At 44.8% G+C, this 72089-nt stretch overlaps 2 protein-coding genes across 2 annotated transcripts; both read right to left on the minus strand.

The window, feature by feature from the left end:
• Nucleotides 1–4300: 4300 nt before the first annotated feature.
• GDF2 (growth differentiation factor 2) lies at nt 4301–9313 on the minus strand. Its single transcript, XM_084845095.1, has 2 exons — nt 8901–9313; nt 4301–6635 (listed from the first exon to the last, which is right to left on the minus strand). Exons 1-2 carry the CDS (start codon nt 9238–9240, stop codon nt 5710–5712), a joined length of 1266 nt encoding a protein of 421 aa, XP_084701221.1. The 5' UTR covers nt 9241–9313; the 3' UTR covers nt 4301–5709.
• A 6481-nt stretch (nt 9314–15794) lies between these two features.
• GDF10 (growth differentiation factor 10) lies at nt 15795–53801 on the minus strand. The gene is made up of 3 exons (XM_084845097.1): nt 53399–53801; nt 32039–32952; nt 15795–19701 (listed from the first exon to the last, which is right to left on the minus strand). The coding sequence occupies exons 1-3, from the start codon at nt 53607–53609 to the stop codon at nt 19510–19512; spliced, it is 1317 nt and encodes a 438-aa protein (XP_084701223.1). The 5' UTR covers nt 53610–53801; the 3' UTR covers nt 15795–19509.
• Between the last annotated feature and the right edge of the window lie 18288 nt (nt 53802–72089).

The following is a 72089-nucleotide window of genomic DNA, read 5'->3' on the forward strand; positions in this document are numbered from 1 at the left end:
GTTTGCTTGAACATGAGTAGAAATCTCCATGTCATTGTGGCCCTTGCCTTATGAGGGTCCCTATGAGTTTCTGGGCTGTTACTGATCTTTAAAAGCCCTAAATGGCCTGGGTCCAGTTAGGATATCCAAAGGACCTCCTCTTTCCATACAAACTTGCTCACTCTCTTTGGTCTTTGTTTTCAGAGATTAGGAGCTTCACTGCACGAGGCTAAAATCCCACATCCTTACCGGAGCTTCTGCTTCTGGATTCTTTGCAGGACTAAGATCAGCTCCTTTACATGGGCGGACACGTGCATTGAATCGGGGAATTCCTTTCTTGGCAAGTTCTATATGTTTCATTTTACAGCCACTGGATGTTGCTGTGATTATAGTGGAACTGTGCAATTATACACAGTCAATATATTGGATTAATGTTCCTTATTGGGTTATCTCCAATCTTTTAAAAAGAGGGATAAAGGTCAGAAAGCACAGGAGATGCCCTGGAGATAGACGATGTCATGTAAAGGGCCTGCAGACTTCCATGAGTGACCAATCACAAGCATGCAATAAAAGCCTCATGTAGAAATGCTCTAAGTGGGTGGGTCTGCTGGACAGGGTCTTTTGGGGCATTGCACCCAGACTATGGAACTCTTTCCCCCAGGATATTCACCTCTCTCCTGGCCCCTGGTGTTCTATAAAATGTTTATGTTCTGGAGGGAATAGGAGTAATGTACAGCTGGTTCCATGTGTTGCTGGTTTATTATGCTGCTGGTTTATTGACTAGTTCTTTGCTGATACGATTATTTTATTGTAATTTTTATAATATTTAACTATTTTATGTGTATTTTAATTAAATTATTATTATTATTATTATTATTATTGCATTTATATCCTGCCTTTTTCCCTCTTGCAAGGAACCCAAGGCGGCTTACATTATCCTCCTCCTCTCCATTTTATCCTCACAACAACAACCCTGTGAGGTGGGTTGGTTTGAGAGTCTGTGACTGGCCCAAAGTCACCCAGTGAGCTTCCATGGCCGCGTGGGGACTAGAACCCAGATCTCCCAGCTCCCAGTCCAACAGTCTTGCCACTACACCACACTGGCTCTGCTTGAAATGTTATTCTGAACAGAAAAACAGAAGTGTTTTTAAAATACATTAAAAATAAATACCATACATTTTTGCAGTCTTACATAGACTCTGTAGTGTGCCCCTGGCACTGCTCCCTGTCCCTCACCCATTGGGGGGGCGGCACATGTGTTCATATAAGATGCTGGAAGCTTGGAAGAGAGGGAACTGCAGGTAAATGGGTCTCTTATGGTGGCGTCTCAACGTGATCTGATCTCTCAGCTCTAGATTTATGTATGGAAATGCTCAGAATGTGCAGAAGGTCAGTGCTTTGTCTGAGTGTAGAGATAAAGGATGCTGTTCCTCAGAGGAAGTCATCTCTTAGGAGTGGCTGGCTCTGCTTCTTATCACTCAAGTATGTCTCACAAAGGGGTAAAAATAGAGACACATAGGATAAGGGAACTGAAGATGAGGCAGTGGCTCCCATGCAAACCATTGAGAAGAGTTGAGGTTTGAGAATTCTGGCAGCATTTTAGCCCTGAACAGCTGGGCAACACCTGCTATTTTTGGCAATGAAAGCCTGCTCCCACATAAACCTCAGTCATTAAGACCTTTGCAGGGTGAGGGTGGTCCTGCTCATGAGTAATTCATTAACTGGATGGCTGGATGATGGTCTTTTCTTCTATGGCAGAGCAACTGTGAAACTTGATTGCCAGAGAGGTCCTCCCAGTTAGTTCACTGCAGGGCTTTAGATGATTAGTTAAAATATTTTTATTTTAATAATATTTTGGGGAGAGGATTAGAGTGACATTTTTATTTATGGAGGATTTCAGAGGCTGTTTGGGGAGTGGGGTGTGTGTGTCGCTGTATGCACGTGCATGCATGCACTCACACACACATGCACACACTGCTGGTTTTAATGGTTCTGTAATGTTTTTAATTTTCTTTAGTCAATCCTAAAGGAAATCAACCCTGACTGCTCATTGGAAGGACAGATACTGAAGCTCAAATATTTTGGCCACCTAATGCGAAGAGAAGACTCACTGGAAAAGACCCTGATTGATGCTGGGAAAGATTGAAGGCAAAAGGAGAAGGGGACGTAGAGGATGGGATGGCTGGATAGCATCACCGATGTGATGAACATGAACTTGAGCACACTCCGGGAGAGAGCGGAGGACAGGAAGGCCTGGCGTGCTGTGGTCCATGGGGTCACGAAAAGTCGGACACGACTTAAGGACTGAACAACAACAATGTTTTAGTGTTGTTTTACTATTGTTTACCTTCTGGGTGTTTTATGAACGTGAAGAGGCATAAATGTTTCATAAATGCATACATAAAGCTGTACCTGTGTTTGAGAAAATGGAATAGCCCCACTTGCTTGAATAATCATTTTGGTATTAACAAACCATTCATGTAGTTTTAGAGAATCTTGAGTCCCTGGTTTTCCGTCTTTGTCCAGCCCTTACCACAACTGAAGCTGTTTGCCCCTGGCTTTTGTATCCTTTTCACTCATCTATGATACATGGCTGAAAAATCTGAATCAGTAACAACAACAATTAAGAGTTGTCAAGTCACAATCCAGAGATGGTTTACTCTGTAAATCCACAAGTGACGGAGGGGGGGCTCCCCCCCCATCTCCCCTCTCCTTTTGTTTATCTACTGTCCCTGGCCTAGTGTGGCCCTGGCACACCTGGCAAGTGAAGGAGTGCATGACAAAGGGAGGGGAAAGGCAGAAGAAGCCACAGCTGCCTTGCCTCCCAATTCACTGGCAGATTTTCAAAATCCTGAGAAAATCTCTGTGTTGTATTCTAATAAGAATAAACATTTATATAGTGCATTCCACAAATCAAAGTGCTTCACATTCATACTTTTTATGACAGCCCCTGTAAGGTAGTTGGCATTATTTGCATAATTTATTAGCTATCCATATGTGGCTAAATAAACCCACTACTGTTTTCCCAATAAAGTCCCACCTTCAAGTTGCAATTAGCAAAATACAGGTAACCATATGGTACATGTATGCTCTCCCCTATAAAGCCAGTAGCAGGAAAGGAGAGGATAGTTTAGTGCAGGGAAATGGCATAGGAAGATAGGAAGCTGCCTCGTACTGAGTCAGACCCTGGGTCCTTCTAGCTCAGTATTGCTGACACTGACTGGCAGCAGCGGCTCTCCAGGGTTTCAGGCAGGATTCTCTCCTAGCCCCACCTGGAGATGCCGGGGATTGAACCTGGGACCTTCTGCATGCCAAGCAGGTGCTCTGCCACTGAGCTATGCCCCCTACCTTTCGAGGAAGAAAGGGCTAAGCACCCAGTTCTCCCACTATTACTTTTCTGATCTTCACTACAGCTGCATGGGGCTGTTAATGGTGTGTATACGTGTGTGTGTTTAATGAGTAAGAGATCCTGATCACGCAATTGCTGCTGGGTTTAAGAGATGGAAAGCATGCACTATCAGAGAGACAAGTGAGAGAACCAGGGTCACAGAAAGCCCAGGAGGTCCTTTCCACTTTCCAGACTGACAATTCTTCAAGGAGCAAGTATGGCAAAACCAAGGGTGCTAACCAATGAAGTTCACATCACAAATGGTTAGAGTTTGCTCAACAGCATGAACTCCTCCCGCTAAACACAATAATATGGAGTAGAATGCTGAGAGCACGCTCCAGAGATTTTGGGGAATAAAGCCTGCCCTTTTGGGGAATAAAGCCTGCCCAAAAGTCCATTGAACACTTACCAAGCGGTACCACAGTGCATATAACTTGCTAAGTTGGTCATTTGTATAGTTCTTCCAAGTGGCGAGGTAAATCTTAACATGCTTCTGCCCCTGATCAGAAATCCAGGGAAGTAGGGGAGTAGTAAGTTTTCCCCTCACCACTTGGCAGACAATACAAAGTGGTTACGTGCACACCACGGTAAGTTTTAATCTTGGTTCCTATTACTGTTAGCCACCTTGAGCGCCATTTTTTGAGTGGAAAGGTAGGATATAAGTCAAATAAATCAATAAAATAATTAAATAAGTTACCACTTTGTAAAACGAGTGTCTGCATTCACCGTCTGTCTCTGATTTTGAAAGTAACTGCCCTTCATTTCAGAATCTGATGCCTGGTATACACATTCTCCCTTAGCATAACAATATAATCTTTTCCAGAAATGTTGAAGCTACCAAAACAAACAAACAAACAAACAAAAATCCCCCTACCCAATTTTTGGGGAATTTTGAAATGTTGGGAAAATGTAAATATATGCAATTTCTGCCTTACTTGTAAAACCTACATTTTATTTATCACTTTAAAAATATGCAGTGCATTATGTATAATTTAGGAGTTGGCACATAAAACAGTACTGTTTGATACGAAGCAAGGACTGCTCACGCATACAGGAAATGACATAAAGTTCAATAGAGTCCTGTTATCTTGAATGTGCACCATACCATTCCTTGTCATGACCAAGCACAGGAGGCCTGTGAACCTTCCCTGTATTCTCAGTCCAGCCCTCCCTCTCACCTGATGCAGACAAGCAGACTAAATTCTATTGAACTCTGGCAGTCTGCACACCAATACAGTCTGCACACAAGCAGCTGCATCCGTGTGGAGATGAATAGTGTCCCAAAGAAGTATGCATTCATTACTTTATATTCGTACAATAATTGCAAAAACACCTTTGCCCCAGTCCAGCCATGGGGCATTACCACAGGCTTCCACACATGCAGCTGGGTGGGAACCAAATGTATAACTAGGCACCCCACATTCACATACTGTTCCCTTCTCAACCCAGCACGCAGGGCTTTATGTGCAGAGTCCTTCTTTAAAATCTAAAATTCTGGTGACTGGCTACCCAGGAGGGGAACAGGACTGTTACGAAGGGATTCTGTTCTCTCCCCCATTCCACTTCTCTGCCAAATAATTTATTGCCAGAATTTTAGCTTTTGCAGCTCCAGCTCCTCTGTCCACACGCCATTGGGTTGGAGTGCTACAGAGTTGCAAGTTGGTGAATGCTAAGCATATTTTTTGTTATCCAGCAAACAGTAAAAATTAAAATAAAATTTGAACACAGAAACTGTGTATATTATGGAAAACAAAAAGGAAGAGTTAATAATTTGGCTTAGAAATAGAATGTAGATCTCAAGATTATCATGCAGAAATCAAAGAAAAAGAGTGGAGTGGAAAATGTTTATAATGCAACCAACATAATTTCATTGCTCTTTCTGAAAGGGAAATCTTTCATAAGACCTCCCGCTGCCCCTATATTTTCCATAGCAGGCCTTTGAAAAAATGAAAATCACCCACACTTTATCTGTAAACATATTACCAGTTGGCCACAAGTGGAAGTCTATGTGACCATGGACAGCCAACAGCCTATGTCTTGAACATAGCTAATGAAGTCAATGAGACCCAACAATGTCAAGCTCTATAAGATATATTTGCCATCCCATGGGTGGGTTTAGAGGGGACTTGTTCAACAGAGTTCACCTAAGAAAAGCTACACACATACAGAGAGAGGGGGAAGAGAGAGAGAGAGAGAGAGAGAGGTAGGAATTGAGCTTAGAATCCAACAGTCCTCATACTCAACCATTTATTCATAAACAAGTGCCATTCTATGCAATGTCCATAGAGAAAGGGCTGCATGCATGATTTATGTTTAAATTATGAGTGAGAGGTCCCCTGATACTACCTGCAGCCACATTCTGCTACTGTCATCCCCTCATAGTGGTATTTGAGAGTGGGGATCCCAGCATCATCTTTATAAAGCAAGGAAATTGCATCCAGCTTAGTGGGGACACAACAGGCTTTGGCAGCTTTCTTGGGGTTCTTGTAGTGCACCAAGGTCTGGACAATAGCATGTTTGGTTGGGGTGACATTATCAGTCAAAGGAAAGAAGCAGCCACCTTTGCACTCAAATGCCTCATAATCTGAGGGTGCAATGATCCAATTCCAGCCAATTTCTTTGAAGTTCACATGGAGAGAAGTTCTCCGACAGTGGTTGATTTCAACACTCCGTTTGCTTCTGGATGAAGGATGACGGATCCCATGTACAGACAAAGCATTCTGTTTGCGGGCAGTGTTGTTCTTTACTAAGCTCCTAAGCACACTCTCCTGTTCATGCACCATCATTTCCTGAAGTTCCATGTGGTTTTCCTTAATTCTGTTCCCATGATCGTTGGAAAATACTATCAGCAAGGGCAAATGGTTGGAGTCTGGGGTTACACTGATGTGCAGATTCCCACAGGTGAGATCACTGTGAACGTAACTCTCCAAAGCAATCTCCAGCCGACTGGTAGCCCTTGTTTTTTCTGCTTTGACCCATCTTTTCACAGCACCAGAGACATCAAAGATCACCCAGCCACATTCTTGGATTTCTCTGGAGTCTAGGAAGGATTTGATATCTTTTGGCTTCTCGTAATGATTTCCTTCAAGGACATCATAAATGGCCATGTTTCCTTGAAGATGAGAGAAACACTCTGCCTCCTTCTGACATGCAGTGTGGATTCTCAGCTCAGCTCTGGTGACTTCTTCATGCCATGGCAGGGAGACATTGAAAAGCAAGGTATATTTTTGAAATGGATTCATTTCCAGTGAAGAGAGAGAAGCAATATCTGCAAGAGAAAATTGATAAATGCTATTATTATGGCACCTATTATAGAGGAAGAAACATGAAACTGTAGGTCTTAGTCTTGAATCTTCAGTAGTCTTAACAGATGGCTTATTGTTGTTAAAGTGTCTATATAAAAGGAAGTAAATGACACGGATACTGCTCAGAGGAAGGGAATGGAGGAAAAAATAGAGGTGTGGCCATCCCCTCCAATGTTTCATAGATGAAAACAGGGACTCTCTTTTATGTTTGTAGCAACCCTATTATTACAAAAGGTTCACCCCCTGAGCCTCCACCATTCTATTACTTTATGTTGTGGATTAATGGTAGTCAATATTTTTCAGTTAATAACCTGTACAGCACTGGGTTGAATGGACTATAACAGTTTAAAATACTAAATTCCACAATAGATTTGCCAGTACTATTATAGAATAGTTGCAACTCAAATATATTTAGCAACATTTACTATCTGGATAGAGTTGAGGATTACACTGATATTTTCTCTCTCTCTCTCTCTCTCTCTCTCTCTCTCATGCATCTGTCCCCCTGCCCCCTCAATTAGAGATGTAACATCTAGACATGCAATGGATAGGGTTACTGCACATTAAAATGTTAGAGGCATCTCCAACATGCACCCCCAAGACAAAATAGGGACAATGGTTTTATTTACCAGACACTGATACTAAAAAAAGAGAGGGATTGCCTGTATTAATTTAAGCACATGGGTAAGATCAGTTAGAGAAAGATAGAGTGATGAGGCAAGGCTGTGCATGTGTTTATGTTTTAGCAAGCACTTAAATGCACCAACAGAAGGAGCCAGGTAGATGCCAGGCGGCTTATTTTGGTATACTATATTCCAGGATGGACTTACAAAATCCAAGCGTGGACCCTGAGGGATTGTGTTCATTTGCATCATGTCAGTCACTGTAAAGGATTTAGAACTAAGGGGCTTATTATGTCAGTCACAGCTCTACTTGTTTATCTAGACTCTAGATAAGTCTAGATACTCTAGAACTAGATACTCTAGAGTTCTAGATACTCTAGAACTCTAGATTCTGGAGTTTAGGAACAGAAGCTGATGTGATTCAAAATGATCCATTTAAAAGAGAGCAATTAAGAGGATGTCTATGAGAAGTTCTGAATTGGCAAGACTTTGGGGACATATTGTGCTCACAGTAACATTGCTGGGAATGCAATAAGGCCTAGAAGCCTTGGTGCCTCTCTCAGCATAGACTTTGCCTTCCCCACAGCTCCAAGTGGTGAGGTCACTGGGAGAGCTCAATCCATGCCAGGGAGGGTAGGCAAGCTCTGAGACCTTTAGGCCCTAGCACATTCCCAATGATGTCATCAGTAATATGAATAGGCTTAAAGATCTCACACACGGATTTCACACGCTAAATGGCATCTTTAGAACATGGATCAGTTTCAGACACCACCTATGAGCCTTGGCCAGTACTGGCTATGATGTGGCAGGGGGTGATGGAGTAATCCAGGGAAGGTGTGCACTGACTCAGACAGGATCTGACTTAGCTCTCTGCCCCCCAGGAGCCTCCTTCCTTCATGCAGCTCATCAGCAAACAGAACTGCTGAGCAGATTTTGTGTTCTGTTTTTTGCCAACTGAATACTCTTAAGCATTTCTAGTTCATCCTTTCATTTCAGAAAAGAGAATGCCTGAAAGTTAAGAATACTTTCTTAATAACTTCTGCTAATTATAACTTTCCTGACATATCCAGATTTGGCCATTGTCAAAAACAGGATCTCTTGGATGAGGACATTGATATCTGGCATACTCAGAAGTTTTGCCCTTCTGTTCATTTTGGTGCCCACTGAGGCTCTACTCCCCTTACATTTCCTTTTGGGAGACTTCCATGAGTCCTGTGATGTAGTTAAAGCAGAAGAAACAACCATTTCATGTACATGTAGAGATCATTCAAACCCCAGAAAGGTGAGTGTTTTAATCAAAAATTTCCCACCTGCATTTGCTACTCTCTATATGAGGGAGTTGGAGCAGGGAATGTGCCAAAGATGTCTCAAAAAGCAAATCCCAGCTTATTGCTGGTACCATTAAAAAAAAAACACCTTAAAAACACAGTTTGTTCTTATATTGTCTGACATAAGTGGCAGAAAGATAAAAAGTTGTGACTAGAATATTAGACATGGCAACTAGGGTTTCCAGAGAAGCCCAGGGAATTCAAAGAAGCCCAGGGAACTCCTTGGAAAATTCTAGCCTACAAATTGGAAACAACAACAACAACAACCACCTCATACCTTCAGGACTGAAGCTGCGTACAATGTTGGATATGGGGCTGGAAGATTTGTCCTTGGTATACCTGTTATACAAATCAATCATGAATTGAGGTGGTTCCTCTTTCATCTTCTCTTGTGAAGGTATCTCTGATAAATTCAAGTTCCTCAAGAAATCAGCTTTCAAGTTCTCCAGGAAAGCTGTAAAGTCAAAATGGGCTTCTCTCTCCACATTTCCAAGGTCACCAGAATATTTGTGAGAGTTTTCAGTTGTAAGTAACCTGCCTCGGTCTTCCATGGGTTTGACACTTGTCAAGTGAATGACAATGATGTTCAGAAGAGCCAAGGCACCAAAATAGTACATTTTGCATGTGTTCAGTTTTCCAATGGGGAAAAAGCCAATAATGATCCAGACGAGTAGGCTTCTTGTCTGATTAGAGTCTGAACAGCAAGCCGGGAATACCAAAGGGCAGTCGCCACTTTCCGAAGCTGCGTTGCAGCTGTGTTTTTTCCAGCCCCTTGAGAATTGTCAAGCAGATTGGTTGCACACTTGCCCTTATCTCAACCATTGATGCTACATTTCAGTCTCTTATCTAATAAGGCTCTTCGCTAATGAAGATTCTGTAAACATCAGAAAAACACATATGGCCAGTGGAAGCACATGGCATCCAGGAAAGAATCTATGTTCCTCTTTGGGGGTCATCACTGCCTAATTATGCTCCATCTAATTTCCTTGCCAGCGACAATATGTATTTCAAGATGCCTGGGGGGAGACATGAGGATTCCCACAGCAAACAAAACTAAGATGAGAATGAAAAAGAATACCTTTTTTGGGGGGGGGGTTAAAAATTAAAAATAACACCCTAATGTCTGTTCTAAAGTTCCTCAACTTACTATCCAAAAGGCACCTATGTAGGGGACTTCTGTCCTTTTGCAAGACACAGTCTCATTACTATAACACCCTTTACATTTTCTCATTTATCAGCCAAGTGCTATTGCTTGTACACAGAAGATTATCTGTTTTCTGTCAACTTATTTGCAGGGTTTTCATTTTCTGGTAATGTAACAAACGTTTTAGCTTTTTGCTTTCTTTCTTTCTTTGATATAAAATATTCCAGTATGAAGAACTTCTGGGGCTCAGGCAAGTCTTCAAGGGAAGCAAGTTCTGCAGCTGTGGGGCAGTCACTGAGAATGCTTCTTGCTTGTCTGGACATGGCATATGGATCCTCATTAAAAGAGGCGGGGGAGGCAGTTTCTTAGGTGTGTTGGGCTTTAGGACATTTGCTTAAAGGTCAAAATTAGCCAACTGAAATGTGAGTAAAAGACACATCCATCATATGCATGCCTGCGTACATGATGGAATCTTGGTGCATATAAGCTCCCAGAATCTGCATGGACAAAAGCTAGATTGACTACAGAAGCAGTAGCAGGTAGGAATTAAGCATTCCTACTTGAATGATTGATTGGATCCGGACTACATTAGTCACGCTTCAGTCCCATTTAGTCACACTTTAGTCTTTACTAACTTAAGTCCCATTCATTTCAAAGGACTAAAGTTTAGTGTGGATCCAACCCATTGTTTTTGGTGACTTCCAAAAGCGGCATATAAAATCAGGCTTGATCGATCTAGAAAAGGCCACCCTCCAACTTTGTTTCAGTGAACATTTCTGAGAACTACTCCTGATGTGATATTGATACTGAGAGATTAGGAAACACAAGTGGTGACACTTCCTGCTTTTCCACAACTCTGTCTTATCTGAACTAGACATCTCTTATCTCATCCACTTGGCAGATCCACCAGTTTCCAATAAGTTGTGTGAAGCTTGTACATGGGAAGCATTCTATTTTTGGTGAAAAAAAACAGCATAGGAACAGGGTATGAGAGGTGCTTGCACTTCCTGCTTCCTTTGGGTCATTGTCATATTGCTTTTAGCCAAGACGAGAGCAGTCAAGCTTCCCTGAGTGTGTACCACTCTGCTCCTCCCTACCCCATTCACCGACAGTTTGCCTGGCAACCCAGGAACAAATAATGCTAGCTAATGAAAGCAGAGAATGCAAGCATCCATAGGATGCACAAAATATATTTAAGTACTTGGGAAGGGATTTTCCCCTTTAAAACAGAACAAAATGGAGGGATGAAGGGAACAGATAGATTGGAGCAGGGGGACACACTTTCCTCCTGTGTTGAGGACCCATGGGTGGTGGCAGTGGTAGCATCAAGACATGACCTTCCATCAGCTGGCCTCACACTAGATCCCTGTTGCTCAATCAGCAACTCCCAGACCAAAAAAGGCCCACCCAGCCTCTGGGAACCTTCCAAGCCTCTGCCTCTCTCTACCATGCCTACAATAATCATCCCTTCAAACATTTGGAAGTCAGATGACTTGAATTCTGTCAGCTTTGCTGGTTGTTGTTGTTGTTGTTGTTACTACTACTATTATTGTATTTCTATCCCACTTTTCAGATAATTATTGTCTCCCAAAGCAGCTCACATCAATAAAAAAAGAGACAGAGACAAGCCCTGCTATCAGGCTTCCAAACTAAAAAGACAAGACACCCAAGGGAAGAAGAGTAGAGGGGCTCTGAGGGGGAAAGTAAATTAGAGAGATCAGTTTTTCAAGGCCAGAACAAAGCGGTGAGCTATAAGCGGGCATTTATATGCAGTCAGGCTGAGCATTTTACTTGGATAGTAGCTGGTAGCTCTTGTTCCTTTGACCAGTGGACGGGACAGAGGGCATCTCTTCATCAGCCTAAAATTCTGCATTTAAAACAGGTATTTCTGCTTCTGTTTTACATGTAGGATCACAATGACTCCCTTTTTCATGTGCTTCCTTTCCCCCCTCCCCTTCCCCCCTCCTTCTCCCTGTATCTGAGTCTTCCATTCTCTTTCACTGATCTCGCTCCTCTTCTTGCCGCTTTAAGTCTTTTCACGGAGGGAACTCAAGCGGAACACAACGGAGTAATTTGATAGCTCAATATCTGCAATCTATTTAAAAACGGAACAAAGGGCATTTCGTGCAGGAGATGCCTTGGAAGGACATGGCGTCATGTAAAGAGCCCGCAAACTTCCATGAAGGAGCAATCTCAGTCACAGGATAAAAGCTCTGTGTGAAGCAGCCCAGATTGCTTTCTCTTGGCTTCTGCAATACCATGGCAATAGGCAGGTTGAATGGAGTGTTCTTTCTGGAAGGAAGGGGAAGCAAGCTCCCTGCAGCTGCTCCTTCTTTGGCTGATGGACCAGACCAGGTTTATCTCACCCCTGTGTTGATGTCATGCTTGGGAGGCACAGAGTGTGGCAGAAGGAGGTCAAAGAGGAGGTGCCTAACAGCGAGTGGCCACACTCCAATGCATAAGAGAGGATGAAGAGTTCTTGGACAGAACACAGGAGGCGCTGCAAGAACAAGTGCAGGGAGGCCACTCAGAAAAAGGAGGAGGAACTAAAGGAGGAACAATGTGCATGGACAACAGTGACAGTCAGGAGGAAGAGATTCAGAATTTGGGATGGCAGAGAATTCCGCCACGGATCTCGGGGAGGCCGAATGCCAGTGCATTCGGCCCCCCGAAATCTGTGGCGGAACAGCCTGCCACCCCCTGCCACCCCCGCGGATCCCCCCGGGACAAGACTTACCTGGGGCGGATCTTCCGGGCGGCGGCGGCTGCGGCGGCTAGACTTTCGACTGGCTGCCGCCGCTGCCATTTACAGTTGTTGTTGTTGTTGTTTTTTACACACACGTGATAGGCTACGTAAGTTTTTACGTAGCCTAAAACGTCTGGGTAAAAAAAAAAAAAGGTGTACGCAAATGGCGGCGGCTATGGCCGCCACCATTTGCGTTCCTTATTTTGGGCCGTCTTAGTCTACATAAATAATTACGTAGACTAAGATGGCGAAAATAAGGGGAACGCAAATAGCGTCCACTACGCTATTTGTGTTCCCCTTATTTTCGCCGTCTTAGTCTATGTAAATATTTACGTAGAATAAGACGGAAAAAATAAGGAATGCAAATGGTGGCGGCCGTAGCCGCTGCCATTTGCGTACGCGTCCCCCCCCCTCCCAGAGCCCTCCGCGGCCGGATATCCGGCTGCGGATGGCTCTGGCCTGGCTGGGCCTGGCCGGCTGCTCCGCGGAGCTGCCGCGGAGCACAGCTGGCCGCGGAGGATTCCGGGGGGGAGGAACGGAGCGCCTCCCCCCCCACCATAAACATAATCGATGAACAGGTGATTTTCGTACATCCCTATTCAGAAGGCACTCTGCACCTCTGGAATTAAGAAACCGCTTTGAGCCTCTTGCAGAAGAGAGTGGCTCTGAGCTTTCAGGGGAAGATCTCAGCAGACCTCCTCACAGTATAGGAAGCAAGATGCTGCAGCCCTATGGAACAGAGGGATGGAATTGCTCCCTGCAGCAAGAGGAATAGGAGGGGATGTGTGTGGCCAAACCTGTTGTCTCAAGAAGTATGTTGTCTCCCAGGCGCATGGATCGGACATGTGATGGAGCAGCTGCCAACACTCATCAAGTTCACCAATAGCTATCCCCTCCTGCTTATCCATGTGGGAATGAATGATACAGCTATGGCCACATTGTTGGAGCTGACTGTGGCTCAGGTCATGAGCTTCTTGTTGCAAAATTTCGGCTTAAATTGAAGATCGTAGGGAAAACCACTAAACCATTCAGGTATGACCTAAATCATATCCCTTATGAATATACAGTGGAGGTGAGGAATAGATTTCAGGGATTAGACCTGATAGACAGAGTGCCTGAGGAACTATGGACCAAGGTCCGTAACACTGTTCAGGAGGCAGCAACTCAATCCATCCCAAAGAAAAAGAAATGCAAGAAACTCTACAGAAGAACTCTACAGGAAAGATCTGAATGTCCCTGATAGCCATGATAGTGTGGTCACTGAACTTGAGCCGGACATCCTCGAGAGTGAAGTCAAGTGGGCCTTAGAAAGCATTAGTAACAACAAAGCTAGCGGAGATGACAGTATTCCAGCTGAGCTATTTAAGAACCTAAAAGATGATGCTGTTAAAGTGCTGCACTCAATATGCCAACCAATTTGGAACACTCAACAGTGGCCACAAGATTGGAAAAGGTCAGTTTACATTCCAATTCCAAAGAAGAGCAATGCCAAAGACTGTTCAAACTACCGTACAATTGTGCTCATTTCACATGCCAGCAAGGTGATGCTCAAAATCCTACAAGCTAGGCTTCAGCAGTATGTGAACTGAGAACTACCAGAAGTACAAGCTGGGTTTCGAAGAGGCAGAGGAACTAGAGATCAAATCGCCAACATTCGCTGGATCATGGAGAAAGCAAGAGAATTCCAGAAAAACGTCTATTTCTGCTTCATTGACTATGCTAAAGCCTTTGATTGTGTGGATCACAACAAACGCTGGCAAATTCTTGAAGAGATGGGAGTACCAGACCACCTTACCTGTCTCCTGACAAACCTGTACGAGGGCCAAGAAGCAACAGTAAGAACCGGACATGGAACAACCGATTGGTTCAAAATTGGGAAAGGAGTACAGCCAGGCTGTATATTGTCGCCCTGCTCATTTAATTTATATGCAGAGTACATCATGAGAAATGCCAGGTTGGATGAATCACAGGTCGGAATTAAGATTGTTGGGAGAATTATCAACAACCTCAGATACGCAGATAATACCACCCGAATGGCAGAAAGCCACTCGTGATTTACTGCGGGCTTCCCTAACAGACTCCACCGTGTCCTTTTTTTTGCCATTATACTTTAATGTGTAGCTGTGCAGTCCTGTGAGCATGGGGGTGCAATGCTTCAGTGGCTGTTTTGTATTTTAGGTAGGGATGGCAGAGAATTCTGCCACGGATCTCGGTGAGGCCAAATGTCAGTGCATTCGGCCCCCCGAAATCTGTGGCGGAACGGCCTGCCACCCCCCCGCCCCCCTGCGGATCCCCCCCAGGATGAGATTCACCTGGGGCAGATCTTCTGGGCGGCAGCGGCGGCTGGTCTTCCGACCGGCTGCTGCCGCTGCCATTTCCACTCTTGTTCTTGTAAAAAAAAAAAAAAAAGACGTGATAGGCTACGTAAAGATTTACGTAGCCTATCATGGCTAGGTGGGTTAAAAAACAAAACAAAACCGCGTACGCAAATGGCGGCAGTTACAGCCGCCGCCATTTGCGTTCCTTATTTTTGCCCTTCTTAGTCTACGTAAATATTTACGTAGGCTATGACGGCGAAAATAAAGGGGAATGCAGATAGCGTAGCGGGCGCTATTTGCGTCCCTTTTTGATTCCCCATTTTAGCCTACGTAAATATTTATGTAGGCTAAAATGGGGAATCAGTTCTGGGGAACTGGCGAATCCAGTTCCGGACACCACATTTTAAGAAGGATTCAGATAAACTGGAATGAGCCAAAAGACAAAACAGATCCAATACATTTACTGAATGGTCTCTAGCTGTATTTAGCATTGCCACTTCCTGACCTGGAAAAAAGGCAGAGAAGTGAGTGGAAGAATTCTGGCAGAGAGCTAAGCCACAGATTTCACATTTTTTGCAGCGTTTCTGTTGGCCATGCCTCTGAGCTCTCAAGTAGATGAAAGGAGGAATGGCTCCTTTGGGGTGTTCTTTAATGAACAAGAGGTTTTGGCAGATGATACATTTAGATACATGGGAAATAGTGGTCCTACTTAATGGGGGAATGTGCACGTGAGAAACAGGAGGAACATCCCACAACTGTGGATGTTACTGCATCTCTTGACGTACCATTTTTGTTAAAATGCAACATCCAATCAGCCCCAAAGTTATAATTAACAAAAACACAAATGTCTATTTTTAGTAAATAAAATCATATTGCTTGTAGTTTCTACTGGGATCCCAGGAACAATATCTGTGTAGAAACTGAAATTAAATAGAACAAAAAGACTCTCTAAGGGGTAGAGTTACACAGCTTTTATTTTGTAAAATAACATTTATATTATAAGAGATAAGCAAATCTTTGTTATACTAATGCTATCTATCTAAGCTTATGCGGTATACTCAGAATACATATTGTAATATATAATACTCTGTGTGTGTGTGTGCGCGCGCATATGTATGTATGTATGTATATGGAAGTACAGGAGTGCCCCTTTAGTTAAGGTGAGTCACACAAAAAAAGGTTCCACCAGTATAAGCCTCAAATGTCTCAAATGCTTATAAAAATGACACCTGTTGAGCTAATAACTTGAAACTTGTCATCCATGATCAAGGTCTACAATTGTTTCAAACCCAATACAAACTGACACAGGTACAGTAAGTTAAAAAGTGCTGAACATTGACACATTTGTACTTTTTACAATCATATATTGTAACCTGGCATATTTTAGGGATGGCATGAGCGTCCAGTTGGGGCTCAAAGCTCGGCGATTTCTCCTTGGCTTGGTCCTCCAGACACCCATCTGCAGATACCCGCACTTGCCCAACTTTGCACCCGCAGAGCCAGGCAAGCATGCGGCTGCCCACTCCTGGTCTCTTTACAGCCACCATTTGCATAAACGGTTACTTACAAAAAAAGGCAGAACTGCCATTTTTACGCAAAATGGCAGCTCGGGAGGAAGCGGGCGGCTGTGCACCGCTCACTGGGCACTCATGGACTGCCCAGCCATGAGCAGGGTCAGGCAGCTGGCGAGTGGCGCAGGTTGGGCTGAGTGTGCCCATCCCTAGCATATTTATTTATTTCTAATCCACCCAATAACTAATGTTCTCTGGGCAGATATCATAGATTTCTTTCAAATTTTGGTGAAAAGCATTGATGTACGTTATTCTGGCTTGTCAAGGAGGTGTGCTTTTCATTGTTTTGGTGAAATTCTGTGCAGTGGTTCCAAAGTTTGTTTATTTATTTATTACATTTATATCCCACCTTTTTTCTTCCTTAAGGAACCCAAGGCTGCATACATAATCCTCCTCCTCTCCATTTTATCCTCACAACAACAACAACCCTGTGAGGTAGGTTGGGCTGAGAGTCTGTGACTGGCCCAAAGTCACCCAGTAAGCTTCATGGCTGAGTGGAGACTAGAACCTGGATCTCCTGACTCCTAGTCCAACGCTCTAGCCACTACACCACACCGGCTCTCACCACAAGTTATTAAGATTATTAAGGTTTTTCTGTCCAATGGAAGCTGCTGGCATCAACAGCTGGCAAAATTATGTTGGGCATGCTCACTTTCACTCTGAGGCTAGAATGCCACTAGTACTCCAGTGTTTCCAGAGGAATTCTATTACAGAAGGTTTCTATGTGCCAGACCTATTCCTTTAGCTATGGAATGTAATCTCACAAGGTGAGGCTACACATTATGACATGGACTGGGACCCTAGCTCTGGGGTGGGGAGATGTTAACCTTTTGCCACCCACCCCCCCGGTCCCAATTGGGATCAGGCCTCCCATGCTTCCAGTTTACATTGCCCAAAAGGCATCCAGTTGTAAGGTCTAGGGCAAAGGGTTAAAGCCCCCTACCCACCCCTCTAGGGTCCTGACCCATATTAGGTCTCATGCACTTACTTTTGAATAAAAAAGAGAAAAAAAACTGGCTATGTCTTTAAAGTAACATGCAGTTAGATCCTCAAGGTGTATGGGGTGGGTGGGTGGGGGGTGGAATGCACAGGTAGGGAAAACAGAAGGATCAGGGCCTCACAGCACATTTTTGGGGGCAGAAATGCAGCACAAGGGCCCTGATCCTTGCTCTAATTTTCTGTGTGGTGGCAAAAGGACATTCAAGGATTGTGTCACCTTCTATGTATGCTCATTAAGATGGTTTTGAGAATCCAGCCCTATTCAGTCATTCTCATTGTGTCTAAGATCTACATGTGAGGAAGAGAAGCAGAGATGAGCTCACCAGCTCCACCCCCACCCCCCAACCGTTCTTATTGCTTTCTACATGTGGAGGGCAACTGTCTGCAGAGGAGAGCCTCCTCTCTCCGTGGAATTCTCCCCGAGATGTCAGAATCCTGATTCTTGAAATGAAGTCATGATCACCATTAGCTACATATTTATAATCCCATTTATCATATAGGTAAACTTGCAGGAAAGCAGGTTCAAATACAATGGAGAGAGGATTGCCAGCACTGTAATTATAAATTTCCTTTTTAAACCCAGGAAAATTCTATTATCAAAAAACCCTGCTGGTTTAAGACTAGAGTAAGGCTATCTCATGTTGGCTCAAGCTCCACAAAGCCAGGAAACTGGAAGCTAAGGCCAATGCCTTAACTGATGTGCCCTGTGATCAGTGATGATGTTGTAAGCAAGTACAATTTGTGACATTGCACAACTTACCCTCCATGCACTCACAGTTTTCCTCGGTCAGCAAAGATGCTCCAAGTTGCCCTGATCCTATATTACCTTATGAAGTATCTAGCCTTATTACTAGAAGAGGGCTCCCTTGCACCCATCCTGCCAGCTACTGATGTAAGTATCAAACTGGCATGGGTCAACTCACAGGAGGATTCCACTAGCAATACAGTAAGGCTCATATGCTTCATAAGGCAATACAGGATGGGGCATCTTTGCTGGTCTCAGGGAGACCTTCCTCCCCATATGGATTTGGGCCAGAAATTGTGGGTCCATGGAGAGTACGTTGTAGGCAATCACAATTTGTGACATTGGACAACATCATCATGGGCCACATCAGTTAAGGCATCAGCCTTAGCTTCCAGTTTCCTGACTTTGTGGCGCTTGAACCAACATGAGAGAGCCTTAACTCTGGTCTTAAACTGGCAGTTTTTTTTAAATAACTGAATTCTCTCTCTCTCCCTGTTGTATTGCCTTTTGAATCATCAGAGTTAAGACTATCTCATGGATATAGATAGATATATTCACTGGGAGACTGGTCCTACATGAGCCTCAGAGGCATTCTTAGAAAATAAAAATGGTGGGTGGCTGCAGCCCAGTGCTACATTTTGAAGCATGCCCAGCTGCTCATAAAAAAGAAAAAGTTAAGTTGCAGCATGGTAGGAAATGTCCTTGGGGTTGTTCTGCCTGTGCTGTGTGTGTGTGTGGCGCATTAGCAAGTTTGTTTGCCTGTTTTGGCATGGTGTGTGTTTTGCCTGGGTGTGGGTGTGTGTCTTTTGCCTGGTTTTCTTTTGTGGGTGGGTGTTACACCTGTGTGTGCGTTTATGTTTCTCTGAGCATCAACAGGTTGCCAAACTGTGGGTTCAAAAGAATGGTTTTGTGTTTTGGAGCTCAGAACCCCACCTACATTCTTGGGCAAGTTAGTTTTCTTTCACCAGGTTGCCTTCTGGAAAATGGTTGTTTTCTGACTGGCCATGCCCACCATGGCAGCCATTTTGTGAATGGGCATGGCCTTCCCATGGCAGCCATTTTGTGAAGGCACCCTCTCAAAAAGGCTGGTGAGGCCCTGGTTTCAATGTTTCTTTTAGATCGTCAGGCCATGGGGAACTTTGCTAAATATAGATGACTACACTAAACAACATTATCTTTTCTCCGATATGTGAGTTAAGAATTAGAAAGTGCCAAAAGGCAAAATATATCAGTGTTTCAGAGCCCCCTCTAAAGACAGCAATTTAAAGTCCACTCATTCATAAACAGAGTTGGAATAATCACCATTCACAGGCCACGGACTCTTACTTCATTGTGTGTGTGTGGGTGTGTGTATACACCAATCTTATTGGCAGGCACAACTGTTAACAGACATATTGGGGTACACCTTTAACACAACATTTTTGCTCTCATCTAGAAATAGAACACTCAGGGAGTTCATTTTGTTGGGGACACAGCAGGGCTCTGGAATGCCTGGAATGATCCCTACGGCTTTCACAATGCTCTGGATTGTGGCATGGTTCGATGGCCGTACGATCTGGAAGAGAGAAGGAAATCATTACTGCTTCTTGGCATGGAAGCTGTTTTCCCAGAATGGTCAGGAAGCCTGTTGGAGGAGAAAGAGAGGAGAGGTTTGTGAATGACTGGAGGCAAAGGACCAGGCCTTTTGCACGTGAAGCAAATGAGTAAACGTGAGCCTTCCTTTAGATGATGTATCTTTTTGTGATCATAGCAGCATTGCTGATGCTTCCTCCTCAGCATTTCTTCAGTCCTGGGACAGCTTTGGAGTGTCATGAGCCCCATCTACACGAGCCTTTTACTCCAGGGCAGCTGCGAGTCGAGGTCCTTCAGGACATATGACGTAGTCGCCACTTTGCAGCCATCCGTGGTTTTCTCCTGGATAATCCTGGATAATTTGTGAACTGCCCAGACAGCTTCGGCTATTGGGCGGTATAGAAATGAAATAAATAAATAAAATGAAATAATCCGGATTTCTGAAGAGGCGTTTTGCTGCAATATTTTTGGTTTGCTGTGGGGTTCTCCCACGGTTGCGTGCTGTCTGTCCCTTCCCCAAACTGACTTCACATTTTGCGGTGGGCATGTTGTAGGCGTGCATAGTGCTTGCGTCACTCTGTGATGCCCCTTTACTCCCCCTGTCCCTTCACAGCTGCGCAGTTACAGAGGCACAGAGAGGCATTTTCATTTATTTAATCACACTTCTGCACATTTTTGCAGCTTTGTATCTTCACAATGGTTGCTTTTGGACTCAGTGCCCAAGGGCCGGGGGGGTCCTGGGGGAGGACCACCTTCACTCCGGCCACCATTTCGGAGCAATGGGTAGGCACGTTAGGGATGTCAGAGAATTCCGCCATGGATCTCGGTGAGGCCGAATGCCAGTGCATTCAGCCCCCCAAACTCCGTGGCAGAACGGCCTGCCACCCCCCGCCCCCCCGCAGATCCCCCCCCGGGACGAGACTTACCTGGGGTGGATCTTCCAGGCGGCAGCGGCGGCTGGTCTTCCGACCGGCTGCCGCTTCTGCCATTTGCAGTCTTGTAAAAACACACACACAAAAACGACGTGATAGGCTACGTAAAGATTTACGTAGCCTATCATGGCTGGGTTTAAAAAAACAAAACAAAACCGCGTACGCAAATGGCAGCGGCTACAGCCGCCGCCATTTGCGTTCCTTATTTTTGGCCATCTTAGTCTACGTAAATATTTACGTAGACTATGACGGCAAAAATAAAGGGACGCAATACATAATTTTTTTATTTTTTAAAAATAAAATAAATAAAAAATAAATTTGCGTCCCTTTTTGATTCACCATTTTAGCCTATGTAAATATTTACGTAGGCTAAAACGGTGAATCAAAAAGGGACACAAATAGCGCCCGCTACGCTATTTGCGTTCCCCTTTATTTTCGCCGTCATAGTCTACGTAAATATTTACGTAGATTAAGACGGCCAAAAATAAGGAACGCAAATGGCGGAGCTGCCGCAGAGCACAGCCGGCTGTGGAGGATTCTGGGGGGGGAGGAACGGATCGTCTCCCCCCCCAACGAGGGTTCCGAGGGGAGGGACAGAACGCCTCCCCCACCACCATCAACATAATCCACGGAAAGGTAAGTGACTTTCGTACATCCCTAAGGCACGTATCGCTCATGCCTTGGGTGAGTGCGAACCATCGCGAAAGTCTCAGGCTGGGGAACTGACAAACAGATGGCGTGGAAATGAAGGCGCACAGAACACCCACATTTTACCTAACAAATGATGGAAAGACACAACAGAACCCCTGAAATACAAAACAGCCACAGAATTGTTGCACCCCAAGCTCATAGGCCTGCACAGCTGCACATTAAAATATAATGGCAAAAAAAGGGGCATGTTGGAGCCTGTTGGCGAAGCCAGCGGTAAACTGCGAGTGTATCACAGCAGAAGCTAATGCAAAGCTGCATTGCTGTGCAGTTGCGAAGGAGTGAAGGGTGAAAGCGGTGCCATGTAGATGAGGCCGTGGCATCAGCTTCCAGCAACAGCACAACAGAGAGCTTGCTCCTAGCTTCTTGTCTCAGACACCATTTTCCTATCCTTGTTCTATGTCCATATATATCTTTTGAAAAGACAAATATCAAAGCTGAGAAAGAGAGGGCCAGGTCTGAGATTGCTTCTCAAACTAGGAGTTCAAAGAATTTGAGTCATCTTGGTAACCAGCTAAGATCTGTGGCTGCCAGGACCCCGGCCCACATCCAATGCCCAGGGTTTTGTCTTTGATATGTGGATTTCCAGAGGTGCTCCAAATGCATCCAAAGCACAGCAAGAGGGTGAAGGGGTAGGAGTGCAGCTTGAGGTTAACAGACAGATGGTCAGGGAATATTTATTTATTTATTTGATTTGATTTGTACCCCAAGGCACAAAAAAGGCACTCACGGCGGCTTCCAGGCACAATTAAAACAGATAAAAACAATAAAACTATACATTAAAAGACAATAAAACATAACATTACAGAATTTTTAAAAACAGCACTCAACCCAACAGACCCACTTACAGGCGAAAGGCATTTTTGAATAAAGCAATCTTGGCCTGCCAACAGAAAGGCAGCAGAGAAGGAGCAAATGTAGCCTCCCTTGGGAGGAAATTCTAAAGCCTGGGAGTGGCCCCCTCTTGGGTCACCACCAAACATGTCTCTGAAGGTGGCGGTCTTGAAAGAAGGGGCTCTCTAGAAGGTCTTAAGAACTGGTCAGGCTCTTATGGAGGAAGGCGGCCTTTCAGGTAGACCGGTCCAAGCCGTATGGGGTTTTATATGTCATAAACAGCACTTTGAATTCTGCCCAGAAACAGACCAGTAGCCAGTGAAGCGTCTGAAACAATGGAGTCACATGCTCCCTGTAACTGGCCCCAGTCAACAAAATTCTGGACCAGCTGAAATTTCTAAACAGCTTTTGAAGATAGCCCCATGTAGAATGTGTTACATGGGAGTGTGTTACAGTAGTCCAAATGGAATGTAGCTACGGCACATGTGACTGTGGCCAGATCAGACATCTCTACTTGGCACACTAGCTCAGCTGTGCAAACACACTCCTGGCCACTGCCAGGTGGGCATCCAGGTTCATGGCCAAGCCCAAGAGTACACCAAAACTGTGGGCCTGAGTCTTCAGGGGGAGTGTAGCCCCATCCAGCACAGGTTGAATCCCAACTAAAGCTAAAATCTGACAAGACGGAAGCTCTGTGAATTGGTGGTTCCCGAGTCCAGGAATAGGGTGACCTGGCCTGGATGGGGTTGTACTCCCCCTGAAGGAGCAGGTGCATAGCTTGGGAGTACTCCTAGATCCATTCCTGTCACTGGAGTCCCAGGTGGACTCTGTGGCCTGGAGTACTTGGGGCCAGCTTCGGCTGATCCTCCAGCTATGGCCTTCCCTGGACAGGGATAACCTAGCCACAGTAGTACAGGCGCTGGTAACATCCCGATCAGACTACTGCAATGCACTTAAGGTGGGGCTGGCCTTGAACACAAGTCAGAAGTTGCAGCTAGTGCAAAATGCAGCAGCTAGACTGCTGACTGGAACATCTCATAAAGACCACATAACACCAGTTTTAAAAGAATTGCACTGGCTGCCAATATGCTTCCAGTCGGAATTCAAGGTTCTGATTATGACATTTAAAGCCCTAAGCAGCTTGGGACCTCAGTACTTGAGGGAGCATCTCTCCCTATATATGCCTGCCTGAGGACTGAGATCTGTTGGAGGGGCCTTCCTCTGCGTCCCACCAGTACAAGACATACATTATGGTAGGATGTGGGAGAGGGCCTTCTCTGCTATGGCACCGTGGTTGTGGAATGCCCTCCCCTTGGAGGCCTGATTGGCGCAGACACTGGTTTCATTTCAGTGCCAAGTTAAAACATGGCTTTTTACCAAAGCCTTTGAGGGCTACTTGGATTCCCTGAGCTTGCACACTGTTTTAACTGTTTTATTGATTTAGATTTTAATTGGTATTAGTTTGTTTAATGGTTTAATGTTTTTAGCTGTTTAAATTATTTATTGTTTTATACTGTTTAAGCCCCCTTCATGGATCACTGCTTTGTTGTGGCAAAGGGGCTTGCGTAACTCAGTGAAGCCATAAGCTATGCCATGCAGGGCCACCCAAGACGGACAGGTCATGGTGGAGAGTTCTGACAAAATGTGGTCCACTGGAGAAGGAAATGGCAACCCACTCCAGTATTCCTGCCAAGAAAACCCCATGGAACGTATCACAAGGCTAAAAGATATGACGCCGGAAGATGAGCCCCTCAGGTTGGAAGGTGTCCAATATACTACTGGGGAAGAGCAGAGGAAATTTCCAAGTAGTGCCAGAAAGAGTGAAGCGGCTGGGCCAAAGCCGAAAGGACACTCAGCTGTGGATGTGTCTGGTGGTGAAAAGAAAGTCCGATGCTGTAAAGAACAATATTGTTTAGGAACCTGGAATGTCAGATCAATGAATCAAGGTAAGCTGGAGGTGGTCAAACGTGAGATGGCAAGATTGAACATCGACATCTTGGGAATCAGTGAACTAAAATGGACAGGCATGGGCAAATTTAATTCAGGTGACCATCATATCTACTACTGTGGGCAAGAATCCCTTAGAAGAAATGGAGTAGCACTCATAGTCAACAAAAGGGTGGGAAAAGCAGTACTGGGGTACAATTTCAAAAACGATAGAATGATCTCAGTATGAATCCAAGGCAAACCATTCAACATCACAGTAATTCAAGTCTATGCCCCAACCACTGAGGCCGAAGAAGCTGAGGTTGATCGGTTCTATGAAGACCTACAACACCTTCTAGAACTAACACCAAAAAAAAGATGTCCTCTTCATCATAGGGGATTGGAATGCTAAAGTAGGAAGTCAAGAAATCACCGGGATAACAGGCAAGCATGGCCTTGGTGTACAAAATGAAGAAGGACAAAGGCTAATGGCGTTTTGCCAAGAGAACACGCTGATCATAGCAAACACTCTTTTCCAACAGCACAAGAGGCGACTCTACATGTGGACATCACCAGATGGTCAATATCGAAATCAGATTGATTATGTACTTTGCAGCCAAAGATGGAGAAGCTCTATACAGTCAGTAAAAACAAGACCAGGAGCTGACTGTGGCTCAGATCATGAGCTTCTTATTGCAAAATTTTGGCTTAAATTGGAGAACGTAGGGAAAACCACTAAACCATTCAGGTAGGACCTAAATCATATCCCTTATGAATTATACAGTGGAGGTGTTGAATAGATTTAAGGGAATAGACCTGATAGAAAGAGTGCCTGAGGAACTATGGAGGGAGATCCGTATCGTTGTTCAGGAGGCAGCAACTCAATCCATCCCAAACAAAAAGAAATGCAAGAAAGCAAAGTGGCTGCCTGATGAAGCTTTACAAGTAGCTGAGGAAAGAAGGGAAGCGAAAAGCAAGGGAGAAAGGGAAAGATATATCCAACTGAATGCAGATTTCCAGAGAACAGCAAGGAGAGACAAGAAGGCCTTCTTAAATGAACAATGCAAAGAAATCAAGGAAAACAATAGTATGGGAAAGACTAGAGATCTTTTCAAGAAAATCGGAGATATCAAGGGAACGTTTTGTGCAAAGATGGGCATGATAAAGGACAAAGAAGGCAGGGACCTAGCAGAAGCAGTTGAGATTAAGAAGAGGTGGAAAGAATACACAGAAGAACTCTACAGGAAAGATCTGAATGTCCCTGATTGCCATGATAGTGTGGTCACTGAACTTGAGCCAGACATCCTCAAGAGTGAAGTGAAGTGGGCCTTAGGAAGCATTACTAACAACAAAGCTAGCGGAGATGACAGTATTCCAGCTGAGCTATTTAAAATCCTAAAAGATGATGCTGTTAAAGTGCTGCACTCAATATGCCAACCAATTTGGAACACTCAACAGTGGCCACAAGACTGGAAAAGGTCAGTTTACATTCCAATTCCAAAGAAGGGCAATGCCAGAGAGTGTTCAAACTACCGTACAATTGCGCTCATTTCACATGCCAGCAAGGTGATGCTCAAAATCCTACAAGCTAGGCTTCAGCAGTATGTGAACCGAGAACTACTGCAATTACAAGCTGGGTTTCGAAGAGGCAGAGGAACTAGGGACCAAATCGCCAGCATTCAGCTGGTTTGAAACTCAACATTAAAAAAACTAAGATCATGGCATCTGGCCCCATCACTTCCTGGCATATAGAAAGGGAAGAAATGGCAGCAGTGACAGATTTTATTTTCTTGGGCTCCAAGATCACCGCAGACGGTGACTGTAGCCATGAAAATAAAAGACGCTTGCTCCTTGGGAGGAAAGCTATGGCAAACCTAGACAGCATAGTAAGAAGCAGAGACATCACCTTGCCAACAAAGGTTCATATAATCAAAGCTATGGTTTTCCCAGTAGCAACGTATAGCTGTGAGAGCTGGACTATAAGGAAGGCTGAGCGCCGAAGAATTGATGCTTTCGAACTGTGGTGCTGGAGAAGACTCCTATGAGTCCCCTGGACTGCAAGGAGGTCAAATCAGTCAACCTAACAGAAATCAACCCTGAGTGCTCATTGGAAGGACAGTCTACTGAGGCTGAAGCTCAAATATTTTGGCCACCTAATGCGAAGAGAAAACTCCCTGGAAAAGACCTTGATGCTGGGAAAGATTGAAGGCAAAAGGAGAAGGGGACGGCAGAGGATGAGATGGCTAGACAGCATCACCGATGCAATGAATATGAACTTGAGCACAATCTAGGAGAGAGCGGAGGACAAGAAGGCCTGGCGTGCTATGGTCCATGGGGTCATGAAGAGTCGGACACGACTTAACGACTGAACAACAACAACAACAAATGTTTAAATTGATTTTATCTGTATTCCGCCCTGAGATCTTAATGATATAGGGCAGGATACAAATGATTTAAATGAATAAATATTCCCTGATCTGCCTTTCGACTTCTTGTCGAACTTCTTCCACCTCTGACTTCTTCCACCTCTGTCTTGTTTGGAGTAAGCGTCAATTTATTTGCCCACAACCAGTCCATTACCAACATCAGGCACTGATTTAGAACCAGAACATCTTCCTTGGATTTGGATGGAGAGAGAGAGTTGGGTGTTATCAGCATACTGGTGGCACTGAACTCCCAAACCCTGGACAATCCCTCCCAGCGGTTTCATGTATATGTTAAATAGCATGGGGGATAAGATGGAACCCTGAGGGACACCACAGGCCAATGGCCATGACATCAAACAGGAATCCCCCAGCACCACTTTCTGAGATCACCCCTCCAAGAAGGACCGGAGCCACCATAGAACAGTGCCTTCTAGTCCCGCCTCAGACAGATGCCTCAGAAGGATACCATGGTCAATGGTATCAAAAGCTGCCAAAAGGTCCAGCAGGACTAACAGGACACACTCCCCCTGTCCAATTCCTGGTGTAGATCACCAGGTGACCAAAGCAGTCTCTGTCCCATAATCAGGCCTGATGCCAGATTGAAATTAATCTAGATAATGCATCTCATCCAGAAATCCCTGGAGCTGAGAAGCCAGCACATGCTCCAGCACCTTGCCCAAGAATGGAATATTGGAGACTGGCTGGAAATTATCCAATACTGCAGGTTTCAGGGAGGGTTTGTTTGTTTGTTTGTTTGTTTGTTTGTTTTATAACAAAGGTCTTACCACTGCCTCCTTTAGGCAAGTCAGAATCATACCTTGCCATAAAGAGGAGTTCACTGCTACCCTTACCCACTCAGCCAGTCCCCTCCTGGCTGCTATTATAAGCCAGGAAGGGCAAGTGTCCAGCACACAAGTGGTAGGCCTCACCTTACCTCATCTAAGCACCTTAAATGAGTTCAAGTCCCCAGATGAATTGCATCTTAGGGTTTTGAAGGAGCCAGCAGATGGATTCTCAGAACCTCTATTATCTTTGAGAAATTATTGACCCAGGAAGTATAAAGCACTCAATCTCTAGGCACCTTGACACTAATGCAGTGATCACTGGAAGCCAGCATAGATTTTTCAAGAACAAGTCCTGCCAGGTGTTAATTTGGTACCAATCTTATCTGCAGGTGTCCACCACAAGATGTAAAACATAAAAACAAGGAAAAAAGTGCCCTTGCGCTGTTTGGTGGAATCCTATTCCTCAACCCATCAATGAGTTGATATATCACACTTGATTCAGCACTTTAAGAAGGATTCAAATAAAGTGAAATGAGTTCTGAGAAGGGCAACAAAGATGATCAGGGGACTAGAAACTAAGTTATACAAGGAAAGATTGAAGAAACATTAAGTTATGTTTAGACTTAAGAGAGAGAAAAGATTGAGGGAGGATATGCTAGCACTCAAGTACCTAAATGGTTATCACTGGAAGAGGACCACAACCTGTTCTCTATCACCCAAAATTGCAGGACATGAAATAACGGGCTTATGTTAGAGGAAGGCAGCTTTCAGATGAACATCAGGAAAAATGTCCTAACTTCCAGAGCAGTCAAACAATGGAACCAACTGCCTAGGGATTTGGTGGGTGTGGGCTCTCCATTGCTGGAGGTTTTCAAGCAAAGACTGGACAGCCATCTGTCAGGGATGCTTTAAACTCGATTGCTGCACTGAGCAGGGGAGTGGATTCAATGGCCCCTTCCAACTCTACGATTCTATGATTCTATGATCCCAAATACCGAGCCTCAGCACATTTACTCAGAAGTAAGCATGAGCAGCATGTTTACTCACAAGTAAGCAGAGTAAGCCTCTGCAGGACAAACCTCAAAAGTAAGCAGGACTGAATCACTCAACAGCTTTTTCACTCAGGCAGGGATAAGCTCACATCTCCATCAGCAGCTGATTAGAGATAAGAGCTTTTCTCTGCTGACCAATTCGAAAGGGAGCCTTTTTCAATGGTCAGCAGGGAAAAGCTCTTCTCTCTGATCACTTGTTGACTGAAGATAGGAACATTTTCCTACCATTAAAGGAGAACATTACAGAATGTTTTGTTTCTCCTTTTATTCTGTTTTGATTTTATTGTATTATTGTCTTGTTTTAAATTGTACATTGTTTTGAAGGCCCTGGTGGACAGAAAAGGGATTTATACATACTTTTAAATCAAGAGCCTCCTTGAAGGCATTCAGGAATCCATTAGATTCGATAAGCCTCTGTGGATGGACCATTCTAATAAGTCTGCAAAGGGGAATAACTGCTGCATGTCTAAATGTCAACAGGAAGTGATCTGTTAATCAAGTCTTACTCAATGACAGAACAGCACAGGCCCAACAGGCAGAAAGGAAAATGGGCTATTGTGATAATATTGCTCTTCCTAGGTGCCTGGACCAACAATCTACTGGGTTTGAAAACCTGCATCTGAATTTGGAACTCTGGGGCTTTCTTCACACAGAGCTTTTATCCTGCGATTGAGATGTCTCTCTCACGGAAGTTTGCAGGCTACATGACGCAGCGATCATCCAAGGCATCTCCTGCACTAAATGCCCTTTGTTCCATTTTTAAATAGATCGCAGATAAGGAGCTATCAAATTACCCCATTGTGTTCTGCTTCAGTTCCCTCCGACAAAAGAGTTAAAGCGGCAAGAAAAGGAGCGAGATCTATGAAAAATAATGGAAGACTCAGATACGGGGGGAAGGGGAGGGGGAAAAGGAAGTGGGTGAAAAAGAGAGTCGTTGTGATCCTGCATTTAAAATGGAAGCAGAAAGCTCCATTATACATGCAGGATTTTAGGCTGGCGTAGAGATGCCCTATGCTCAAAATCCTACAAGCTAGGCTTCAGCAGCATGTGAACCGAGAACTACTGGAAGTACAGGCTGCGTTTTGAAGAGGCAGAGGAACTAGGGACCAAATTGCCAACATTCGCCGGATCATGGAGAAAGCAAGAGAATTCCAGAAAAACGTCTATTTCTGCTTCATTGACTACGCTAAAGCCTTTGATAGTGTGGCTCACAACAAACTCTGGCCAATTCTTAAAGAGATGGGAGTACCAGACCACCTTACATGTCTCCTGAGAAACCTGTACGAGGGTCAAGAAGCAACAGTAAGAACCAGACATGGAACAACCAATTGGTTCAAAATTGGGAAAGGAGTACGGCCAGGCTGTATATTGTTGCCCTGCTTATTTAACTTATATGCAGAGTACATCATGAGAGCCGGGTTGGATGAATCACAGGTCGGAATTAAGATTGCCGGGAGAATTATCAACAACCTCAGATACGCAGACGATACCACCCTAACGGCAGAAAGCGAAGAGGATCTAAAGAGCCTGTTGTTGAGGGTGGAAGTGAAGAGTGCAAAAGCTGGTTTGAAACTCAACATTAAAAAAACTAAGATCATGGCATCTGGCCCCATCACTTCCTGGCATATAGAAGGGGAAGAAATGGAAGCAGTGACAGATTTTATTTTCTTGGGCTCCAAGATCACCGCAGATGGTGACTGTAGCCATGAAATTAATTGATATGGTTATCCCAGTAGTAATGTATGGCTGTGAGAGCTGGACTATAAGGAAGGCTGAGCGCCGAAGAATTGATGCTTTTGAACTGTGGTGCTGGAGAAGACTTTTACGAGTCCCCTGGACTGCAAGGAGGTCAGATCAGTCCATCCTAAAGGAAATCAACCCTGACTGCTCATTGGAAGGACAGATACTGAAACTGAAGCTCAAATATTTTGGCCACCTAATGCGAAGAGAAAACTCTCTGGAAAAGACCCTGATGCTGGGAAAGATTGAAGGCAAAAGGAGAAGGGAACGGCAGAGGATGAGATGGCTAGATAGCATCACTTATGTGATGAATATGGACTTGAGCACACTCCGGGAGAGAGTGGAGGACAGGTAGGCCTGGCGTGCTATGGTCCATGGGGTCATGAAGAGTCGGACACAACTTAACGACTGAACAACAACAACAAGAGATGCCCTGGGACAGAATAGGGATTTGGTTGACATACTGCTACCCTGCTGCCTCACCGAGTCCCTAACTGAGCTGATGGAGGTGAAAAGTGTTCAGAAACTGCAGCTGGTGCAAAACATATTTTTGTGTGTTTGTATATATTACACCTATTCTATTTGATTTACACTGCCGGCTGATTTGTTTCTAGGCTCAATCTGAGGTGCTTGTTTTAGCCTTTAAAACTCTAAATGGTTTCAGACCTGGGTACCTTAAGGACTGCCTTCTTCCATATCTTCCTCCCTGCACACCCTCTCCCAACTGGGACAGCAAGTGGCATGCTAACAAGGGGAATCTCCCTGTTATCTCCAGTCAACGATTCCCTCCCCAAGCTCTCAATAACCTCCAGGGGTGGGGCTTAGGGAGGGCATGGCTGGGGCCTGCCAAGGAGCCAAAGCACATGTGGGTTAGAGGTTCCGCATCCATATCATAGATAATAATGTTTTTTTATGTACTGAACTGGCATTGAACATTCTCATCGCAAAACTAGAGGGCACGTTGACCATGTGTCATTGTAATTGGATGAACCAGAAGAGGGAATAACTTTTTGGTGTCTAATTTCCCTTCCCCTCATCAACTCCCCCCACTTCCCCCAATGTCCCTTGAGGATGCAGAAACCACTAACTTATAAGTGGGTGGCCCTGTTTTGCTGCCAAACTGGTAGGCACTGAACTCCCAAGTTTGGATGACAAAAGAGATAATATTTAAGTCTCCATTTACATCCCTCCCCTTAAACTTCTTTTGTCCAATTTCTAGTTATTCAACCTTTCTCATTTGTCATGCATTCCATACCTTCATAATCTTCATTGCTCTCCTGTATTTGTTTATAGTCTCCTTAAAAAGGAGAGGCGCTTCCCTCTCTTCTGTGTTGAATTTTGTATTGTAAAGTTATTGGAGCAGGGACCTGTCTTCTAATTTATTACTCTGTGAAGTATTATTGCTACACTTCCCTCACAATTTGGGAAAACTCTACTGGCCTACGTACTGAGTGGACAGAATGGTGATAGAAGTGCACTTTCTTCACCGCCATCACCACCAGCACTAGGCATTAAAATAGGTTCATGTTCACTCTGACTCATAAGTCTTCCTCCAGTGTTGCTCTGCAAATCGTCTGTGCCAGTTCATCACTCCTAGCTCCATGGAGAGCCAGATCAGATCCATGGCTCTAAGTGGGAGCTAAGAGCAATCAAGTCAATGGGTTATTTCTCCATTCCAGAGATCTCCATGGCTTTAATAGAATTCCCCCAAATCCTCCAGAGTTATCAGGAATCCATCCAGATCCATGAGCTTCTGAGAGGAGACCGCTGCAGAGGTTAGAAGTCGCAGAAAATCTAAACCATCTCAGGTCAATGGTCTGTCCATGACAAGGGAATTATATTAAACTCCCACACCCACAAACCACCATCCATTCTCAATCTTGACACACAGCAAATAAAAATAACATAACATTTTACCTTTGGCATTGGGAATTCACAAGCTCCTGCACAATAGTATGCATCAAATGACTCTGGAGAAATAATCCATTCATTCCAGCCAATGTCAGCAAAGTCCACTTTCATGTATCTTCTAGAGCAAATTGTAGGCTCATTCCATTGTTTTTGTTCGGCTTTATTTGATGTTTTCTCATCAAAATTTAATACCTGAGGCTCAGCAAGCATGCCAGCATTTTCTTGCCCTTTCCCACTGTGGTCTCTTTGTGAGGCTTTTGGTTTGCGGGACTTATAGGTGGGCTCCCAGAAGTCATGTTTATTATACTTGTTGCCATTATACATCACCTCTAGAAGCTCATTGGTCTGGACAGAACTGGATGGATATATGTCCCTCCTCACACGAGTGTCCATAGAAATGTTGGGCATAAGCATAAGATTTAGATCCCTCTCAGCTGAAGGAAATGGGTCATACCGTTGCAGGGAAAGTGTCACACTATTGGGTTCAGATATTGCCAAGTCATTGGCAAAGATGAGAATATATGGAAAATGAGAGGCAATTTCATCAACAGTGCGGTGGTATTTCTTTCCAGAGTCTAACTCCGCACATAGGATAAGCTCACCATCTTGCTTTAATTGTTTGATGATGTCCAAGATGTCCTTTGCCTGCCAGGCTTTCTGCTTACGAGAGTACACAGTGATGTTCTCTTTCAGTTGTCCACAAGCAGAGTTCTCACCAAAGCTGCGGAAGATCAGGTTGAACCATGGAACTTGTGGCATGTGAAGGAGTTGGCATGCAGAGTTCTTGGAGCATTTGCAGAATGCCTTATGGTGTAGGCTACATTTGTCAGAGAAGAAGTGGAATGTAGCAGCCAAGATCAACTCTGAATCCTGCACAGATGTCAAGTTGAAGCAGTACAGGGGCTTCTGGGCCACAATTTCTGTAACATATTTAAAACAGAAACTAAACTAAATCAAGAACACACAGAGAAAGATTAATATTTCAGCAAACTGTCTTCCATCAGATTTGATTCTCCCTTCTTATAAAATATTCCCAATCCACAACTTCCTCATACTAGATGAACCCACCAGATGATTGACTTGAGTGTGCCTTTTGATAGCCAACTGCTTGCCCTATGAGGAGCAGAAACACTCCTACCCAGCTGGAGGGTCTCACATCCAGACACGGAGTGCCAATACGGACATAGAATCTTGATACTTTAAAAAAAGAAGCAAATCTGGGGGTGGGGGGAGAACTGGAGCAGAGCAAAGGAGCTAAAAGAAAGGGTGTTCTCTCTCTCTCTCTCTCTCTCTCACACACACACACACACACACACACCCCTGCCACTTTCCAGATTGAAATTGCTGCCCTCCTCGAAGTTGCAACTATCTTCACTGAGGAAAAAAGATGTCAAAATGGCATGTGGGATGCAAGTTTAAACCCCCTCTCCCAATGCCAGTGACTGCCCTAATCCAATTCAGGGTTCCCTATATTTTAAGTGTTTTGTTTTTTTTAAGTCAGGAGATCCAGTTGCAGATCTCCCATGTCACATCAGTTTTGACCTTGAGATTTTCCATTTCATCCCCTTCATATCTATTGTCGTTTCAAATGGAAGTAAAAGCAGCCTTAGAGAGCAAGCTTATGACCTCTAGATAGAGACAGCACCCCGACCTTGGAAGGGGGAGTTGGAGATCTGACTCTGCTCCCCTGCCCCCTTGTGGCTCAGGGTGGGGGGAAAGGGGCCATTCCGGTGGGCAGGGAGGGGAGGAGACTGGAAAGGGCAGGATATGAGGTATCCTGAGCCCTCTCCAGCTTCTTTCTATCCTAGAGACTGTGAGGGCTGAATGTGCCTGAGCTTGTCTCATTTTGGAAGCTAAGCAGGGTCATCCCTGGTTAGTACTTGGATGGGACACTGCCTGGGAATCAGGCTTCCTGCAGTGAGCAGGGGGTTGGACTTGATGGTCTAGTAGGCCCCTTCCAACCCTATGATTCTACATGTCTATGTCTATGTCCACCTCTGCAGTGCCCCAGCAAAAGAGCCCATCTAGTGAAAAATGCAGAGCTGGAGGGTGGGGAGGCAAAGATCGCCTCTGCTGCCCCTCACGCCTGCATTGGATGACTGGAGGAAGTCTCTGAGTTCACGGGCTTTCAATAATCAAGGGTGCAGTCAATTGGATTGGGTCCTTAGAGAGTCAAACTTGCAGAGGGAAACAGGAGGTGAGGGTGCATGGAACTCCTCTTTAATGCTTCATTGAAATGGGCAGAATGGGGGCCTGGGCAACTTGAACTGTACCCACATTACGAGCATTCATAATTCCCTATAGGTCAGATGTGTAAGCCCCCATTTTGGACAGTACACGCAAGTGTGAATACGGTGAAAATAAGCGTGAAGAAAGCAAGCAAGCACATGTGGCCCTCAAAATAGGAACATTCTTGCATATTGGTAAGATCACTCACTGCTGAGCACACCATCCTCACACAAGGGCTGTCACTCAAGTCTTATTCGATTAAGCATATGAGTCTTTTACAGATTTACTCAGAAGTAAATTACTGAGAAACATGTGACACACTCCTATGATCAGCCTTTGCATTAGAGGACTGGAAAGTGGCCAAGATATTGCCAGTTTTTAAACGATGCATGATGGATGGAGGCCTTGCAGACCCAGTCTCATCCATTAAAGGGGTCAAGCAATGCGGCATTCTTGCTCCTCTCTTGTTGAATCTGTATATTAATGGCATTGTTTAATCTTTGATCCCCAAAATTTTATGCGCCAAATATAGCCACAAATAAAATATCTATTTTATTATATACAGACAATGCAGTAATTTTATCACAGACCAAAAGGACGCTGTTAGGAGAATTTTCTGAGTACTGCCAAAAAGATCATCTCATAGTTAACTATGATAAAATGAAGGTAATGGACTTTCCAGGCGTCACTCATAAACCACACAAACGGTATTTGGATAGGCACCTTATAGAGCAAGTGTAAGGGTGGACGCTGAGCCCATAGAACCTCAGAGCAGTTCTGATTCTGAGGAGGAGCAGCCGTCTGTGGGACAGGAGCGCGCTCTTCCCTCCCAGGCCCTGCAGCTGGCAGAGATTCCTCCTACCGGCATTCTAGACATAGATAGCAGTCCTGGGAGTGAAAGAGCGTGGGAGGAGGACTGGCTGGATGCTCGACGCAGATGCAGAGAGCGACGAGCTATGGAGGGCGCGGAAAGGAGGCGTAGCGCCCGCTTGGCGCGCAAGCAACGTCCAGAGGACCCAAGGGAAAAGGGGAGGGACTCTCCCTAGCCCATAAGTTCAGGGTCTGCAAGTGATTGTTCAAACGGGGACCAACTGTTTCCTACCTGTGGCATAGATTACTCTGCTGTTCATAGCTTAGTTGCTGGTGATAGAGTTATTAAGTTGTAAAAGGAATAAAGCCTTGAAAAGAATCCTTTGTCTGTGTCTGGAGTTGGCTACTGGAGTAGACTGAAAGAGGCCAGCTAGGGCCTCCTGACAGCAAGTTAAAGTATTTAAATACCTGGGAATAGTATTTCAGTGTTCGGGAACATGGTCAGCTCAGCATGATTATGTGATAGAAAAAGCTATGAGAAGTATTAGAATGCTATTACATTTCTATAGAATGAAGGGGCACAACTTTATTCCAGTGGCACTTGAAGTTTTCGAAGCTAAACCTATAGCTCAACTGCTCTTCGGGATTCAAATCTGGGCTGATGCCAATATAAAATCATTGGAAGTAGTGCAGTCCAAATTTCTTAGACAAAATTTTGCGGTTCCAAGTTTGTCACTGAATGACAAAATAGTTTGTCCATAATGAGGAAATTGAGGCCTTTCCTTAGACAGTCCTCACTTAGTCCCTTCGATAAGTCACTGCTTTATTTTCAGTAGCTTTCATACCCTAAACATAGAACAGCTTTTTCAGGCATACGTTTTAATGTTCTTACCTTTGCGGTACTTGAAGGCTGCTACAGGAGAATTCCATTTCAAAATCAGGTATGTATTTGTGGAGATGGAAATATCGAAATCGTAGCCCATGTGCTACTGTTTTGCTCTTTGTATATAAACTCCCACAAAGAGTTAATTACCCCTTTATTACTGCCCTATCTAGGGCACTCAGCTGATTATTATTTGAACTTTCTTCTTGAAGGCTGCCATAGGTTGGTCACAGCAAAAATGCCAAAATTTTTAGCTATTAAAGTGAGGGGCGCAAAGGTAAAATTAATAACCGTATAGAAGCATAAGTGTTACTGAAGAAGGATCAACATGGCTTTCACAAAGGTCAGTCCTGTCTCACTAACGTTTAGAGTTCTTTGGAACCGTCAACAAGCATGTGGTTTGGGGTGATCTGGTAGTCATTGGTTACTTGGACTTTCAAAATGCTTTTGACAAAATCCCTCACCAAAGACTCCTGAGCAAACTTTTAGTAGTCATGGACCCTAATGCATTGGTAACTAGTTAAAGAACAGAAAGCAGAGAGTAGGAATAAATGGCCAGTCCTCACAATGGAGGGATACGGGGTCCCCAAAAGGATCAGTACTGGGCCCACTGCTCTTTAACTTGTTCATAAATTATATGGAGTTAGTGAGGTGGCCAAGTACTGATGACACCAAATTGTTTAAGGTGCTAAAAACAAAAGGGACAGCAACTTGCTCCAAAAGGACCATGCAGAATAGGCTTCAAAATGGCAAATGTGGTTCAGCAAATGTAAATCCCCACATATAAGCTGATGGGGACTGAGCTGGTGATGACTGACTGGGAAAGGGATCTTGGGGTTGTGGTGGGCACCTTGATAAAAATGTCAACCCAGTGCGTTGCTGCTGTTAAAAGAAAGCAAATTCTGTGTTGGGGATCATTAGAAAAGGAATCAAAAATAAAACTGTCAGTATCATAACACTTTTATACAAATCTATGGTGCAACCACACTTGAAAAACGGTGTACAAATCTGGTCACCGCACCTCAAAACCAGTATTATAGAGCTGGAAAGGTACAGAAAAAAAGCAACCAAATGATTAAGACACTGGAGTAACATTCCTATGATGAAAGGTTTGGTCTTTAGCTTAGGAAAATGGCAACTAACCATGGGAGAGGGGTGGGTGGGGAGACATGATAAAGGTGTATAAAACTATGCATGGTGTGGAAAAAGTGGAGGGGAAGAAGTTTTTCTCCCTATGTGATAATACTAGAACCAGGGTCATTCAATGAAGCAGAATGATGGGAGATTCTAGACGAATGAAAGTATGTACTTGTTCACACGGCACATAGTTAAACTATGGAATTTGCTACCACAAGATGTAATGATGGCCACCAGTTTGCACAGCTTTAAAAGGGGATTAGGCAAATTTCTGGTGGATAAAGTTATCCATGGCTACTAGTCATGATGGCTATTTGCTACCCCCATGATCAAAGATAGTATGCTTCTCAATATCACTTGCTGAGGAACATAATGCATTTGACTGGCCACAGTGTGAACAGAACACTGGACTAGATAGGCTCTTCTGTTCTTAGGTAAGTCCACACTGAGATCAGCGAGATTGGCTCCCAAACAAATGTGTATTACAGCACCTGCATCACCAGTCAATAAAATGCATCAAATTGCATATCAATAAAATATGAAGAACCAAGCATGCAGTAATGTAGTGGCAAATTGAGAAGTGCAGGGTCCATTCGTGATAGTCACAGCCACACCCCCTCACAGCCACGCCTCCTTCTAAAATTATACAACCTTGTAAGGTTATACAATACAAATGAGCTTTCAGTCACTTTCTTTGGAGTATCTGGTCACCCTAATTCAGAATTATTAGAAAGTCCATTTGAAAAGAAAACACACACACACAAAGTCCACCAACTTGCTAGAAAATATTATTTGGCTAATCATAGAATAGTAGGGTTGGAAGGGGCCTATAAGACCATTGAGTCCAACCCCCTGCTCAATGCAGGAATCCAAGTCAAAGCATCCCTGACACATGGCTGTCCAGCTTCATCGTGAATACCTCCTGTGTGGACTAAAAAGGTTAGTCCTTTTTTAATTCAAGAAACATGTAATCATCATCTTCATCATCATCACAGTATATTATTAATTATAATTATGAAGAGCCACTGCAACCAGGTGTGATGCAATGCCCCATTAGAATAAATGGAACTTAGTCTGTGATGACCCACAATTCCTTTAAGGCTGCAATCTATACACACTTATTTGGGAGTAAATCCCATTGAACATAATGGTACTTACTTCTGAATGGACAAGTAGGATTGCCCTACAAGGCTGCACGCATAACTACACTCACTAGGAGAGTAAATTAAAGTCAGAATCAGCCTCCCCCCCCCCCCATCAGTAGCCACAGATGTAGACAAAACACACTCCAGTGGTGGGCTAGGAACAGACTTTTACTGGAGATATAACAAACCTACATCTCAAGGTAAGCTGGCTGAGGTCAGCATCACTTGCGGGAGGAAGAAGGAAGAAGATAGGAAAGTAGATGGAGGAGACAAAGAAAAGGCAGGATGACCTCTCAGAGATCCCCTCCCACCTTACTCATATTAACCCTTCACGGTCAGGTAAAGTGACTCGTGGCCCTAGTCCCTCCAACATAAACTCCACTGAACACATCGGGACTTACTTCTGAGTAAACAAACCTAGGATCCTACTGTCAACCAGAGGGGTTGGATCCAACCCCAGGACACCTCCTGTGCCTTGAAGGTCAAACTTGATGTGCAAACAAACAGCAGGTGAAAACCTTTCACTGCATGGTGCTAAAGCATGATCCCCTGCTAATGTCTGCACATCAAGCCCACTAGAATCCCTCTCCCACACACAGCAAACCCCACGCATAAGCACGAGCAATTGTGGTGGTGGCAGCGGCAGCCCCCCCCCCCCCCCGCCTGTTCCTCCCATGACCAGCAGCAGCACCCTGAACGGGTGGCTGGCACTGCCGGACGATGGGGGCAGCGCCGGGCGCACAGGCACGGAGCTAGACGGGCAGCAGGGTGGGAAAAGGGTCAGGAAGCCGAGGGGCTGGTCGAGTTGCGGGGCTTGGCGGCTGCTCAGGGGTGGGAGGCGGAGAAGCTGAGAGCTGAGGAGAATAGGGGGCGCCGAGAGGAGGCTGCGGGCCTCCCTCAGGCTCCCTCTCTCGCCCCCTTTGGCTGGCCGGCTCTGCGTGGTAGGCGAGAGGCAGCCGCCAGTTGCCCGCACTCCCCCGCTCTGCTCCCTCCTCCGCCCCCCACGTCTGCCCCTCAGCAGCGGACTGCGACCCGGCTCCAACGACAGTGCAGGAGCGAAACGCCGGCGCGACCCCAGAGCACTACACCGCTGCACGTGTGCCACAGCAGGGATCATCTCAGAACAGGCTTTCCCTCCCGTGTGCCCTCCACAGATTTTGCAAGCACTCGTGACAGATTTTATAAATACTTGTGTGGTAAAATTTATTTCACCTAATGGGCACTGGGGGCATTTTTTAGAGGTGCTCGTACAGTTTGGGTTTGCGCTGTTTACACTCCAGAGCACCAGACAAAGGAGAAAGCAAACGAGGGCCGCCACCAGCTCCGCTGAAAAGCCACCATCATCACGTTCTCCCTTCTTCCACCTGTCACGTGGCAGCAGTCATCATCAGCTGCCAGGGCGGGCATTTATATCAGCCACCGAGGGGCCACAGCAGCGACAGGAGGGGAAGGATTGTGTACTTTGTCATCACCCTCCTGAGTTTCCTAATCTCTGCCATGGCAGGGGAAAGCAGAACCAGCCGTTGAGAAAACATCCACAAAAAGTCTAGAGCGTCCAGCTTCAGGCCACTGAATGTGGACTTGGTGAAGGTGGTCAGAACTGCCGCCAGCCAGCAGGAACCACTGCAGTGGCTGCTCCATCAGGGAAGCCAGGAGGAGGGCTGTTATTACTGTCAGTATTACTGTCAGCTGGGCTTCCCAGTTCTGCTTTGATAAAAATAAGCACAACATCAGCAGTTTGCACAAGCCAACCACTGAGACCGCTGGGATGCTTGTACTTATATTTTCATCTGTTTTATAATTTTGTAAGCTGCCTTGTGAAGACAGTGTGTCCTGAAAGGCAGTTAACTATATTTTAAATAACGAATAATAAATAGAGCTACTTTATACAACACCACTTTCCAAGCTTAGTTTCAGGTGGCCTCACCTCATCCAGGAGAACAGACAGTAGCCATTGTCTTTCTAAAATGCTACCTGCAAGAAGTCATGTATGTAATGGTAGACAGCCACAGCTGAGTTGTAAAAGTGCAGCCAGGAACCAGAAAATGTGCTGTGTGTCTGAGCCGAGTGACAAAGCCAGGAGCCAGAGCTATGGATGTCATGAGGACGCCTGCATAAATGCTTCTATGCAGGATCAAGGTGAGCACAGCCCAGCACACAGCCTGCTTCGAGATGACATTATGCACATAATTTCTGCTGGGCATTCTGGGACTGGTAGTTCCAATCCCTGGTGGGAAAATATCTCTGCTGGGGCCTCTTCCTTTGCTCTAGGGATAAATTTTTAGATTTCAGAGCAGAGGAAGGTGGTGGTGGTGGTGGTCTGGGCCGGGTGACAAAGGGGGCACTGAAATTAATGTGTGTAAACAGTTTTCAGCACCTTCGTGGGGGTTTTTACATAAAAAAAAAAATAAGTTAAGTACATGCTATTGCCTTTAAATTTTTACAGGCATTCCAATAAACATTTCTACAGAATATAACATTTAAATCACATTAACGGTGCAATGCTATGCATGTTTAGACAGAAACAAGGTCCTACAACACCTAGCATTTCCCAGTCAGCATGGCTGGCTGGGGAATGCTAGGAGTTGGTCGACTTTTTTCTGTCTAAACATACATAGGATTGCATCCTAAGTGTGCTTTAATTTTCTCCCTCACATATTTCATGTCAAATACTTGTGGTGTACTGGGACAAAAAATGAACATGGGGTAGCATTGTTGTTTATTAAATATAAGTAAAATAAACATGCTAAATTAGATCACTCTCTAGGGCATCAGAAAGTTTTCCAACACAAATGACCCTATGCAAATTTAGCCTAATTTGCATAGGAAAAATTTCCATTTCAAAATTTTCCAAAGCACCCACATCACTGCTTTTAGATTCATCAGAATTACCTATATTATTGTACATTGTTCATCATTTTTGCAAACTTAAAATACAATCCTTCTTGTTAATTTTTCCATATTAAAAATGCAAAAAAGAAAATCAAATAAAGTCGAGTTCAAATTATCTTCTAATTTAAAGACATAAATGAAAAGTTCCGTGCCTCAGCTTGGATTCACTGAAGGGTTTCACGAAAGGGCAAGTGTCCATCAGGCAGAGGGGTGCACAACATTCTGACTTCAGGGAACACAGGTGACACTGGTTCGGGGGCCCCCCACACACACTAGTGTTCCTGATACAGATTGCTCTTTCCCCAGTACTAGGAGGAGCGGAGAAAGAATGATTTGCATGAGGATTGCTGGGGGAGGGAGTGGAGAGTTAACGAGGAAAGAGAGATCTGTATGAGGATCACTGAGGAAGCCTTCAAGGTAGCAGTTTCTCTTCTCCCTCCCCCATCTCTGAGCTGCAGGGGTTCAGGGAGGGGCAGTGATGCGCTGGAGGTTCCCTACCACTGGGCTACAACCTGAAATGTAATTGGTGGTAACTTGGTGACAGTCCAGCTGAAGACGCTAACACACTAACACCCTTGCACTGCTCTTTATCCTTGCAAGGCAAGCACCCTTTGGAATATGGCCCCAAATGTCTGAATCCAATAGGACCAGCAGCAGCAGGCACAGTTCACGGTGAGAGGGCAGTGGTTGATAGATTCCCTCCCGGATCTACCATAAACGTGCCCATAAACATCCAAAGTGAATTAAAAGGTCCTGAACAATACTTGCTGGTTATAAGAATATTCAGACTGCTGCTATAAGTGCCCCCCCACAAAGAGGTGGGTGGGGCGTTCCTTCAGCTCTTTATTGGGACCATTAGTCCAGTATTTGGATTCCTTCCTATTGTCAGTCGTGGCCAATGCATATCTTAGGGAGTCTGGGCATTTTATTCAACAAGTAGGGGACCTTAATATGGACATAGATCACATGGGTATGGATAACATGGATATGCATGTGTTTGACCGCTTTGAATGTTAATTCCCTCTATGCATCAATACTCCATGAGGGAGCAAGATCTACAGTGGAAAGTGCTTTGAATTCTCATTCAACGACCAATCCTCCTACTCAGTTTTATTGGATTTACTGGATATTTTAGAAAATAACTATTTTTGGTTCGATACTTAATTCTCTTTACAGATTAAGGGTGCGGCTATGGCCAGTCTGGCCGCTCCTAGCGTTGACAAGCTTTTCATGAAAGAACTAGAGCACTCCATCATTTTGAATGCCTCCATTAAGCTTTATAGGAAGTATTTCAAATTCTATGGTCGTTACGTTGATATTTTCATTGTGCTCACTCAGATCTCTGAGGTCCAGAATTTGTTTTGCTTGGATCAATTTTATCAATTTGAACATAGCGTTTGTGTGTCATATGAACTGTCAGCAAATTCCTTTTTTGGACATTATGGTCTATGTCAGTGAAGGTCACATTTGGGTTTTGTTAAGCTTACAGGAATTCCATTTTACATTTTTTCAGTAATCATCCAAGGCATCTTAAATTTAACCTTCCCTGTGGCCAATTATAATATTTAAAAAGGAACTGCACATTTGATCACATGTATAAATTACATTCCGATCAATTTTACAGAGAACTGGCACACAGGGGTTTTCCTAAGTGGGTGATCTCTTTGTCTAGATGCAGCACCGATATGAGCAGTAGGTCTTTAGAATTTAAACACTTTCCCCAGAGCATTAAACATATTATTTACAAACACTGGCACTTGGTTCAGGTTATACCAGGGTGTAGTAAGTTTCCACTCATGTGATTTCATATAACATCTAATTTAGCTGACAGATTGGTTCATACTGACCTGTACCATGCAGTATCCCACTTTCAGCATATTGCAGGATATTATAGTGGACAGTAGACTATATTCTTTGAGATCTTTCACCAATGGGCTATGTAGTGTATATTATGTGTCCACATCCTAAGCTATATGTGGGACAGACATCTAGACTTCTCAGGTTAAGGATTACCAGACATAAAAGATCAGTACTCATAATGTAGAAGTTCCTATGACTATGCATTTCTTACAATATCATCATCCCCCTGATGCTTTTAATTTTTTTGCATTGGAACATATACAACCTATTCCTTTCAAATGTATTTCTTTGACTGAATTATTGATTAGAAGGGAAGCATTTTGGATTCATAAACTGAAATCTATGTTCCCCTCAGGCTTAAATGACAGAATAGATTTAGCTGTTTTTCTGTAAATATTTATTTGGCCTTGATATCACCAAGTATCCTTCTTAATCAAATGAACCCTTTCTCAATATTTGGCTTAAAATCGCATATATAGCTGTAATCTATATAAAAGTACTCTGTCTCTCTAAACTGTTCATGTTTGTAATGGCAGCTGATCCTGGGGCCTGTCTACATGGGAGGTTTTCTCTGATGTTGCTGTGGCTTAAAGTTGTTAGGGACATATGACGTCGTGGCCACTCTGCAGCCACGCTGGAGTTTACCTGTGGGGAAGCCGCATTTTTGCAGAGTACTTTTACTCTGTTGTTTTTCTTTAATTCGGCTCCCCTGCGGGGTTGAGCTGCTGGGTGCCCATCCCTCCACCTTAAATTTGGTGTGATGGGGTGTTCCTAGGGGTGTGTCTTTCACCTGGCCATGCCCTCAATAACCTAGGGAACTAAAGTCACTCACCTGCCTTTCAACATATCAAAGCCCTAGAGCACTCTTTCGAGTCTTCAGAATCACCCTGCACTTTCTTTTCACCAGTGGGAGTAAGTAGCCTCAGTGATTATGCACTTCTCTGATGTTTGTTACTTCGCTTCTCCAATGTTGTGTTAAATCGCTTCTCCAATGTTGCGTAAAGCCACATAAGAGCTTTATCGCAGTAGCAATCTGGTGAGGTCTCAGGATCATATGAGCCTGTCATTGTGTGCTTTTCTTGCTTCGTGTGTCCCTGACAGACCAAATCTGATTCCATGAAAATCCAGATAATACTCCAACATGCTTCTCATTCCATTGTCGTGAAGATCCAGCCCCTCTCCACTATATAACATTATCTGTTAGTGTTCCTTCAGGAACACATACGGATCTCTTCTTTCAACCTTACAGCCTCTTGTCTCTCCAGTGTATATTGTTTTGAATACTTTTGGCAAGTTATTTTCTAGACTACATCATGCAGAAAACAGCACTCAATGCCAGTTAGGTACTAATTGTAAAAAAAATGGTTTGTTACTTCGCAATTTTAGGGATATTATTCCCCTGGAAGAGCACAGCCTTGGCATTTAATTTCATTGGAGCATTTCTGCCATGTAATTTTGGAAGATTTCAGGTAAAGTAAATAATATCAGTAAACCTCATTAGGTTTGCTTAGGTTTATTGTTCACTATTTCATTGCTTTTATGCTTTGTTGGAAAATAGAACATAGGAATCGGGAGGATCAAACTTGGCTGCCATCCATAACAGACAAACAAAATAAAGATAATTGGTCTGTTATTCTGAAGAATGGAAATGAAAATGCAATCCAGCGTTTTTGTGAACAGCCATGTTGTGTATAGGATATGTACAATCTGTTCTTAGTTATATGGTTGCTTGTATATTGAGTACTCACACCTGATGCATAGGTGCTCAATTGTCTAGTGATCATTAGCAGTTGACATTGACTTTTGTACTCTTATGTTTATACAATAAGGGTGCAGTCCTATTGAGATAGTTGTCAGAAGATGGTCGTCCGAAGTCAGAGGCTGCCGCCAAGTAGCCAATGCACGGCAGCTGTAGCATGGAGGTGAGCCTTGCCTCCATGCTCCAGCTGCCCTGCATTTTTGGCTAGATGGCCGATTTTGGCTGTCTAGCCACAGCTTCGGGGAGGGAAAGGCGTCCACACGGTGCATAGAAAGCTGCGTAATATGAGTTCCACAATCTCCTCCCCTCCCCGCCACCTTTTCCCCATCTCCAGGCTCCATTTCCAAGAACGGAGATGTAGCTCGCGCAGAGAGAACCATGCCAGCTATGAGAGGGCGGGGGAGGGGGAGCACAGTTTCTGGGGATTGCATTCGAATCCCTGGCTCCAACCTTGGTTCCCAAAAACTGAAAAATCCTATAGCCCTCTAGACAGTGTCTAGTGGCCATAGGATTGCTCCCTCCATGTTTTTATGGTCCTTTGATTTCCGATTTTGTATAAGAATATTCAGTACATGCATGGCATGCATGCACTGCAGTATAGACATTGACTAACACAAGCAGATCCAGCCACATGTCACAGAACAACAACAAAAAAATGGGTATACTTCTCTACAAGCCCAGAAATATCCTACCTCAGGTCCACATTATAAGTGATTTTGGGGGGCATTTTTTGAAAAAGCTTTCAAGTGGCCATGCCTCTCCCCACTACTTGAATCAGGTCAGCAATTTCACCCTATTCCTCAAACTATTTTCCTAGCCTCCCCCACCCAACAACAGCTATTAGGTAAGGTTGGGGAAAGACGAGGTCCAGGTCCAGGCACCAAGGCGCCCTTGGCATAGTGCTGATGATGGGCCCTGGCCACCTACACGCTGCCGCCAAAGTCCCCCTGCGACGCCACCAAAGTCCTGCACTGCCACTGAAGCCCCCTGCTGCCAAAGCCCCATGGCAGCCACCAGCACCCCTGCTGCTGCTGCCACCACTGCTGAAGCCCCCCGCCCATTTGCCAGCCAGCCAAGCCCCTCCCCTCGAATCCCCCCACCCCCTGCCCAAGCTGCCAGCTAGCAAAGCTGCCCTCCCCTCCATTTCCCTCCCTCCTCCTCTGCACCTGGGTGGCCCCTGGCAAAGCACCCTGGCACCCAGCCACACAAGAGCAGGTCCTGCTAGTAATTTCTTAAGGGTTTTTTTTTACTCTTGTTTTAAGTAGCCACAATCTGAACCAAACAGATGCTGCATTGGGGTGACTCAGCCAATGAAGGCACAGGATTGATGTAAAGACCGCCCTGTGCCCTCACTGGCCGTGTTCCCACCAAAGGCAGTGTCTGAATAGTTCAGGCCGCTGCTACTCAAAAGAGAAGTAAAACACATTGTCTTTTAAAATGGGGTGCTGTGGGGCCTGCAGGCTCAGCTGTGGCACTTCCCCAGGTGGGCGAGGATGGGGTGTGTGTGTGAGGGCAGTGGCAGACTCAGGGCTACTGGCACGGACGCAGATAGGCCCTTTAGAACTCCTGGATCCTCAGCAACTGCCTGCCCACGACAACCCCTGCCCCCACTGAAACTACTAACAGCTTAGGGGATTTGAATCAGAGAATACGCATGGGGGAAAGTGTTAGCTCTCTCCTCGGCAGTACTGCACAATCCAACCCCCCCCCCCCCCCGCTCTTAAATTTTTTAAAAATGCAGGATGAGTTGGTTGTGAATCTCTTGTAGGTTGGTCCTTAGATAGGATGCGTGCCATGCATATGGTGAATGTTTTTAGCATTTGTTCTGTTTCTGTTGTGTCCTGTGGATATAACTTAAATAGGTGGTCTTTGTGGAGTTATATATTCATAGGCCTGTATGGCTAATATTTTCTAGAGACAAGAAAATATCTGCATCTGGTAGCGTTCTAACTGTAATGCAAATATCAACCAAATGTGAGTCATACTGTCATCATGACATCAGAGAATGCAAACACCCACTTACTTGCTTATTCTGCACTTACTGGCCTACTTTGCCCATTTTTTTTTTTTTTTTTACAAGAATCCACTGAAATCTGTGCTGAGGCACTCTCTAACTGGAGAGTAATTTTAATATTGAATTACAAGTTGGCATGAAACATCTGGAAAAACTTGTATGAAAATTACTTATTTGTAATGTGCAAGCTTTGGCACTTGGTGATTAGCCAAAATTGTGGTTGGATTTAAACAACTCTCTTGACTGGATTTGGTTCTCTTTGAAAGAAAAAAGCAGTCAAATAAAATGGCATCAGCTGTGAGCTTGCTAAGGAGCAGTTTGTAAATTCTACATTGAATATTTATCAATAATTGTTTTATACTAGAAAATTGCAACCCAAGATTTCGCTGGTTTTTAGATTTAATGTGCATGTGTGTGTGTAAAGTTACTTTTAGTGTTGATTTAGCATTAATGTCAGGTGCTCAGGCTCAAGGCTGGAGGCAGCTTTGGAAACAGATCCAAGGCAGGATCATAGTCTAGAGGTGCAGAGGAGGGACTGGTTGTTGCCCAGGCTGAAGGAAGTCAACAAGTCTGAGAACTTTTCTACGCAAGGCATTTAGTGTGCACTCATGATTCCTCACACATGGTAGTTTGTGGATGCTTTACACGATGTTGTCATCCTCCAGGGCCTCTCCCGTTCATTGGAATCATTATAGCGGGGGCGGTTTAAGGAGTAAAGTCTGGTATTTCTGTGAATGGCAGCATGAAACCCCCATGTATTTGTGCAGTTCTGCTACACCACAATGCCATCCAGTGCTTGTGTAATGAAACATATAGAAAGGCAGAGAAAGAAAATCCCCAGAGAAAAAGTGTGTAAAAGAGCCGACCTTAATCCCACAAAGAATCTGGAAGCAGAAGCCACAGTAAAGTGGCGGGTTCAAAGCCTCATGGAGAAAAGCCCCAAGTCCTTATATCCACCAGAGGCATTTGTTAGGTGACACTGGCAGGCCCAACTTTCCATGGCAGGGGAATTATGAGCAATGCTGAGCGAAATATTTCCTAGGTTCAATTTATTTGCTTAGAAAGTAGTTGGGGGGTGGGGTAGGGTGAAAGCAACACCTCCCAAAGGTGTCTTTGTCATTTGGGCCCTTATAGAAATCCACCTGTCAAAAAGAATTCCACTACTAGTATGTGTTTGGTAGCACAGCTCCTTACCTTTTCTTCAATGCATAATATGCCCAAATTGGCCCATTTCGGAGCTGCAACACTTTTTCCAAGTGTAGCCTAACCCCATGTGGTTCAGTGATATGAGACCTTGAAAATGACCTTCAAGGTCGTCTTTAAGGGTAGAATCCACCCACATCTCCTTTATCAACCTAATGCACAATTGACCTGGCACCAGTGACTCCAGTAATGCAATTTCTAAAGACTTTTGGATGTCTCCTTGCAACAACCCTGTAAAGTAGATCAATATTATTATTCCAAAATTGCAGATGGGAGGCTGAGGAAAGAGTGGCTTACCCAAGACCCCTTTGTGACTTCATGGCAGAGACAAAATCCAAACCAGAGACTTCCTGATCCGTAGCTCAGCCTCTTTGTCACTATGCCACACCAGTTGTTCTAACGGTATCACAGGAAAAATAAATAAATAAATGCATTTATACCTCACCTTTCTGATTCAAAAACTGAACCACTGAAGAGGGCTAATGTAACAGATCAAAATACATTAACATAAGAACAATAAAGCCTGAATAATTAACAAAATAATCAGAGTAAAAGCTACCCTCCCCCCCATGAAAAGAATTGTAGCACAAAGATAATCACTATAAACATTGGTCAGGCCAAAGGCCTGTCAAAACATAAAAGAGGAGGTGATGGATGGGACATCATCAGAAAAGGTCCAAATGGATCCCTGGGGGAAGTGAATTCCAGAGGCTGGATGCTGTCACTGAGAAGCTCTCCTCTCATGTTCCAGGAAAATGTGCTTCAGATGGGAGAGGAATTCGCAAAAGAACTGCTCCAGATGACCTCTGTGGATGGGCTGGTTTGTATGAGAAGAGACAGTCCTTTAAATATCCTGGTCCCAAGCTGTGTAGGCCTTTAAAGGTAATGGCTAGCACTTTGAATTGCAACCAGAAATAGGCCAACAATCCGTGCAATTAATATAAAAGAAGATTTGCATGCTCCAAAGAACTGGGAGCAGTCAACAGTTTAGCTGTTGCATTTTGTATAATCTGCAGTTGCCAGACAGTTTTCAATCACAGCCCCACATACAGTGTTATATTTAGTCTAAGTTTAACTAATGCATGTGTAACTGTGGCCAAGTCTGTCTTCCTCAGAACAGGCATGGTTGGTATACCAGCTGTAGTTGGGCAAGCACTTCTGGGCAAAGCCTCTGCTCAGGAAACCAGTCGCAAGGCTGGTTTCAGAAGCACTCTGAAGGTGATGGCAAACCTGAATTTTCAAGTGGAGTGCGACCCCAACCACAGTAGGCTCTATTCTGTCACTGGGTCAAGAGTCCTTGTCCTGACTAAGGGTAGTTCTGCCTTGCCTGTATTAAATTTCAATTTGTTACCCCACATCCAGATTATCACTGCTTGCAGATGGTTTATGGTATAGAAAACCAACAGTCCCTCTGCCCTGTTTTGCATACATCATCTACCAGGGTGACTAAGTCTGCCCCTCTTCTAAAGGCAGGGCAGAAACCATACTGAAATGGATGTAGATTATACCTGGAATTAAGTTGCCACCACTTGCTGAAGCACCTTGTCCAAGAATGGAATACCGGTGACTGGGTACTGGCTATTCAGTGCATTGGGATCATGAGAGACTTTTTTCAGCAATGGTCTTACCACTGTGCTACCATGCTTGCTCAGGTCACTTATCTCAATACATATTTGAAACCTACAACTTCCTATTCAGGAAATCAGAGCTTCTTGAAGACATTTGACTGGGTAGAATTTAGCTCTGGTGCTGTGGAAAGCTTTGTCTTCTGTGGCTCTGGCTCTATTCTGCTGGAAGCCAGGTTGCTGTTTGTCTGGTAGAGCTGGCCCAGAAACCAGCATGTTTGCCAAATACACAGGAGCATAGCATGCTTTGGGAACTTTAATCTAAGTAGCAGAGTGTCTTTGCTAGAGACCCAGGAGGGAGTAACAGAGATGAGGCCAGAGCTTTTCCAGCAAAAGGAGGTTTTATTGAGAAAGTAAAATAAAGGGCCGACTGCAAATGACTGAAGTCTTGTTCTAGAAGGAAGGGGGAGTGGGAGCAATATGAGGAGACAGTGTGAGAGAGAAAGAGATGAGGCAGTAGTGAGTCAAGAGTAGTTGCGTAGCAATGTTTCAGTGTTCAAAGGAAAAGAAGTCGGTGAAGTGGCAGAAGCTGGAAAGTAATAGAGGAGAGGGGGGGAGGCAGAAGGAGAGAGAAGAAATCAAGAATTGGGGGTGAGGGGAGAGAAAAATACTGCAATATTATGCCTACCCTTCCTTATAAATTATCCCAAGACATGACAAATGGAGGGGGACCAAGAGTCCTCAGCATCAGGGTGGATCTAAAAGAAGGCAGGAGGGCTTTACTGGCCAAGGATTGTTGGAAGATGGGTTGCAGAGACAGACATCCAAAGCCAGGAGTTCCAAAAGTTGATCAACCTAATAGGTCTGCAAGCAGGACTGCTCTCCTGAAACCACTCTGAGTTCAGGGCTCCAAGACCAGTCCCCAACCTTTTGGGGTGGGTGGGAACATGTGGAATTTTGAGAGGTTGTTGCAGGTGCTCTCACAAAATAACTGCTGCTGGGGCAGGACGCCTATTCACAAAGTAGCTGCTGTCATGGGCGCTGCCAGTCACAGAACAGCTATTTCCCAGAAGGCAAACTGATAAGGCTAAAAGAATAATAACTTGGCGAAATGCCCAAGTTCAAGGAAGAGGTGGGGTTTTGAGTTCCAAAACACAAAACCACTCTTTTGAACCCAGTTACCTGCACCAACACCCATTCCACAGAAGGCAAACTGAAGAGACTCAGACAAATCACCAATGCGAAATCACATATTTGCCCTACGAAGCATAACACCCATTTCACAGACGGCAACCCGGTGATGCTTAGAGAAACACAAACACACACACAGGCATAACACCCACCCATAAAAGAAAACCAGGCAAAACACACACACCACAACACACTAACACCTAGGCAAAACACACACCATGCCCAAACAGGCAAACTTGCTAATGCGCCACACACAGAGCAAAAGACACACACAGCACAGGCAGAACAGCCCCCACGGACATTTCCTACCAGCCTGCAGCTTACCTTTTTCTTTTTTATGGGCAGCTGGGCATGTTTCAAACTGAAGCACTGGTTTGCAGCCAGCCACCACTGGCTAAAAAACTACAAAGGCAGAGGTGAGGCCTGAGGCCCAAATGCCAGATCACATATTTGCCCCACAAAACACCTGTTTCTCAGAAGGCAAGCTGGTGATGCTCATAGAAAACACCCTCTACCCAATACACACACTAACCATCCCACTCTTCAGGCAACATACACACAACCCCCACCCCACCCCAGGCAAAACACACACACAACACAAATCCAGCCAAAACACACCTCTCAATAAAACAAACAAAACACACACACCCCTCACACACACGAGGCAAAACACCCCCTGCTCTCCTCACCCCCTCTAGCCCCCCAGGATGTGCAATACATTCTTCCTTTTTCTGGATGTGCTTCAAAACAAACTGCTAGGCTGCCACCATCTGCCACTTCTATGTTCTTAAAATGCCTTTGCAGCCCACATGAGGCCCGGGGCATTGTTGGAAACAGAGATGGTGCCGGAGGCTGGTGCTTTTCTTTGCAGTACACCAACCTGCCGAGGTTTTTTTTTAAGTGGTTTTATTTTTAAACAATAATAATTTAAAAAATAGAAGGGGACAAGGGAGGTGTCTATGGGCACAATGGTGCCTGTGGACAACCACACTGGCACTCCTGATTAAACAAAAAAACCTAAGGTGGCAACATTTTTGGATGAACAAAAGGGTAACATGATTGTGCTTTTCTGACTCGAGCAGTATTCTGGTACCAGTTGGAAAGCCACTTAAGAGTCCTGGGCTCTCAAGAGCCAACTGATAAGTGGTACAGTGTTCTCTTGATTGGTTTAGAAGGCAGCTGAGATACAGCTTTAGTGCATCCCAGGGGAGCTTACAGAGGACTGAGACACTCTCTTTTCCATGTCATTGGAGGGTATTGATAGGACCTGCTGCAAATGCACCCCATCCTAATGTGTTAGCCCTAACATTTACAGACAAAATGAAGACTTTGGGCCAAGGTGATAGTGTGGGGACGAAATGGGGGAGAGTTGGTGTTCTCTGGTAACAACTGCTTCCTTCAAGTGGGCTGGTATCTTCCTCTCTCTCAAGGAAACATTTACTATTTTTTCCATCCACTTAGCCAGCCTTGCTCTGGCTGTTTTAATCACCCACGACAGGCAGGTCAAACATACCAATAGATAACTTGCACACTTCCAAACACTAGTCTGTTCACATCCTCAGAGTGAATAAATGTAAAGTTATCTATAACAATGTGGAGTGGAATGGAACTGGTCAGAGCAGGCAACTGTGAGCTCCTCCTGCCACCCCCTCCATGGTGGTGGAAAAGTATGTCCCCTTTGCTGTTATCACCACCATGGAGAAGGTCCTAAAATTGACTTTAACTTGGGTTTGGACTTATTGCCCTAATAGCCATTGGCATCAATCCCATTGGCAGAGGTGGAAAAGGGCATGATGTGGTGGGGGGTGGACAGCATGTGGTCTTTCCCTCTTCTGCTGGGCTGCATTATTCCTGCAATTCCCTTCTGCAGAAAATTAGGTGGCACAGCTATTTGAGAGTAAGCCCCATTGAACTGGATGTGACTTCTGAGTAAACGTGCTTCGGGCTGCAAATGTCATGGTACTTGCTTACAGCACAATTCTATGCACCGTTACAGATATATCAGTACCACTGTGTTCCATGGGGCTTGCTCCCTAGCAAGTGAGGTTAGGATTGCAACCTTATAGGCAGGCTTAGATCTGAAGGGATGTTATCTCACAAAACAGAAGAGAAAATGTTCTCTGGTGCCTGATGAAACTTTTATTCTGCCCAATGCGTTTTGGAAAGAAATTTCCTTCCTCAGGAGAGGGGCATTTTAAGGCAGAAGAAGCATTGGAAGGATTCTTTTGGACACATTTGGAGAAAGATAATTGGCTCCTAAGGAAAGAAATTTCTCTCCAAAACGCATTGGGCAGAGTAAGTTTTTTCAGGCACCTGGGAACATTTTCTCTTCTGTTTTGGGACACACGAATGCCTTCCCGCCGTGCTGTTTCCTTGATACTCTTTCCATCCCACCCTCACCTTGAGGCCACTTGAGGAAAACTGCCCCTTACAATTGCAAGGAAGCCTACACGTGGCCGCTCATTCCATTGGGGTTTGATCGCCTCAAGCCTCGATTTTCAAAGATGCCGCAAGCGCCGTGTGAAAGCGCCCCAACCGGGCTCGTGGGAACAAACAGTTCCAAGCGGGGCTTTGGTTCAATGGCAGCCTCTCCTGCTGCCCAGGCTCAGCCCTCCGACAAGCAGAGCACGTGCAGAGTTCCGGAGCGCCTCCAGCGGCAGCCGCCAGCCCCGACTTACCCAGGCTGGCTCTGAAGCTGCGCACGGTGTTAGCTCGTCTGGGCCCCCAGTTGCCGCCCTCCTCGTGGCGGCTGTAGCGCTCGTAGAGTTTCTGCATGTGCGCTACGACCCTGTCCCGGGGGGGCGGCTGGCTCTGGGGACCGGCAGCCGCAGTAGCCGTTTGCCGCGTAGCCCAGAGCAGGAGACAGCAGCAGGCCAGGCGAGCGGCCATCGGGGCACGGAGGGATCAGGCAGACAGGCGAGACTCGACGAGACCAGACGAATAGCGGCCTGCCTGCCTCGGTCTGTTCTTCGGCCTGCCCGGCTTGTGCCCAGCAAAAGGCAGGCGGGTGGGGGCGAGCGCCCAGACCAGCCCGGACGGAAGGCGAAGGGCTGCCTGGCAGAGAGAGAGGCCCCCGGAGCCGAGCCGTGATCGGCAGCAAATGGTCCCGGCGGGACGGGAAGAGCAGGGCTGGGCGGTGGGCTCCCCGCTGGCCGCGGGCCAGGAACGGCCGCGGGGGCGGGGCTGGCTCTCGCGCCTACGCGCCAGTTTCGTGGCTCCCCGCCAGGATGGGAGCCCCGGAGAAGCTACGGTTGTCCTCATGCCCTGAGGAGGGGAGCATGCGAAAAGGGCCCGGGCGAGCTACTTTTCTGGAGGGGGCTCTCCACCCCTGGTGACGCCTGTGCAGTGCACTGCAAGCTGGAGCGCTCAAGGCAGCCCCGGGACCTCTTTGGCTCAGCCCTGGAACAAGGGGGAGGAGGACATATTGGTTAGGCAGCCCTAAGCCCCAGAGGGATTGCACTAACTGTGCTCCAAAATGATCCGGAAAAGTGACTTCTTGCCGCCCCCCCCCCCCCCATCGACACCCTCGTCGACCTCCATGCAATGACAACCCCTAGCGCAAGTTCATTGCATATAAGCAGGTCCCGCTCCCGGCAGGTTTTACGTCCATCCAAAGCCCTTTTTTGTGCAGCACGTGTTAATAAGACGGACGCACTTCGTAAAGCTGTAGTGGAAAAATAACAGAATATTCTTTTATGCGCTTACAGATGGGAAATACATTCCGAAATAAATGGCCACCAAGCTGCCGTGGGGAAACTTCAATCTGGCCTTGCTTCCGTTTCTAAGGCAAGTAAGTCTCAGCTAGCGATATCCCCAAAGGGCTGGCTTTAATTGGTGGGGCAGACCTACGGCGAAATCTCACCTCGTCCTCCTCTCTGCCCCCCAGCCCCCGCAGTCCTGAACAGATTTTGAAGGCGCGCCTGCGGGCGGTGGGGGTGGCGGCAAGGGGAAGGGGAGTCGATTTCCGTGGCGCCGCCGAAAGCAGGGGGGAGAACTTAATTCCCCCCCCCCCCGGTTTCCAGCAGATCCTGGTTTTCCAGTGTGTCGCGCTTTTCTGGAGAATGGATCCCCGTTACTTTGGTTTCAGAGCGTTTTGCTGTAATCACCATGCCCCAAGAGCAGCAGCCTTCAGGCCTCTCAGCAGGAGGGGTTGGGAGGCGAGAGGAGTACATTGTAAATGCCTTATGTCTGTTTGCAGTCAAAAGCCTTTTCTCCAGTGGCTAAAACTGTTACTTTTCTTGGAAAGTATATACTGCAATAACTGAGGAGGAAATATTGGAAAGAGCTGCCATTGTCATGGTTTTCAGGAAGCTTCTGAAAACCACATATTTGTGATTCATTTCTTAAAATAAGCTTCCGGAGCTGCTGTTTCTTGTGTCTATGCAGTGAAAAATGTGCAAACAGAACTTTGCCCAAGCTGCCTGTTGGTGATAGAGTGTCAGCCATCACATTAAATAGCAGCTTATATACAAGCCAGAACTTCCTTTGATGCTTTTAACATTTTCTCCATGGTAGCATGTGCATGACCTCTGGATAGGGATGGGAGCAAAATCTTTTGTTTATGGCTTTTTTGTCTGTACTGTTCCTTTACAATCAGGGTCCTGTGAAAAGGAGGAAGAGGCAGCAGGAGGTAGGAATGAGCTGGGTTGTTTTAGACCAGTGTCCCATTAATGCCTCCTCCAAATGCCTATTGACATTTTTGTATCAAATTTTAACATGCACTAAAACCTACGGGATAACACTTTGATATTATTGAGGGAAGCTAACTAATATTACTTGCTTTAATTTATTACCGCCCAGTAGAAGCCCAGAATCTAAATAGCCTGGTTCCTTTATGCAGCCTTATGCAGAGTAAATAAAATGTGTTTGGTAAGTGAATTCAGATTAGCACTGGGTCATATCATTCCCTTGTTCTGAATATGGCAGGTCAATGGTATCACTAAGGTCAATGGTATCACTAAGGGCATTTCTACGCCAGCCTAAAACCCTGCATTTAAAACAGGGCTTTCTGCTTCCATTTTAAATGCAGGATCACCACTGACTCCCTTTACATGCACTTCCTCCCCCATACCTTCCCCCTGTATCTGAATCTTTCATTTCATTGATCTTGCTCCTCTTCTTGCCACTGTAACTCTTTTGATGTAACTCTTTTCACAGAGGAAACTGAAGCAGAACACAACAGGGTAATTTGATAGCACATTATCTGCGATCTATTTAAAAACGGAACAAAGGGCATTTAGTGCAGGAGGGTCACGGCAGGATCACGGCATCATGTAAAGAGCCCACAAACCTCCATGAAGGAGCAATCTCCTTCATGGATTTTGGTTTACAGTACAAATAAAATGAGTAATACAAAAGATGTGACTATCCAAAATATTAAAGCAAGAGATAAAAGCCTGGATCATTTGCATATATCACTGCTGCAGTGTTTCTGGTTTTCTGGTTTTTAAATTTTAACAGATGGGTCTGTTGCCATCAACCTAGTTTCTTCCTGAGGCCTAATGAACTATTCAGACTTCCTTCCAAGCAAGCATACAGTCTGGGTTAGGCTGTTAAAGATCCTAGTTTAGGGATCAAGTAAACTGTTCCGCTGTAATTTTGGAGGGAATATTGGATCTGAACCCAAAGCAGCATCCAGTGGCAGCTGGTGGGGCAACCAGAGGCAGAGCCAAGGGGTTTAATGGGGCTTGCTCTCAGGTAAGTGGGCATAGGCTTGTAGCCTTAAGCACCCATTTTTAAACCAACACAGATGGGCGCAAAGCCAAATGAAATTTTAAACCTACACATGGGTGGGGGTGTTGTGCAATGATTTTTTAAACCCATGTGTACTTCTGCCAAGCAAGCCTGGGTGGCCATGGCACTCCGGTTTGCCATGCTCCGAAAAGCAGGTTGGAATAATGCGAGTGGGGGAGGCCAAGAGACCAAAGTGCTTTCAGTAGCATGTTACTGGTCCAACAGCCTTGAATGGAACCAATCGAGTAAATGGGCCCCTTAGTGATTTCAGCAGCATGGAATCTTGCCTGTGGATGGTGAGAAAAACCGATGGCTTGAAGCCCTCAGCAATCCCAGTTGGAGCTGTGACGCCAAGGTTGCGAGGATGGCTGCTTTCTCACTGTTAATGGTGGTGAAAAACAGGCCTGCCCAGAGGGGAGGGGCAGTTTGCCCCATGCCCCTGTGTAGCAGGGGGCCTCCCTGACAAACATTTTTCCTCCAAAATGATTGTAATTTTTGTGTGTGATGGAGGCCCCGCTGAAAATTCCATTGCCCCTAGATTCCTGTGGGTGGCCCTGGTGAGAAAGCAGTGATCCTGGTTGCAGTCACTGGGGTGAGGAGGAAGCTTTAGCCTCCTCCCTCCCTAGCAACCCTGAAATAGTCCATCCCCTGTATGTGTGTGAGCATGTATACCCCTGCCCCCAGCTAACACCAGATGTGGTCCTTGGGGCCATAAAGGTTGTGTATATCTTAACAGGGAAAAAGGAGCTCTTGGGAACAATGCGGGCCAGGGGCTGAACTGCCCCCTCTCAGCCCTGATAGTCCCAGCATCTAGGAACTCCCTTCTGGGCAGGCCTTTGGAGTGCATTTTCTTTGCCCAGTATAAGGCAGGGAGAACCACTGAGAAAATGAGGTTATAAATGGAGAAAATTACATACATGCATATAGAATCATAACGTTACAAGGGACTTGGAGATCATCTAGTCCAACCCACTGTTCAATGCAGGATCTGCAATGCAAAATGCAACTACAGCATCAGTGACAAATTGTTCTACAGACTTGGCTTGAATACCTCAGGCAAAGGTATTCACCACCTCCTGAGGCAGGCTTGTTCACTGTCAAACATCTCTTACTATTAGGGAGTTTTCCTAAACTACTAAAATCTACTTCCCTGCAATTTCCACCCACTGATTCTAGTCCTGCCATCTGCTCCATCTTCTGCATAATCCTTCATGAAAACAGCTACCATCTTTCTCCTTAATCTTCTCCAGGATAAACATACCGAGCTCTTTCAACTGGGACCTGGTTTCCAAAACCCTCAGTTGCCAACCTTTAGATATCCTTAAAATGTGTCACCCAGAACTGGGTTCCATAATCCAGATATGGCCCCACAAGTACAAAACAAAGTGGAACTATTCTCATAATCTGGACACTATACTATAGCCTAGGACTGCGTTAGCTTTTTTAGCAGCCGCGTTGCACTGCTGGCTCATGTTCAGTTTATGATCCACTAAGGGTGCAATCCTGTCAGGATGCCCATCAGCCTCCGAACTTGGGCATCCTATGCAGAGCGGGAGGAGTGCAGAGGCGATCTGCATGGGATGCCCACCAGCCTCCAAGGCGATCTTCCTGCCCTGCATTTTTCCTAGATGGGCTTTTTCATCCATCTAGCTGGGGCTCTGCAGAGTGGGAAGGACAAAAGCTGGGGAGGCTGGAGGATTCCTCGTAAGCCACCCTCCCCTCTGCCCACAGAACCACCCCATTTCCCTCCATGGAGAGGCAGCCAGCACTGTTCTCTCCATACCAGCTGGGAGAGGGAGGCGCAGGGAGCTCAGACTCCTGGGTCTGAGGTCAGAGTGCTGTCTCAGACCTCAGATACGGGAATCCAAACTATCCTATGCCCCCCCCCCCCATGCTGTCCAGGGGCCATAGGATTGCTGTCACCTAGATATTGTTTACATATACAGCTGCCAAGTCAGGTCTCCCCTCTTATATTTGTGCCTTAGTTTTTTTGTACCTAAATGTAGGGCTATACATTTATCACTGTTGAATTTAATCTTGTTGGTTTCGGTCCAGTGTTCCAGCCTGTCAAGATTAATTTGAATTTTGATTCTGTCTCTCAGCTTCATGCCATCTGCGAATTTGTTCAGCATCCCTTCTAAACCCTCATCCAAGTCATTTATACAAATATTGAACCACATAGGGCCTAAGATAGAGCTCTATGGCATACCACTCAAGACCTCCCTCCAGGCTGACACAAGGACATTAATGAGCACTTGCTGGGGTTGATTGTTCAACCAGTTGTGGATCCACCTAAATATAATAAAAGCCACTCCACATTTTACCAACTTGTCAACAAGGATATCGTGGAAGACTTTGTCATATCGTTCATTGAAATCAAGATCTGCTAGGTTAGTCATTTTATCAAATTGGTCTGGCATGACATTCTTGATAAACCCATTATGGTTCCTAGTAATCAATATATTATTTTCTACATTTTTAATAATCTACAATTTTGCCCATGGTCGAGGTCAAGATGACTGTAGTTTCCTGGATTTGAAGATGGAGACAATGTTTGCTCATCTCCAGTCTTCTGGCACCTTGCCTCTTTTGTAAGGATATGTTCCCTAAGTTATGTGTTCTGAAGTAACTTCCACAAGCTCCTTCAGCCCCTTGGGATGTAAGTCATTTGGCCCTGGAGACTTGAACTCATTTAAAGTCTCTATGTATTCTCTAACCATCTCCTTACCTACCCTGGGCTGCAAGTCTCTCCTTATATTGTTTGTTCTACTTCTCCCCAGATTGAACACTTTCCTTTGAAGGAGAAGACTGAGTAGTTCCACCTCTTGTCCTTCATCTGTTAACGCTTCACCAAGCAGGGGACCTACCCATTTCTCCTTCTTGCTCCTTACGTAGGCAAAGAAGCTTTGTTGTTGTTGTTTTTTAGCATCCCTTGCAAGCCACAGCTCCTTCTGAGTCTTCCTGATACCATCCTTGTATGTTTGGACCACTCTGCTGTACTCTATCTTTGATCATATAACACTCCTGCTATCTCCTAAACATGTCCTTTCAAAGTTTCAGCCCTGTGCAGTCACACTGGCTTCTTTAGATGTTTTGCATTTTCCCTTCTTATTGGAATATTTTGCAATTATATCTTCAGTATTTCGCTTTTCAGTGGGACCAGTGGTTTTTAACATTCATAAATGATCTGGAGTTAGAGGTAAGCCGTGAGGTGGCCATATTTGCTGATGATAGCAAATTAATTAGGGTGCTTAAAACAAAAAGGGATTATAAAGAGCTCTAAAAAGATCCTTCCAAACTGCGAGACATTTTTTTCCTTCTCATAATATTAGAATCCTGGGTCATCCCATGAAGCTGATTGGTGGGACATTCAGGATAGATAAGAGGAAGTACTTCTTCACACTGTGTATAGTTAAACTATGAAATTCACTACCAAAAGATGTAGTGATGGCCACCAATTTGGGTGGCTTTATTATTATTAATTTCATTTCTATACCACCCAATAGCCAAAGCTCTCTAGGCAGTTCACAACAATTCACAAAAAATACAAACTACAACATTATATACTATTACATAACACAACATTATGATAAAACGTAATCTAACAAATTTTAATGTACAAAATTTAAAACAATTTAAACACCTAAAAACAATTTCAGTAAACAATTTCAGTAATAGACCCATTCAAGACAGCTAACTTAAGTGCTCCATCATATGCCATGAAATGCCTGGGAGTAGAGGGCAGTCTTAACCTGGTGCCGAAAAAATAATAGTGTTGATGCCAGGCGTGCCTCAGTGGGGAGCTCATTCCATAGTTGGGGGAGGGGGCACCACCGAGAAGGCCCTCTCCCTTGTTGCCACCTTCTGAGCCTCCCTTGGAGGTGGCACTCAGAGGAAGGCCTCAGATGTTGATCATAGTGTCTGGATAGGTTCAGATGGGAGAGGTGTTCCATCAGGTATTGTGGTCCTGAGCCGTATAAGGCTTTATAGGTTAAAACCATCATCTTGAATCAGGCGTGGAAACATATAGGCAGCCAAGGCAAGCAGGCCAGAATTGGTCTTATATGCTTTAAAGGGGGATTAGACAAATTCCTGGAGGAGAAGGCTATCAGTGGCTGCTAGTTCTGATGACGCCATGCTGCCTCCAGTATCGGAGGCAGTATGCTTGTGCACACCAGTTGCTGGGGAACGTGGGCAGGAGGGTGCTGTTGCACTTGTGTCCTGCTTGTGGATTTCCCATCGACAGCTGGTTGGCCACTGTGTGAACAGAATGCTGGACAAGATGGATCCTTGGTCTGATCCAGCATGGCCTTTCTTATGTTCTTATGCAGCATTGCACGATGTGATCTGTATGCTGCATCTGTCCCCTCTTTTACTTTGGAAGAGTTTAACTCTGAGTAAGTACAATTCTAGAGTTGGAAAAGGAGGTATGAAATTGCCTGTTGGACTGTCTTAACCCTTTTCCTAAAGGCAGGGCCAAACATCAAGCAATCTGAACACTTCACATCCAAGCAGAGACTGGGTACACTACAGAAAAGGAGCCTGCAAAACCAGTAGCCCTAACTAAGTAAATAAGCCAGCCACATGTTACAGAGAGAAGAAAGAACAAGGAAGGGAGTCATTGTAACTACTACCTTTGCAGTTCAGATTTAATTATCTTTACTTGGAAGTAAGTCCCAAATAAATATATCTGTACTAACATGATACATATCTATACTAACCAGACACAACATGATCAGTTCTAGGGGTGGAAAATGTGCAGTTCTAAAAGAAGTACAGGTCAAAAATTCAAGGCATGCAAAAGTTGTATTGTGTTAGCTGGTGTAAAAAGTGACTGATAATGTGAACCCCAGACACTTAACAAGCATGCCCATTTCTCCTCCTCCTTCCAAAGGCCATCCCCACAGGCTCCACTGCTACTCTCAGTCTACAGAGTGTTTACCTATGTTCCCAGATGAAGGGAATCATTCTAGGACAGGTGACCCCTTTCCTGACAGGTCACATGAAGTTATCGATGTTATGATAAGGGTGGTGTGATGCCAAAAAATACCCAGTATGACTTCATAAACAGGGTCCTTATTACGTGAACTTTCTGTTTCTGAAAGTATCATTGCAGCACAGCAGCACTCTGGTCCCCAGGAAAAAGAAAATAAAAGCCCCCTTTAAGCTATTTAAAGATTCCTCCAAATTGAAGACAACACTCAGGAATAAAATTACTGAGCTTTGAGAAGAAAATTTCCGATCTACATTTTTCATTGTAATGAGGTCAGGCATATATTGACCTCAAAGAGCCACTTTGGAAGTATGAGTTCCCAGCTCTTCCCGCTTCACTCTAGATGGAAACATGCTCGCTGTCTCCTTAGATATGACAAGTCAAATATCAGTCATGTCTTAGATCCCTGCCCCCCTCCCTGCTCTTTTCCTCCCCACTTGCACACCTCCAATCAACAGAGCACCTCACTCAGGCAATCTTGGTAGACACACTGCAGGCCTTCCAGAGAGGCCATACTATCTTAGTCAAGACAAGAGAAGGACTCTACCTTCAGGAAGAAAAGCTGTTAGCTGTTAGTCTCAATTGCTTGAATCTATCATCCAATTGCTTCCTTGTGGCCTACCAGAAGCTGGAAGAGACAAGTTAAATCAGCAGCAATAACACTCTCCTCCACATGCTTATGGTACTACTGCTTTCTTCTCTTGGAATTTGTGGTAGAAGGACTACTCTTTCATTAAGAGCTAACTTTCTTTTTCCAGGATTTGATGTAGTCTGTACTAAGAAGGGCACAGGAAGGGATGTCGGAGAAATCTGCAATGGAACAAATGAGTTCAGATTTTCATGAATCTGACCTGCAGTTTCCACAGCAGACCAGCTTTTCCCCTGTTGGGCAGATTCCGCAAACTTGTGGACCAGTTTTTCTAACTTTCCTGAATTTTGCACAAATTTCATTGTTGAAAAATATGCAAAAAAACACTGGCCAAAAATAAGTATTTCCCCCATAGGCTAAAGCATGAAAATGGGCATTTCGGGGAAATCTGCACATTTTCACAGAAGCAAATTTGCATAGATGTGCAATTGCGAATTTGCACAAATTTGGAAAAAATCCAATTCCGTCAATGGGCGTATGACGGAACAAAAGGAACCTGACAATCCACGAAACACAGATGGAACGGATTTTGCATGATCTATACATCCCTAGACATACGCTAAGGCCTCTGTTCCTGCATTTGTTTCTTCCCTCTTCTTCATGTTTTTATCTCCCTCATTCCAAATAAAATTTTGTTGGAGTTCATGATGACGCTTGTGCAAAGTTTGAATATAGCATTAGTGCTGTTAAATTCCCAGTTCTGAGGATTTTATCCCACTCTATATAGGATTCTAAATATCATGGAATCTGAATCTGAGCAACAAAGCATGTGTGTACAAGGAAAATGCACAAGTGTGTTATGGCAATGCACTGTGTACACAAATTAAAATCACCTACCACTGTGTAGTTCCAAATTTTCCTTTAAAAAAAGCCTTGGGTCCACTGGCAAGTAGCTGACAACAAGAATGACAAGTTGATTTAACTAGGTAGATAAACAGGGAAGCTTAACAGCCACCTAGGGGGTGGCAATAAAGAACTGGTCTCAGAAGGTAACAGTTCAGGCTTTTGCATTTACCAGTTCAACAGTAGGCCTACGCAGCTTCTGCAATGTGTTTCAGGGGCATTTCCAATATAGTCAGTTTGTGTACCAGCAATCCCAGAGCCACCTTTGCTTCCAAACTGTGTATTGAGATCTCCAGCTTTCAGAGGCCCCACAAGTGCTTCACTAACTCTCACAGTCAGACCTGCTGCCCAGTCTCAGCCTTGGTCTCCCTTTCCCTCCTTTCTCTCAAGAAGGGGACCTATTTCAGGTCTGAGACACAGGTCATAGCAGGGGCTGTTGGGAAATGCAGTTTGTATACATCACAGCTCTGTTAAACATGCTCTGACCTACCTTCCTTTCCTTCCTTCCTTCCTTTCTTTCTTTCTTTCTTTCTTTCTTTCTTTCTTTCTTTCTTTCAAAACCCCCCACCAACTATGTCCAGAGATAGCCTAGCTACAGTTATCCATGCCCTGGTAACCTCTTGTCTGGATTACTGTAATGCATTATAATGAGGCTGCTTTGAAAATGGTCCAGAAACTTCAGCTGGTCCAAAATAGGGCAGCAAGATTGTTAACAGGGACTGGCCAACGTGATCATATTATGCCAGTACTTTTCCATCTGCACTGGTGGCCAGCCCATTTCTTGCCCTGATTTAAAGTGCTGGTTAACATTCAAAGCCCTAAACAGCTTGGGGCCAGGTTACCTGAAAGACTGTCATATACATTCCTGGACCCTAAGACTGTCTTCAGTGGAAGTGAGGTTGATGGCTACTAAGAAGAGGACATTTTCTGTTGTGCCATCCCGGTTGTGGAATGAGCTTCCCAGAGGCTTTCCTGGTGCCTACATTGTGCACTTTTCGGCACCAGGTCTTCCTTTGGTCTTTGTTTCTGTTGTTTTAAATGTGTTACTGTATTTTAAATCTTTGCATTGCTGCTAGGTTTAATTTAGTTATTATTTTTATTTTATACTGTAGTTTTAAACTTTTATATTGTATTTTATTGTGTTGTCTTCAATGGTTTAAATTGTTGTCAACCGCCCAGAGAGTTTCAGCACTTGGGCGGTATAGAAATGTAAGAAATAAATTATTCAGTAAATGAATTATAAACTAACAAATGCTGAGGCAAATAAAAGTCTTCAGTATGTGTCTAAACTGTAACAGAGTCATCTTTAATTTCTGGGGGGAGAGTATTCCAGAGAGTGGGAACTACCATAGAGTAAGCCCTTTCCTGGCTGTCATTATAGAATCATAGAATAGTAGGGTTGGAAGGGGCCTATAAGACCATAAAGTCCAACTCCCTGCTCAATGCAGGAATCCAAGTCAGAGCATCCTTGACAGATGGCTGTCCAGCCTCGTCTTGAACACCTCCAGTGTGGGAGAGCCCACCACCTCCCTAGGTAATTGGGTCAATTGTCCTTTGCTCTAACAGTCAGGAAGTTTTTCCTGATGTTCAGCCAGAATCTGGCATTCCATGTTCCATGTCCTGCATTCTGGGATGATCGAGAAGAGATCCTGGCCTTCCTCTCTGTGACAACCTTTCAAGTACTTGAAGAGCGCTATCATATCTCCCCTCAGTCTTCTCAAGGCTAAACTTGCCCAGTTCTTTCAGTCTCTCCTCACAGGGCTTTGTTTCCAGTCCCCTGATCATCTTTGTTGCCCTCCTCTGAACCCTCTCCAGTTTGTCCTCATCCTTCTTAAAGTGTAGCACCCAGAACTGGACACAGTACTCAAGATGAGGCCTAGCCAGTGCTGAGTAGAGGGGAACTAGTACTTCCCGGGATTTGGAAGCTATATTTCTATTAATGCAGTCCAAAAGAGCATTTGCCTTTTTTGCAGCCACATCACATTGTTGGCTAATCTTCAGCTTGTGATATACAACTATTCCAAGATCCTTCTCGCTTGTAGTATTGTTGAGCCAAGTACCCCCCATCTTGTAACTGCACATTTGGTTTCTTTTTCCTAGGTGCAGAACTTGGCATTTATCCCTATTAAATGTCATTCCGTTGTTTTCTGCCCAGCTCTCTAGCCTATCAAGGTCACTTTGAATTTTGTTTCAGTCTTCCAGGGTATTAGCTCTCCCGCCCAATTTTGTGTCATCTGCAAATTGATCAGCATTCCCTGCACCTCCTCCTCCAAGGCATTAATACCAATGTTGAAGCACTGAGCCCTGCAGTACCCCGCTCGTTACCTCTTCCCAGTTTGAGAAGATCCCATTGATAAGCACTCTTTTGAGTCCGATTCTGTAGCCAACTGTGGATCCACCGGATCGTTGTTTCATCTAGCCCTCTTTTCGCTAGTTTGCTAATCAGGATATCATGGAGCACTTTGTCGAAAGCTGTGCTGAATTTGAGATATGTTATGTCCACAGCATTCCCACAGTCCACAAGGGGGGTTATCTGATCAAAAAATGAGATTAGATTAGTCTGGCAGGATTTGTTCTTGACAAATCCATGTTGGCTTTGAGTAATCGCTGCATTGTTTTCAAGGTGCTTACATACTGATCATTTTATAATTTGCTCCAGAATTTTCCCAGGGATGGATGTCAGACTGACTGGTCTGTAGTTCCCAGGTGCCTTCTTTTTGCCCTTTTTGAAGATAGGGACAACATTAGCCCTCCTCCAGTCATCTGGCACTTCACCCGTCCTCCATGATTTCTCAAAGATGATAGACAGTGGTTCCAAGAGCTCTTCTGCCAGTTCCTTTATTACTCTAGGATGCAGTTCATCTGGCCCTGGAGATGTGAACTCATTCAAAGTAATTAAGTGTTCCTTGACCAGATGCCTATCAATCCCAAGTTGCAATCCTGCCCCTTCAGCCTGTACTTTGCCTTTGCCTGGGGGGTCACAGACCCTCTTTTGGGAGAAGACTGAGCCAAAGTAGGACTTGAGCACTTCTGCCTTTTCTTTGTCATCTGCTGCCATCCTTATTTAATAGCTGAACCACTATTTCTTTCCTCTGCCTTTTACTTTGCACATAGCTAAAGAAAGCCTTTTTGTTGCTTTTAGCATCCCTCGCTAACCTCAGCTCGTTCTCAGCTTTAGCCTTCCTGACACCATCCCTGCAATTCTGTGCTACCTGCCTGTACTCTTCCTTTGTAGCTTGGCCTTCTTTCCACTTCCTATATGTGTGCTTTTTTGTTTTCATGTCTTCTCTAAGCTTTTTGTGAAGCCACATTGGCTTCTTCTGTTGTCTTCCACCTTTTTTTATTGTTGGAATTGTCTGTAATTGTGCCTTTAGAATTTCCTTTTTTAAAAACTCCCACCCATCTTGGACTCTCTTTCCCATTAGAGTTGCTTCCCATGGACCTTAGTTATCATAGTTCTGAGTTCATTAAAATTGGCTTTCCTAAAATTTATTATTTATTAAATTATTTATTAAAATTGTCTTTCTAGGGTACGCGTTTGGCTACACTTGGCTTTTGCTGCTATTATTATTATTATTATTATTATTATTATTATCATCCTCCGCCCCCTCCCCCTCCTCCTCCTCCTCCCACCTTTTTCCCAATACTGGGACTCAAGGCGGCCTTACAGCATTAAAACTTGTGCAATTAAAACCTATGAATAGAAATATAAATACAACTGTACAAAAGTTAAAAATGTATTTAAATCATCAATATTAAAATCGTAAGAATATTAAAACATTAAAAGACATCTTTTAGAACCAAGAACTGAGGTATAACATGGTCACTTTCCCCCAGAGTTCCCGTAACTGCTGCTTTACCCACTAAGTCATCTCTGTTAGTTAGGATCAAGTCAAGGATAGCCGATCCTCTAGTTCCTCCCTCTACTTTCTGTAGGAGGAAGTTATCCACCACACAAGTCAGGAATTTCCTGGAGGGGCCATGTTTTGCAGAATTTGTCTCCCAACAAATATCGGGGAAATTGAAGTTGCTCATTACTACTACATCATGCTTCCTTAAAACATTGGCTATTTGCTTTTCAAAAGTTTCATCCTTGTCTTCTCCTTGATTGGGTGGCCGGTAGTAGACTCCGACCACCAGGTTCCTTTTATTCTTTGCTCCATTTATTTTGATCCAGATGCTCTCGATGGGGCTACCAAGCTCCTCCTCCTGTATTTCTGTGCAGAGATATGTATTTTTCACATACAGTGCAACCCCACCTCCCTTTCTGTTCCTTCTGTTCTTTTTGAACACGTTATATCCTTCAATTGCTGTATTCCAGTCATGGGAGTCATCCCACCAAATCTCAGTTACACCTATTAAGTCATAATTTCCCTCCCTTATTAAGAGTTCAAGTTCGTTCTATTTGTTTCCCATACCCTGGGCATTAGTATATAGACATCGAAGACCATGTGCTTCATGGTCTGACTTTCTTTCTAGATGTTTCTGAAGACTATTATTGAGCACTATTAGAGCTGTTCTCTTTGTTGTGGTGCATGAGCCTTCGTCCATTGTTACCCACAACTTTATCTCCCTCCCCTGCAGGATTCAGTTTAAAGCCCTCCTGAAGTTCTTCATGCTGTGGCCAAACACATTCTTCCCTGCAACCCATCCCTTGCCAACAGTCCATCTTCCAGGACGTATAGCCCGTGGTCCCAGAATCCAAATCTCTCACATTGGCACGTTCGTAGCCAGTCATTCACCTGGAGTGTTTTTCTTTCCCTTTCTATCCCTCTTCTAACTACTGGAAGGATGGATGAGAAAACTATCTGGGCCCCAACGTTCTTGAGTTTCCTTCCCAAAGCTTCAAAGGCAGACGTGATTTCTTTGTAGCTCCGCTTGGCAGTATCATTTGTTCCCACATGGATGAGAAGAAAGGGACACCTTTCAGTGGGCTTTATGAGTATAGGCAACCCTTCAGTCACATCTCTAATCCGTCCTCCTGGGAGACAGCATACCTGGCAAGTCCAAGGGTCTTCACGAGATACGTGGGTTTCAATCCCACACAGCAAGGAGTCTCCAGCTACTACTTCTCGTCTTGTTGTTGTAGGCCTTGGTTTCATCGCCTCTGACCCTCAGCCTCTTGCTCGTTCTCATGCAGGTTACCCTGTAATTCTTCCTCTGCAGGCTATCCTCCAGTCTCATCCTCAAGTACCTGAAAATGGTTCTATAGTTCCACTGCTTCCATTGGTGCGGAGTGGCTTCTAGTTCTTCTGCTCCTAACTGTCATCCTTTTCCAAGGAGTATCCTCTACTTCATTTTTCCTCACCTCAGCATTTTCCTCTTCTGCCTCATCTTGCTGTTGCTCTTCTAGCTTCTATTCTTCACTTTGCTGTTGTAGTTCCACAGTCCTGTCCAAGAACTCTTCGTGTTCTCTTATTCCCTTGATGGTCAACACTTGCCACTCCAGTCCTCTTACTTTTTCTTCCAACAGTGTAATCGACTTACACTTGTTGGATGTGTAGGCCATGTTGATCTCAGGCAAGAAAACAAACATTGCACAGATGTTGCAGGTCACCACCACTGGAGAGTCTTTTCCTTCCATAGCCTCTGTTCCCTTTATCTTTCTAGCTTTCTGATTGTACTGGGATAGCCTGTGCTTTGTCCTCTATTCACTGAAGGTTAACAACAGAGTCCCACTGGTATGGAAGTGTGTGTGTTGCAAGAAAAAGAAATTTTAAAAAATTGCTAGGGACCTCCCAGGCAGAACCCCCCTGCCCAACTCCTGTTTGCTCTCCCTGTTTGCTCTCCCTGTTTGCTCGCTCTGATCGCTCGCTCTCTGGGAGCTTGCCTGCTTGTATAGCGCCTAGACCAGCTGGAGCAGCTTCCTCTGCTCTGCTCATCCAGCAGACAGGAAACAGGGAGATGGTCATCAGATGGACATCTGGAGGATGTGGCACAACCTGGAGGGCTCTGGTGATGATTGCAGTGGTGAGACAGATCTATATCGGAAGAGGTGTCCTATCGGATATGCTGGTCCCAAGTTGTTTAGGGCTTTATAGCTTATTACCAAAACCTTAAACCTGGCCCAGTAGCAATTGGCATCCAGTGCAGTTCTTGCAGGAGCTGTAACTTCTCGACCAAGCATAAGGGCAGTCCCACATACAGCACATTACAGTAGTCAAGACATGGCTGAGCTCTGCTTGCCCAAAAATGGCCATAGCTGGTGCACCAGCTCATGTTGGTAAAAGGCACTCCTTGTCACTACAGCCGCTTGGGTCTCCAGTAATGGTTATGGTTTTATGAGAACCCCTAGACTACGCACTTGCTCCTTCAGAGAGAGCACAACCCCATCCAGAACAGCCAACTTGTCTAATTCCTGGACTGAGGACCCACCCACCCACAGGGCCTCAAACTTACCAGGATTCAGTCTTGGTTTATTGGCCCCCATCCAACCCATCACTACATCCAGACACTGGTCTAGGGCCTGCACAGACTCTCCTGATTCAGATGTAACACAGAAAAATAGCATACTGGTGACACAGCACTCCAAAATCTAGTGGCTTCATATGGATGTTGAATAGCGTTCGGAACAAGACAGCACCTTGTGGCACTCCCTGGCACAAATGCTACACACGATCACCGTCCCTATAAGGAGGAGAGGAACCTCCATATGACGATGCCCCCTACCCTACCCCAAGTCACAGAGACAGTCCAATAAGATGGTCAGTGGTATCAAAAACCACGCAATCTAGCAGGACTAACAGGGTTGTGCTCACCCTGTCCCTCTCCTGAGAAAGATGATCCATCAGGCCAATTTAGTCCCCAAACCAGGTCTGAATCAAGATGGAAATGGGTCTAGAAAGTCTATGTTTTGTGAGCCTTCTTTTGCACATCGACCAACAGACAAGGGCTGAATTAGTTACCTGAGATCTATCATGGCAAGGAAAGCACTGACATAGCCCAGCGAAGAATTAGGAATCCTGACTAATCCAGTTCTCTTGTAAGTGAAAGAACCATAGTCAATTAACCACCCGCTTGATTGTTAACAACCACTAGCCGCATATCTTGCGAACCTCCTACTGTTACTGAAAGCCTGTGCATATGAGTGATGCACATGAATAAGGCTTTTCACTGAGGTCACACACATTCCAGGCTCCTTTTCCTATTAGCTAGATGTTTGGAATAGGGCTGCTTGTTCTGTCTCACTTTGGCTGTCTCTAGCTTCTTGTTGCTGTTTTCTTTCTTTCCTCCCCCAGCCCCTTCCTTTCCTAAGTGCACTGCCGAGAGAGTGACCACACACAGCACGTGTGCAGATCTTGGTTGTTGCCAGTCAGTTGGTAGGCTGGGGCTACTTCTCTCTCAGCCAATGAATATGTGGGTGGCTGTTCCTGCTGTGCAATTGACTGGGCTGTTGACAGAAGGGAATTATTTCTGGTCTGTGTGCCAGCTCTGGTTCCTTAGTGGACTGAACTGTTTTGTGATTTCACTTTTCCTTCAGTTCCTTTTGTGAATCAGGAATTAGGGGTTCTTTCTGTGTTCTGACTGAGCTTTCTGGATATGTATAAGGCTGCTTTTCTGAGTATGAGTACATATGCCTATTATTTGGTATTTACTACCAAGGAGGCTGTGGGTTGGCTTAGCAGTGTGTGAAATCTTTCACGTTTGTGAATGTGCACACACCTGACACCAGCGCCTGCATACGTGCACCTCACTGGACACACAAGGGGGGAAGCAGCACTGCAGCGGCAGGCTCCTCTCCATCCCTGTGTGCATTCATTATAACATGCACAAATGGCAGAAGTGAAAGGAACAAATAGTCTACTCAAGGTACAACTCAGTGGACGTTTAGACAGAAAAAAATCCTCCAACTCCCAGCATCCCTCCAGGCAGCCATGCTGGCTGGGGCATGCTGAGAATTGTAGGACTTTTTTCTGTCTAAACATGCATAGGATTGCGCCCTTATTTACTTATTACATTTATGTATATCCTGCCTTTTCTCCAAGGGGCTGAAGACATACATGGTCCACCCCCATTTTATCCTCACAACAACCCTGTGACGTAGGTTAGGCTGAGAGAGAGTGATAGTGCCAAAGTCACGGAGTGAGGTTCATGGCTGACTGGGGATTTGAACCCTAGTTTCCCTGGCTCTAGTCCAACACTCTAAGCATTATACCAAACTGGCTCTCATCACACTCGCAAAATGTATATGAGCATTTCTACATGAGGCTTTTACTGTGCACTCGTGACTGGACATGCACTTTTTTTTGTGGGTCCTTTACACAATGTTGTCAACCTCCAGGGCCCCTCCTGTCCCTTCTGGTGATTATAGCGTCTTAATTCTCTACAGGGAAAATGTGATAAGGGACTTCAAAGTGCAATAACTTTCTCCTGAAATTCTGGAGTCATGCTATATTGCAGTGCCACCTAGTGGCTGTATAATGAAACATATAGAACTTGCCCAGAAAGAAAAAAACACGAATGAAAGCACATTAAAAGGAGCTGAGCTTAATCCCATAAAGAATCCAGAAGCAGAAGCTCCAGGAAGGGTATGGGCTTTTAGCCTGGTGTAGAAATGCTCTATATCAATAACCAAACAATTGTCAAGAGTCCAGATAAAAACTCATTTCAAAAAATCCTTTTAAGAGAAGCTTAGCAAGAACCCTTATATAAACTTCTTTTAGAATTGAGCCATTCAGATTTGTCAATCCAGATTTCTTTGTTTGTTTGTTTGTTTGTTTCTGCTGCTTGAAGTTAATCATGTGATTACATTCCTTTTCTTTCATTTATGTGCTATTACAAGTTGGGATAGGTTTTCATGTAGGATATACAGTAAGCAGTCCCCCAGATTCCTTGAATTTAATGGAGGAATTGACAGTGCTTTCTTAGAATTTTTTTTTTCATGTTTCTGGTTGGGGTTTCAGTAATGTAATTTTTTTATTTATGTAAATTTATTTAGTTTGTTTGATAGCTCATATTCTAACTTAAGCCTTTTGGTCAGTTAGTTTAAAGGCATGTTCAATAATGGAAAATATCCTATTATATATTTTGAATTGGTCTCAGAAGCTTGATGAAGGAAGACTTGTGGATTCAGCTGCCTGTAGAGAACACAACTGGTGAAGCAACATGTGTGTTTGCAAGGAACATTTTGGTGCATTCAAAGTGACATTCA

This window comes from Heloderma suspectum, chromosome 3 (genome assembly GCF_057233095.1).
Source record: "Heloderma suspectum isolate Gila_16-S chromosome 3, 16-S_ref, whole genome shotgun sequence".
Taxonomy (NCBI): domain Eukaryota; kingdom Metazoa; phylum Chordata; class Lepidosauria; order Squamata; family Helodermatidae; genus Heloderma; species Heloderma suspectum.

Coding starts and splice junctions, on each gene's coding strand:
- GDF2 (XM_084845095.1), bottom strand. CDS start 9,240: ATGTACTATTTTGGTGCCTTGGCTCTTCTGAACATCATTGTCATTCAC. Junction 6,636..8,900: donor ACGCAGCTTCAGTCCTGAAG/GTATGAGGTGGT, acceptor TTTCTCTTGCAG/ATATTGCTTCTCTCTCTTCA.
- GDF10 (XM_084845097.1), bottom strand. CDS start 53,609: ATGGCCGCTCGCCTGGCCTGCTGCTGTCTCCTGCTCTGGGCTACGCGG. Junction 32,953..53,398: donor CAGCTTCAGAGCCAGCCTGG/GTAAGTCGGGGC, acceptor AATATGTTACAG/AAATTGTGGCCCAGAAGCCC. Junction 19,702..32,038: donor GTGAATTCCCAATGCCAAAG/GTAAAATGTTAT, acceptor TCTCTCTTCCAG/ATCGTACGGCCATCGAACCA.